This window comes from Aristolochia californica, unplaced genomic scaffold (genome assembly GCF_029961685.1).
Source record: "Aristolochia californica isolate CCGP_79_NKW_82.1479 unplaced genomic scaffold, dmAriCali1.0.hap1 SCAF_4, whole genome shotgun sequence".
In the NCBI taxonomy this organism is placed as follows: Eukaryota; Viridiplantae; Streptophyta; class Magnoliopsida; order Piperales; family Aristolochiaceae; genus Aristolochia; species Aristolochia californica.
Window position 1 is genome coordinate 4,377,689 of NW_027182103.1, and position 70,809 is coordinate 4,448,497.

The 70,809-nt window shown below is 36.5% G+C and overlaps 5 protein-coding genes across 9 annotated transcripts; 3 read left to right on the forward strand and 2 right to left on the reverse strand.

Annotated features, from left to right (window-relative positions):
* The first annotated feature begins 4,921 nt into the window (after positions 1–4,921).
* On the forward strand, positions 4,922–12,399 carry LOC137962916 (small ribosomal subunit protein uS9m-like). Of its 5 annotated transcripts, none has more exons than XR_011115182.1 (6): positions 4,922–5,013; positions 8,517–9,163; positions 10,418–10,858; positions 11,355–11,435; positions 11,622–11,858; positions 12,009–12,399. XR_011115182.1 is itself a non-coding variant. In XM_068810047.1 (5 exons), the coding sequence occupies exons 2-5, from the start codon at positions 8,638–8,640 to the stop codon at positions 11,711–11,713; spliced, it is 1,140 nt and encodes a 379-aa protein (XP_068666148.1). In that variant the 5' UTR covers positions 4,922–5,013; positions 8,503–8,637; the 3' UTR covers positions 11,714–12,002. The 5 variants fall into 5 exon arrangements, 3 of the variants coding, with proteins under 3 accessions (XP_068666148.1, XP_068666147.1, XP_068666149.1); XR_011115183.1 differs by having other exon boundaries at positions 12,126–12,399; XM_068810047.1 differs by lacking the exon at positions 12,009–12,399 and having other exon boundaries at positions 8,503–9,163; positions 11,622–12,002.
* A 14,166-nt stretch (positions 12,400–26,565) lies between these two features.
* LOC137963867 (protein INCREASED PETAL GROWTH ANISOTROPY 1-like) lies at positions 26,566–31,025 on the forward strand. The gene is made up of 7 exons (XM_068811085.1): positions 26,566–28,168; positions 28,886–29,017; positions 29,094–29,275; positions 29,368–29,479; positions 30,142–30,276; positions 30,376–30,491; positions 30,717–31,025. The coding sequence occupies exons 1-7, from the start codon at positions 26,900–26,902 to the stop codon at positions 30,733–30,735; spliced, it is 1,965 nt and encodes a 654-aa protein (XP_068667186.1). The 5' UTR covers positions 26,566–26,899; the 3' UTR covers positions 30,736–31,025.
* A 235-nt stretch (positions 31,026–31,260) lies between these two features.
* On the reverse strand, positions 31,261–41,677 carry LOC137962665 (protein CONSERVED ONLY IN THE GREEN LINEAGE 160, chloroplastic). The gene is made up of 9 exons (XM_068809668.1): positions 41,212–41,677; positions 41,028–41,077; positions 40,800–40,896; positions 40,619–40,714; positions 40,333–40,413; positions 40,141–40,232; positions 36,208–36,300; positions 31,987–32,055; positions 31,261–31,679 (listed from the first exon to the last, which is right to left on the reverse strand). The coding sequence occupies exons 1-9, from the start codon at positions 41,557–41,559 to the stop codon at positions 31,532–31,534; spliced, it is 1,074 nt and encodes a 357-aa protein (XP_068665769.1). The 5' UTR covers positions 41,560–41,677; the 3' UTR covers positions 31,261–31,531.
* Positions 41,678–49,297: 7,620 nt separating this feature from the next.
* LOC137963676 (uncharacterized) lies at positions 49,298–54,146 on the forward strand. The gene is made up of 6 exons (XM_068810837.1): positions 49,298–49,570; positions 50,714–50,881; positions 51,443–51,935; positions 52,109–52,186; positions 53,283–53,452; positions 53,543–54,146. Exons 2-6 carry the CDS (start codon positions 50,777–50,779, stop codon positions 53,732–53,734), a joined length of 1,038 nt encoding a protein of 345 aa, XP_068666938.1. The 5' UTR covers positions 49,298–49,570; positions 50,714–50,776; the 3' UTR covers positions 53,735–54,146.
* Positions 54,147–58,823: 4,677 nt separating this feature from the next.
* Positions 58,824–69,878, reverse strand: LOC137962186 (phospholipase A1-II 1-like). The gene is made up of 2 exons (XM_068808918.1): positions 69,222–69,878; positions 58,824–59,498 (listed from the first exon to the last, which is right to left on the reverse strand). Exons 1-2 carry the CDS (start codon positions 69,816–69,818, stop codon positions 58,896–58,898), a joined length of 1,200 nt encoding a protein of 399 aa, XP_068665019.1. The 5' UTR covers positions 69,819–69,878; the 3' UTR covers positions 58,824–58,895.
* Positions 69,879–70,809: the final 931 nt, after the last annotated feature.

Here is a 70,809-nt window from a genome sequence, read left to right on the forward strand (position 1 = left end):
GGTTTCCTAAGAGTGATTTTCGAGTTCTCTTGGTTAGAAATCTTTCTTGAAAATTTGGTAGTTTTATAGATAGAAATATCCTTAGAGATATGTGCTTTATGGAAAAGAAAAGGTACTAATGCTCCTTTGGTTCTACCTAGAAATACATTTTAAGTCTTTCTTGGAAATGACACTAACAAGCTCTAAGAATTTTGCAAACAAAGAGCCTCTCCGATCACTTGAGATTGGTCTTGGATGAGGCTAAAGTTAACTCTCATCTTGTTGGCCTCCTAGGTGATTATTGATCAATTACTTTATATAATTAATATGACATGTAGCATTTTGGAAAAAAAATAATGGCAATCTGCATGCTTATTCAAACTAGTTATATGTCAAAGGTAATTTCTTCATTTTAAGATGCACTTGTGGCAAGTCTCACTATATCTAACAATGTGCTATAAGTGGATGAGGTCTTGCATATTAATACATTTGACGTAATGATTCGATAATGTGCCTCAAGGTTGAGGTAGATACAAGGAAGGCGTAGTTGGGACTTCTTTTATGGGGATGTTGTCATGTTTGCTAATGGGTTTAGTAACCCATGATTGCTCCCATAATCGTTTTATCAAACATTCACAAATAAAGGCATGTCATATGTACTGTATACTTCTTCTTCTTCTTCTTCATTTGAGCTTTTATATGATTCCAAGTTAAGTGACTTTGTATTTGTTTAACTCGATCGCTAAAATACAATATGTTGACCATAGGTTGACTCTCTTAATGCTTTTGCCGATAACAAAACTTAATAAAGATGCAATTTATAAAACTAAGTATTTCAAATAATTTTCCTTCAAGAGTTAATACATTACAAGGTCTAAAACTTCAAAACCATCAAACTTACTCAAGACCTCAAGTAACATTGAATGATGTCTCTTGAAGAAGATCCTACAAGGAAGAAGATAACGAGAAAACTAGAGTTTAAGTATAAAAGTCATATGTCAAAACTTAGTCACAAATGTAAGAAATTTTTCCTAACTCCCTTTCTTAAATTACAATGATTTATATAGAGCTTTAGGATATACATTATATATAAACGTGTTTAAACATCATATACATCCTTTAGAACATGTTAGAGCACTTAAACAAAACTATTCCCATGCTTTGAAAGTCAACTTAGTTGAATTGGCACTAGAATAATCAATCAACCTCTGCCAATAATCTATCATCCAAGAGTGTGCAAGACAAATCATAGTCAATTGATCGATCATCCAGAACATAGTTAAATCATGCTATAACGCAAGATCGATCATCCCATTTGGATTAATCGATCAATACTATCCAGCCAAGTAAAATTTACATGGAATAATTGATCATCCAATACGATTGATCAATCAGAAAGAATCTTGCTAGTTAGGGACATAAAACATGATCGATCATAGAAAGTTCATTGATCGATCCTCCCTTGACAATGATCGATTGACTTAAATTTTTAAGACAAACGTTAACATATTGATTGATCAATCTCTCGATCAATAAGTCACATCCTGACACAAAATGAGCTGTTATGATTGATTGATCCATCAATAACGATCTAATTTGTTCAAACGGTAAAACAATGGCCGGTTTGATTTGGGGAAGGTATAAATACCCCCACCAAACCATGCATTGAGAAGTTAATAATCATTTATTAGCAAAACTTTTGAGCATTTATCTTCAAACTTGAAAAACTTCTTAAAAATGCTTTAGAGTGAAAGAATGAGTCTTAGCCTTAAAAATTTCACTACTCTTTCCATTCCTTTCCTTGCATTGCATACTAGACAAACTCTCTCACTCCACATTGTGTTGCTAAAGAAGTGGAAGCTTGGATCTCTCAAGGAGAAGGAATTCTCCAAGTCAAGGGTGTAAATTTTCCTTTCTTTGATTTTGTTTTGTGAAAAGTTTATCTAAAACCTATTCAATCTAGATAGAAAACGCCAACTAGAGTTAGAATCTAGCCAATCTCTTGAGGAGATTGCTATAATAAAAAACTTGTATTGAGCTATACATAACTTAAAGGGAGTTGGAATCTCTTTGTGTAAATTCCAGCTATTAGAGCTTTGAAATAGAGGAATTTCCTATGCAAGGGTTCTTGAGCGGTGACTACCAATAGGGGAACATTGATAACAAAGATTATCCTTATCTTATGGTGTGTGAATGTTTACTTTTCATTTAAATTTTAATTTTGCATGATCCTTTCTTTTAATTCTGCATGTTCCTTTCCCCAATTTTTTGAAATTGGGTGAAAAAATTATAAAAATCGGTTTGAATTTCAAAGGATAAAATCAGGTGAATCGTGAGAAACCATCAATGAAGAAAATATAATAGGCAAATCCTAAATTGGATTTGACGGGTGAAGGGCCCCATATGTCACAATGAATAAGATCTAACGCATTAGATGATCTAAGTTCATGATGTGAATTTGGCAAATAATTGTTTTTCGCAAGTTGAGATGTACTACATAATAATGGAGATGGCAATAAGGATATAAGATAAATATGTCCTTGTTAAATTAAGAAAGCGATAATATAATGATTTACATTTTCATGGCAAACATGTCATAAATCATAGGAAACATGTAAAAATTTATTTTTAAGGACAAAAATAAGAGCGGAGTTGCCATGCTCTAGCACATATAAGCTTCCATCTCTCTTACCGGTTGCCACCACCCTTCCTGTGAGATGATTCTAAACAGTGAAATTTTTTTTAGTAAATGTAATGAAGAAAGGGAAATCAAACGTTAATTTACTAATGAAGAGAAGATTTTTTATGAGACGAGGAACAACTAAAACATCTAACAACTGAATATTTGGGGTAAGAGAGAGAATACCAATATGTGAAATAGGTAAGGAGACACCATTCTCTACAATAACAGAGTCCTTACACATGTACTGAGTGGACTAATCCAGGATGGATGGGTCATTGGACATATGGGCCAAAGCCCCAATGTCCAAGAACCAATCAAAGGGCTCAAATCCAGTGAGAGAGCATTATATAGTGAAAGTCATAGGAAAATGGGCACGAGACTCACTGGACTCATTGTGGGCACAATGCTGGTTGCAACGATCAACATAATGACCGTCAAGATGACATATCTGGCAGCTAGGAGGGTGACACTCTTGACTAGAATGGGTTCACCCATTGGTTCAATCAAAGCCGTCTTGGGTCACCCAATCAGAACCACAGGGTGCAGCGGTTATAGCGGCAACGTGAGGAACAAAGGTCTTGAGAGATTTTTGGAAGAGCTCAAAGCCCTCGCCTTTGGAGAGGAGGTCGGAGAAACAGGGGAGAGGCGTGACCGCCATTTCTGTGGTGAAGAAGGGGTTGAAATCAGCTCCGAGTCCATGGAGAAATCAATGGAGTTTGTTGGTGCTGTCAACAGGTTTTCCGATCGCATGAAGCTGATCGTAAAGACCTTTGAAAACGCAGGTGTATGCAGCAATGGATTGGGTGTCATGCTTCAACTGCTGGAGGTCGTCCTTGACATGGATTTATCGAGCATTTGATTGGTGGTTGAAGGCATTTTCCAACGCGAGCCAGACTTCATGTGCAGTAGCTTCGGCCAATAGCTTCGGCCATTGCCTCCTCGGTGAGGGAGGCAAGGAGGAGGTTGAGAAGACATTGATTGATGGCTCTCCATGCCAAATATTCGACATAACGGGTGTAAGAATCAGTGACAGCAAACTGCGGTGGTGGCACTAGGGTTCCATCCACATAGCCAAGGAGATTTTAGCTTTCAAGAAAGGGAAGAAGTTGGTTTTTCCAAAGGAGATAGGTTGTGGAGGAGAATTTAGTAGTAATCATGTGGATTAGGGTATGAAAGGGAAGAAGATGAGGAAAGGATTCAACGGCCATTGGAAGGGAAGATGAAGGGATCAATGGGAACTCCTGATACCATGTGAAGATTGATTTAATATTTAATCACCATTTAATTTATGGTGAGTATCCATGTTTAATTTATACAATTTCGCATGGATTTACTATGGAAATTTACAGAATAATTTCCTCTCGATTTACAGAGTCAATTATGCCTTAGATTAAGGCATAATTTGTTGCCTTTGATGCAAGCGTAGAATCGTTCAACGAGTATTCTGGTACGCCTGTGATTCAGGTGATATCCTCCACAGTTGGCTGAAAGAAAAATCAGTCAAACCTATTCCAAAATCTCTCTTGCCTCTATTTTCCCTCTCAAATTTGTGCCCTAGCACCTCTCCTCTCATTTCTTCTCTCCTCTTCTGTCTTTTTCTTCTAGCTCTCTATTTATCTCCTTCTCTTCCTCTACTTTACTTCTGTCTTCTTCCCTCCTCTCTTATTCCAACTTTCTTAACTTTTCTCTTTCAACTCTTCCTTGTACTTTAAAGAAAGATAAGGACCTTTCACAAGTGAGTTTTTTGAGGCACCAAAAGCTCTAAAAGTTGATAGAATGTGGAAAGCTAGACCCTTAAACCTATCCAATACAAGGCTGGCCCAAGCCCTGCCTATAGCCTAAGTTGAGCCCCACACAATCTTAACAATCCACACTTTCATATTCTTGTACAATTTTTTTTTTTTAAATTTTATAAATATTTTATAATTATTTTATAAAGATGTGTAAAAGTTGTGATAAGCCATGAATCAAAGCAAGGATGGGTCTGTGATGCTAAGATGGAGTTGAGGTGTGGGGGACCAAGGCATGACTCGTTTGGGTTTCTAACCTTGTCATGGCCGATATGAAATGGCTAATTTTGGACCTTAATATAAAATTTCGAGTCAAAACACGCGGGTAAACGGAGAAAGTTGATAAACGGATAATCGGAGAAACGGGAAAATGAGTGCGAAAAACAATGACGACCCACCTAGTTTCTACCCGAAACGAATTGAAAAAGGAACGAGTCGCCAACTCGTCTCGAACCCTGCCTTCCCCTGGGGCTGAACTTACGAGCATTCCTCGATTTCTCTCATTTGCCGTTGCTGAGGAGCCTCCAGTCGGACGATCGTGCGTTTCTTCCCTAGTTACAAGTACTTTCTTTCTCCCTTGCTCACTCGTTCCCCCTCTTCCTTCCGATCAAGTTCTCAAAACCATTTCCGATAACCGAAACCACCGCAGTCGATTTTTCATCACCTGCTATCCATTAGTTTGCTGTAGGGAAGATACTCTCTGGCTTGATTAAATGTGTTATTTTTATCTCGTTCGCATGTTATATGCTTTATAATATTCATTTATGCTTATTTCACTGAAGGGTTGTTTTCTGATAGTTTTAGTCTGGTGGTTGAGTTTTCAGTGTTTAATTGCAAGCGACATTCTTTTCATCCCTCATAGTCCAGTTCATTTGCGTTTTTAATTTTAGAGAAGGAGAACTGCTTAATACTACTGATTTGAGTCTGTTGAACTGAGGACATGGGTTTGTGTGTTTGACGACTTCATAACTTGACTGTCTTTTCAACTTAATATAAGTTTTTCACATTGTAAGCAAAAATATAATATGATGAGTCGAATTTGTCAGTGTCTGAAGTATGTCTCTACTCATTTTTTTTAGCTTTTCTTCTATGAACAAACGCTGGTTTCAACTAAAACTGTTTGACTTTTTTTAGAGTTGCTGATGGAACCTTTTTTAGTGTTTGCATTCTTGCTCTTAGTATTGGAGAAGATAACCAGCTTAGTGCAATTGGAGATGGCCTCCTATTTGGTATTTGAATAATTCCTCATATACCTCTTTATACAATATTGATGGCTTTTATGTTAGATTCTTGTTATCCTTGTTAATTTGATGCATGTAAAGATAGCTTTGTTTGAAAGCAGAAAAAATCGAATATATTCCACCCAACGTGTTTAATATAGTATTGGTATGCCAAACCCTTCAAAGAGAAGGTTATCTATAAAGTAGTTACTTCTAATGAGTTTCTAGGCTAGAAGGCACTCTTCCAATATCCACGGTAGTAGCACTCCTCTTTCTCTTGATTAAATATTAAATTAGAGTTTGCCATTCAAAAAAAAAAAAAAAAAAAGGGAGAGAAGGGAATGAACCAATTACTCCATTGAGTTAAAAGGTTGTTGATGTTTCTTCCTTTCTTTCTCTTGTGAATTTGAATAATTAATCTGTGAAGTTGGGTCAAAGGCCTATCCCAAAATGACTAGCCAACTTAGGAAACCTCTTTCCCAACTAATAAACTCAAAATCTTTGTACTTACTAATCCATGTGGGACTATTCCTTAACCTAATCAACATGAATGCTTCTGATAAGATGCATGTTTATCTTAATTCCAAACCCTCTCAATTGCCAATTCAGCCAGCTTTTAATTTTTTAATGGTACTTTGAATTTCTTGATACTGCTTGTGTAAGTCATGTCTTCATTTTTCATGGTAGTGGACCCAATAGGAACTTCTCTTTCTCTTGATTAAATAATTAATAAATAATTAAAACTTTGCGGAGTTTTTTTCTTTTCTTTCTCTTCTGAATAACTTGTGGACGTAAGAGAATGTTTCTGATAGGATGGCCTTCTGCCTTAATTTTACAGTCACTTGACCATCAATCAAGTCCTCATTTGAGTTATTCAGCATTCTTTGCCTTCTTGATGGTGCTTGTCTCATTCATTATGTGAAATATTCCTTCTTTGCTTAGCAAATAAAAGGAACAGAACCCATAGAGAATCATAAAGCCATCAATTTTCTTGACTAGAACTGGCCATGGTGTTTAATAATTGTGCACATGGATAGCCTTTCAAAAAAGACTTATTCTAGTCAAACATGTCTCTTTTCTAGCATTTTGGACTTTGTTGAGGTGTATTTCAACTTCATGGAAGTGGTGCTAAGTCAATTTTGATCTGCTAATAGGGTAAATAAAAGAAAACAGAATTCTTCCCTAGGAATTCATACATTTCTTGGATATTAGATTTCCAGTAGCTTCATATCAAGCACTTGTATATCATCTTATAAATGTTCTCATGAAAAAGCTCCTACCGATGATGGTCTAATTGGCCTATTGGTCTAATGTTGAATTATCAAGAAATTTAGATTTTGTACATATTCTAATCCGATGCATCTCCATTTTTGAAGCCTTTGTTTTTTTTTTTTTTTTTTTGTTCTGGTGCTTTCCTTTCACATTCTTCTTCTTTTTACACTTTTTATATGTTCTTTGATGCTCATCTTCAAAATTTTGTCTTTGCTAAAATTTCCGTGTAATACTGATCAGGACAGAAATGCTTCAATAATAAAATTTGTGCTAAAACTTGCATGTGGTATTTTTTCCCCTTCTCTACTTTGTCTGCTGTAAGATGTTGTCTTGATTTTCTTGTAGTAATCAATCTGGGTAATTTCCACCATCCATTTTTGTGTTTATAACTTCCTTTTTTGTTAAGGGTTTCTTGTTCTTGTTTCAAATTGCAGTTGTTTGAGTTGTGGAGGTTAGTTATTGTACTTGCTGGAACCAAACAAGATTTATTTAAACCTAGGAAAGTGACATCTGAATTGAGTTATTTAGTTGTCTGAGGCTTGGAATATTGTCAGAGATCCTTTTCATGTCCACCTTAATTTCCTTATATGGATTGGTTGTTATAGCTGATTGGTTGATCTTAAAACATTGTGTTTGATTTAAATAATGTTTTGGTTTCTTCTCAATCTTTATGGTTGTTGCATGAAATACAAATAATCCTCAAGAGGATGTCTTTAGCTTCATGGAAACCTGACATAGTAAATAACTCTTATGTTGAAGAAACTTCTGATAAGAACAAAGGAGGAAACAGAAAAGGAAACAAGAAGACTGAAAAGACACCTTTTTTTGGGAAAGACACTTTTTAGGAATGTATTATGATTTAATATATTTTATGGAAGTGAGCAAGTTTCTATTTTCATTAGTTTCCTAGTTTGTCTATTGTCATCTTAGGAGAGTTTTATTTAGGAAGGTGTTTGGTTAGTAATTTCCTCGATTAGTAGTCAATTTAAAAAAGTCATAAAGTTAGCGAGTTCAACTATAGTAGTTTCTATTTAAGTTAGTTGCTAGTTTCTCGAAAGTGGTTTTTAATTTAGTAAGTCACAATTCAATTGCAATTGGGAGGTTTAGTTCTATGAAAGTTCTAGTTTCGGGATGTAACTTATTTTGGCAAGTCCATGATTGTTTTAGAGTAAAATAGGGAGATATGCTGTAACTTGTAAATCAGTTTTTTCTCTTTTGGTTGTTGGAGCACCACTATTTCTCTTTATTTTGTTGATAATAGTTTCTTAGTGAGTTTTTCTCTCATACTACCTACTGCTAGTAACAAAACAGCACTTCTTCTAAATTGACATATAGATAGATAGATAAATAGCACTTCTTCTAAACTGAAATGGAGAGAGAGAGAGAGAGAGAGAGAGAGAGAGAGAGAGAGAGAGAGAGAGAGAATTTCTTACATGCTACCTCACATACACTTTTCTCACTTTTTAATTAACACTGTCTCTTGGTAATTTAAATTCAGCAGAGATAATTCACTTTGCTTCCTTTCATTTTCTACCAACTAACAATTTTTCTGTTCGAGCCTGGTGTCTTTAGCAGTGCATGGGAGCATGATGCAACAAAGGCAGAGATCAACCTACGGGCCCTAAGCTCGATAGCCACAAAATCTCCAAAGGATTGAAAAAGATTCTGTGGAACTTATTTGAAAAAAGCCAAAATGTTCTCTCGCCTTCTCTTCCGATCTTCAAACTGCAGACTTTTAACCCACTTCTCCTCAAATCTGCCATTTTCTTCAATCTTATCTGTTTCATCTCACAGTCCTTTGAGAACTAAGGTATCTAGCCCAACATTTGGATCCTTTTTTGTGTCTCAAAGGAACTTCTCAAGTGATCGAAGTAACAATGATGATGAAAATTTCAAATCTCAATCATGGACTCTTTCATCCCAAGGTGATGACATAGACACAGTTTTTAGATCACCGGATGGTGACTTGACAGGAATCACTGAGGACATTGAAGCAGGAGGCTCATCCACCAAAGAAATAGAAGATGAATGGGAGATGGCCGAGGAGTTCAAGCCGTGGAGTTTGGGAGACGAAGAAGAGGTAGAAAAGGTCTTTGATTTTGGCAACCAGGTGATGGAGGGATTGCCACCAGTTGAAAATGAGGGGCTGCAAGAAGAGGCTCGTGCCAAAGATTTGGAGTTGGAGAAGGAAGAAGAGGAGCTTAAAGCCACCTTAAAAGGTATGACTTGAAAAAAGACGTGTCTTAGTTTCAGTTAAGAATTTAGCATTTGCACTAGCATATTGTGGACTGATATGGTGTAGAGTTAGATTTGATTGATTTTGGATGACAAGGTAAAATTTTGAATATGCTATAAATCATTTTGAAAAAAGGGTATAATTTGTCCATGGGTTTTAGAACAAGAAGAAAAAAAAAAAACTGTAATAGTCAGTTGGTGCTTTAAGCATCTTAGCTTTTGGGCTTATTAGTTTTCAAATTCTTAGATATGGAGCATGTTATAGTGTACCTTTGGTGGATATACAACTACGGTCCTGTATGTCTCGGTTGAACAGTTCAGTCTTCTTCAAGGAGAGAATTCATTTTGCTACATATAATCATGGATTCATTTGCATAACTTAAGATCTTTGAGTCATGTGGCTAGTTGGGAAAACTATGATACTAAGTTTGTTTGCAAAGTTGGGAGCAATTTGTTCTGCTAGTAACAGTGGGAAATTTATGTCTAATGTTTGTATGCTGCGTTGTCTTCATCTTATTATTTTATGCTATCTTCTTTTCATATGTTCAGAAGCCCTAACACTTTGCCAACTTTTTTCCTTATATTATATATTGAATGCATTCTGTATCCTCTGTTGCTAGAATATGAGATCCAATACTTGGTTATTGGCTCTTTGATTGTCTTTAATTTTGACTTGGAGATTTTTGGGTCTATCATGTTTAGTGCCTCATATAAAATGTGAGCCAATTATTTATTGACTATGTTTCTCTATTGTTTAACATCTGCTATTCTTAAACCTTTTAGAGCAGCATGATTGGCTATGCTCATACTTGTTTATCATAGCAGGAGAGTGACTTTGTGATATTATGATGTACTCCAATGATCTCTCTTAAGTATTTGAGTATGGTCAAATAAGATGTTTGAATCCAACTCTTGTACTTGCTTTTGGCCTTTGTCCTGTCAATGAATTATTTATTATGAACTTGATGTTATGATTCTATTCAGAAGCATATTCATAATCCCCGTCCCTCTGTAATTCTTTGTTCTTTTGTTAATATATACATCCTTTTTTTTAAAAAAAAGCATATTCATAATCCCCTGTAAAAACCTATCTAAGTTTGCACATAATGCATTAATAACCTAGATGAAAAATGGTTTAAATCATTTAAGTTCGATGAAGAGGAAGTCAAATGACCATTGGCATGTGATACATATGGGTTGCATAACTAAATATTCCTAGGCTAAATTTATTACTGCAGGTCCAAATCGTGCATTTGGAGATCTCATTGTTGCATCTGGAATAACTGAAGCAATGTTAGACAGCTTAATTGTTCTGAAGGAGTTGGAAGGTATTGAGGGGTTGCCCCCTTTAAGTGAAATAGAAGATATTCGATTGGCTAAAGCAGAGAAAAAGTCAACTAGGGCTGAAATAGAGCGAAAGAAACAAGAGGAAATTGCCAAAACACATATAAGACAGGTTGATGAGAAGGGAAGAGCATATGGGACCGGAAGAAGGAAATGCAGTATAGCTCGAGTTTGGATTCAACCTGGGGATGGAAAGTTTTTTGTCAATGACAAACAATTTGATGTTTACTTCCCAATCCTAGATCACCGAGCCAATCTCCTCCAACCATTTTCTGAGACAAAGACTCTGGGCCTTTGGGATGTCACTTGTACTGTCAAAGGAGGTGGTGTCTCAGGTAAGCATCATTTAGTTCACTAACATTGTCTAGAATGTCATCAAATTTCCTGTTTTGTGAGGATTATGCATTCTATCAGCTGACTTGCCTACAATATAATTCTGTTTTTTCACGGAATTGATTCTGTACAAATCAATGCTTGTAAACTTGAATGGAATAGGATTCTGATAAATACCCATTCCATTCGGACCTTTTCCTCATGCTTGCCATTAGCTTGGATGGTCTATTTAGACGACCTTTGTATCTTCTTTAGTTCCCATCTGTTTCTATTCCTTTGTGTTTTACTTTATCTTGTATTTTTGTAGAATGGTATTTTTATCTTACTGTTGTTTTTTTCAGTTAAAAGGTGCACTTTATATGGGTTACCTAGCTTAAGCCTAATCAGCAAAATATAGACACAAGTTCATATTGTCACATAGGTTTCTATATTCTTTCACAAACATTTTTCTGCTTCCGTTTTATCTCTTAACAACTAAAGGTTCCTCAATATGAACAGGTCAAGTAGGAGCAGTTCGTTTGGGGATTAGCAGGGCTTTGCAGAACTGGGAGCCGGGGCTTCGCCCTTCCCTTAGATCAGGTAAAGTCTGAGAATTCTCGTCTCACCAGATAAGCCATGCACTTCTTTTGTTGAACTTGAAGAATTTGTGTTTAAACATATACTAAAAAGTTTTAGCACATCAATTCCTTTGTACATATAGGAACTTGTTTCCTTCAATCGTTATCTGATACTCCTATTATGTGTTGGTGATGGTTTTTTATGTAGCTGGGTTCTTAACAAGGGATCCGCGTGTTGTTGAAAGGAAGAAACCTGGAAAAGCCAAAGCAAGGAAGAGTTTCCAATGGGTCAAGCGATAAGAGTGGACTGCAGAAGTACCTTCATACGGACAATTTCTGCATGGGACTGGTCGATTTATTTTTTCTTTCAGTTCACAGCAATTGGAAGTTCTTTTTAGTAAACTAACTTCTGTTCTTTTGGAAGGTATAAGCTGTGGATTCAGAGGTGAGAAGAAACTTGCTAATTTAATCGGCTCCTGAAATTTTCCATGTCTTCTGTCAAATTTATGATTTTCCGTACAATGACATGTAATCAGGATGGGTTTAACAGTTAACACTATGACAAACTTCACTAATTGTTTTTCGATTGTTGTAGGACAAATGACCAAGTGATTCTAGATTGTCACTCTGCTTTGCATCTGATACTTTGGCTGATAACTCTCAATCAATAATCCGCTTACAAAGATGTCTGGATGTATTCTGTGTTTGACAGAAAATTGTAGCGGTGTTGAGGGAGGAACTTGGGAGATTCATGTTGACCCAAAGAGTGCCATTCTTTGGTAATGCCAAAAATTTCAAGGTTTTTTGGGTTCTCTTTGCGTTTAAACTCATCAAACAACCCTTATTTGGATAATCAAATTTCATCGATAAACTTGAGTTCCAAAAACTATTTTCAATTGCAAAAAAAAAAACGATGCCCAAGACCTTTACTCCTTTCTTAGAGACTTTAGAGGGTGTACTCGGTTTTCCTTATTGATTATATAAAAATATTGGTATGGTCTCCTTGGTGGCTGAATTCAACTAGACGTTAGTTCTATTTGCTCTTGAATTAAGCTTGTTATTCTATTGTTTAGGTTGAGTGAAGCCATGGTTGTCGTGTAGGTGAAGGAAACTGGTGATGTGAAACCAATCTTCTCCACAGGTCAACAGGGACACCGTAGAATCTGCATTGGGTATAGAATTTAAATCATACCTTGAATGCATAAAGTTTATCTAAACCTTTAGGGGAGAGAGAGAGAGAGAGAGAGAGAGAGAGAGAGAGAGAGAGGTGAATACATAACAACCTGAATTTTGATTGTGAACTACTATAAATCCTTGAGTATTTGGGGTTTGTTTGCTTTTGTAGTAAAATCCTACATTAATTACTTGTGTTAAGTACATTTGTTTGCATTTAAAGTAAAAATTAGTCATTAAATTTGATAAACATAATTAACCCCATCCTCCCAAAGGTTTATCCTTGTAGGGTCTAACAATTGTCATTAGGTTAATACTATTAATTATAATCTAAATGGCACAATTGAGTAGTACAAGGCACGATTGCTTGGAAAATGGTACACTCAGACTTATAGGGTTGATTATTTTGACACATTGTCTCTTGTGGCTAGACTTAGTCCTATCCAAATTTTGTTGTTAGTGGCTATTAATTTGGATTGGTCTTTTTTTCATATAGATGTCTAGAATGTTTACTTGTATGAAGATCAATATATATGATGAAGTTTATATGGAGCAATCTCCTAGTTTCATTCCTTAGGGGGAAGAAAACAAGGTAGTGTTAATTGAAAAAGATTTTTTTTTTCTAGGGATTTAAATAGTCTTCAAGCCTAGTTTGAGAACTTGAATGAGGTGATTTTTTCTTTTGGATTTGTTAGGTCTTTTTTAGACCACTCAGAGTTTAATTATTGTAGAATGTCAGATACAATTATGCCAATTGTGTATATAATATTATATATTTAAGGAGATGACTCTCCAAGGATTTGTTGAAGAAGTTCTAATGACATATCTTGTAATTGAAGGATAAAGTAGTATTATCATGTATTAGGGTTTCTACCCTTAATTATAAGTTAGATATCTTGGAGAGGGGAGACTCATACTCAAGCTCTCCTTGTTTCAACCCTATCCTGTCCCCTCTTGCCTTCTCTCCTTTCTTTCCTCGTTTTTCTTCCTACCTCTTCTCTGTCTCAACTTCTTTCAAGCATGAAACCCTAGAATCTAATGGGATTGTAGAGGGGAAAGATCACATTAAGAAACATTTTCAAACAAAAGACACAAAGAACTAAAGTATTTTTTTTTGGGTGCTAAGGTTGTAAGAAGTTAACTAGATAATTCCTTGTCTCAACACAAATACATTGTGTTACTAAATGTGAGAAATGTATAACGAGGGCAAAGTCAATGGACACACTGTTTGAATTGAATCATGCGTTACATGATGAATCAAGTCCTTATCTTTCAACACAAGAAAAAGTATATTTAGTCGATTGGAGGGTAAGCTCATACATGTCATAATGACAAGACATGATATTGTATTTGTTGTGAACCTAGTGAGTCAATTCATGGACCAATCGAGGAAGGTTCGCTATGAGTCTATGAATAGGTCCTAATATCTAAAATGTGCACTCAGGAAGAGGTTGTTGTACAAGAGGAAAGGTCATCTCACTATCAAAAGTTGATTATTTTTATCTAAAATGTACACTCAGGAAGAGGTTGTTGTACAAGAGGAAAGGTCATCTCACTATCAAAAGTTGATTATTTTGGTCCCCAGGTTGATAGATGGTATACTAGTGGGCATTATTCTTTTCTACGAGGAAACTTGGTTTTTTGGAAAAGTAAGAAGTAAATAGATGTCTCAAGGTCTAGTATCGATGCTGAGTATAAAGTTATGGCTCATACAACATGTAAGATGCTCTAACTTAGATCTATTTTTGTTAGAGTTTGTATATCCACATGCAAACAAATACGAATGGCATGCGACAATCAAGCAACAATTTATATAGTATTAATCCAATTTTTCATGAGAAAACAAAACACATTGATGTAGATTATCACATCATAACATATGGGCTGTAGGGATTGGTCTTTGTTCCTTGCATTTGGCCAACCGAACCACTAGGACATTTCTTCATCAAGGCATTCCTCTCTCTCAATATAACCATCAAATCAACACGCCAATTGCTTCTTCGTCTTATCTTTCCTCCGTTTCACCATCACTTACACCACATAGACCTACTCTTTTACGTGAACACAATGGGTTCCCCATGTTATACTCCTCAAAATCACCACAGATCATTTGGCTATGATTCAGGTTCTATGTTTTGCCTTCTACATTGGATCAACCCTGCAATATTTTTCAAAGTTGAGTGAAGCTATTTTTGAGACAGACCTTAGAAACGGAAATCAGGTAGTGGGTTCTTTGCCATAGGAGGTAAAGAGGGTATCAGAGAAGGTTTTTTGATATTTTCGTTTGAGAAATGGGTCTCATGTTTGTAAAAAAGCCTCGTAAATGGACTGTAAATAGGTTGCAGTTCTTGTTCTGTATTGGCTGATGTATCTATTCTTATTGTGCTTTCTTTGTTGCGCGTTTGCTTTTTAATAAAGTTATTATCTTGGCTGCTTTCACCTCTGACTTTGGCGCTGAGAAATTAATATTTTATAAATTGATAATAGTTTAGAGACCCGTACTCAGATATAAAGAGTGAACTCAGACATTAAGAGAGAGGAATGGAGGGTAATATGGCTCAGTACTGTGATTTATGACAGCAGAAGTTTGGTAGAGGCGGTAGATTTATTTGCAGGAGAACTTGCCAACAACTATCCAGTACTGCGGAAATTTATCTCAAGTTTGAATCAAGTTAGAGATCATTAATGGATGCCAAAGTTCAGATGAATATCATGGACGCAATCCCATCTTGGCCACAAACAAAACTTCCAGGACCGGACTGTAGCGTTGGCTGTCAAAGTAGTTCAAAAAGACGAACCAGTCTGGAAACGAGAAAAGCCAAGCAGTCTCAAGCTAAAATCAACATTAAAGCAGCCAAAGGATGTGTACAAGATTACAAGCTGCTCATGTGAGGACTCTGCCATCTGAACTGGTTAGGTCCTTGGCTACTCCGTGAATCGTTCAAATACAAAATCAATTGTTTTCATGTGAATTATTCATATTCCGTGAGTACCGATAGATTGATTCCGAGAGTCACGACGAAGCAAATAGTGATGGAGGACAGGTAAAGCTCCATCCTTCTCATTGCTTGTTTTGTTTGCAATTTTTGTCCCACTGTCGGAAGAAACAATGTAAACTTGTCAGCTATGTCTACACCAGAGACTGTTACTAATCGTTTTCTTCTTCTGAAATTAGTTTACATGAAGCTTACTGAAAAAGTCATGCCCCAAAGTCCATATTATGTATGTTAACTGTTTCCATGGAGCCCCACGAGCATGAACTAAGTGACAAATTTGGACAAATGCATGTCTTATTTATAAAAAAATAAATCAATGTTTTGCATAGATTGGTTGTCTCATGAGAGCTGTCTATGACCGGAGAAGTGTCTTTGCATGGCTGGTGCATGGAACGTGAGGTTGTCTTTACATCTCCCCTCAAGGTAAGCTAGGAGGCAGAACGAATGCTTAGCTTGCTGTTGATGAGCCATAGTCGACTTCGAGAGAGAGGTTTTGTGAAGACATCCTCAAGTTGCTCAATAGTAGAAATATGTCTTACTTGAACAAAACCAAAAGTCACATTTTCTTGAACAAAATGATAGCATATGCCAATGTGTTTGCTGAGATAATGAAAAACTCGATTGCGAGAAATACAAGTGGCAATTAAACTGTCATAGAGTAACTGGGGTGGCACAGCGAGTAAACATGTAGGTCTTTCAAGAGAAGCTAGAGCCATATAGTAGATCTAGAAACTATTGGCTGTTTCTTTGGGGACCATGAGATGAGGTTAGAGCCAAGAAACCTCCCCAATCAGCATTTGAGAAGGCGGAAATGTTCAAATGTTTAAATTTGACTAGACATAAGCCATGACAGTGGTACCTTTAAGATACTTGAGTATTGAATTAACTAGAGTTAAATGAAATTGAGAGCAGAATATGAGATGTCATTGTGAGTCAAGGTAAGATATTGGAGTGCACCTACAAGATTTTTATAATGGGAAGGGTCAGGTTAAGGAGGACTAGTGGAGTCAAGTTTAGTGTTGGGGGTGAGAAGTGTGGGGACAAAAGAACAAGAGTCCATGCCGACTCAATTTAGAATGTCAAGAAGATATCTTTTTTTAAAAAATAATCCACTTTCAATATTAAGAACTTGAAAGCCAAGAAAGAAATATAGATGACCCAATTGTTGAAAAGCAGGTATGAAACAGTCTTACATGACTCTCATAGTAAGAAGCCTCATAGAGCCAAAATTAATATAGTAGAATCTAAAAATTATTCTATTTATGTTAGTCTTCTATTTATGTTCAATTGTTTTAAGAATTATCATTTTAGTGTTTAACTTTGGGTGTAACTGGGATAAGGGTAGTTTAATTATAATTGGAGTCTACTTGTTTCCTCTATTACAAATAAAGGCTTATGTATTCAAATAACAACAAGTTAGTGAAGTTTTTTTCCTTTTCAAAAATTCAACATGGTATGACAACAGATTCTATGAGTTAACTCGGTCAACCCACAGAGATAATGTGATTTTTTTTTTATCTATCATCTATATTAGTTCAGGTTCGTCTTCTATATATTTTCTTTCTTACGTATCCCATACCCATTATTTTCTTGGTGTTCACACCTCATTACTGACCTTTTCATATTATAAATTATATATTAACGGAAATATCATAGAATCTAATTTTCAACATAAAAAAATCTAGGAAATCAGAGTTTTATACAAAGAAAAATCGATATTTGAAGTAACAAATGTCAGACTACAAGAGAGGTTTGAGCAGCAACATAAAACTTCAACTTTTGAGCCATTTTATACCATCAAGAACGATAATTTATATGGAGCATTATACATCAAAAGAAATATTTGTAAGTTTATTTTCTACCTTATCAAAATAATTCTAAATCTGAGTTTTCTAGAGGGAGATATCAATTTTACAAGGGTCAATGATCATATTGGCCAAAGAAGAAAGAGTATTCAATCCAGACAGATTACAAAGTCCTAAATCTATTAGATTCTTTATCTCAAAATAAGTATATTTTATGAAGAAAAGTTATACACAAATGAAAGGTATCAAAGTAGTTTCATAAGGAGAAAATTTCATGTGAATGTGCTCTATATTTAAGGATATATTTGTATTAGAGTTAGCAAAGATCAAGCTATAGAATGAAGCAAATCAAGAGGTCATAAAAGATTCAAGAACGGAGATTTTTATATCAAATTTGGTATCAATTTAATGCTCAGCTATATTTTTTGAGATATCAATATTAGAAGTACCAAAGGTCGGTTTTTCCAAAAATCTCTCATTTTTTCCTATTTCTCTCCTATTATCTCTCTATGCATTGACGTGATTGAGTTTCCTTATCTCCTAAAATTTGAGTTTTTATCCAAATTTCTCTTCTAATAAAAGAGTTTTGGTCAGACTTAATCACTCCATGATGTCCTCATTCTAGGTATGCAAAATCTTACTATGATATTGCTTTCAAGTTTTGCGTTTTTGCTACTTGGTTGTTTATTTTCTACATAGTTAACTCTAGAAAAATATGGTTTCCCAAAAAAAAATTATACTCTGTCAAACTTATTAAGTTCTACCATTACCCCCACTCCCACCCACCTTCACCCCTTTTTTCAAAAAGGGCACTTTGGAATTATGAGTGTTGCATAGTTGCTTCCTTTTGATTAAAATTGTTTTCCTCTAGTATTTCTTCAGTTTATCATATTGTATTTTTATCACTTTAGAGCAATGCCTAAACCCACTACCTATAAAATATAGGATCGGCCCAATATCTAGCTTGAGTCAAGTCTTTTATTCTTCACCCAAGAGGTGATTTGTGTTTGAGCTACCCTTAAAAAGTGAGTAATCTCTTTGTTGAGCCCTAAAGTTGGGCCATTTTTCTGCCTTTAAAATTATGCGGCGTGTGTTTCAGATTATGACTATTTTGACTGGTATTTGGAACTTTGTCATACTTCCAAGAGTGATTTTCTTCTCTCATATTGTGTTTTGTCCAAAGTGGGTCTCTATGTCCTTTTTATCCCCAACTTGAGGAAGAGAAGTAGAAGGTGTACAAGAAAGAGGTATTTTGCTCTACATGTTGTTGGGCATGGCAAGCAAATGAGGAGAATTTCCATAAAGATGACATAGAATTGTAATTATACAAGCGGGTGTATGTCCTCTTATGTCCTTTTCCTTTTGAAGAATGTAGTCCTAGGGCATTATAGTCATTGTAAACACCTTCACACAACTATAAATACAACCTCAAGGCATGGGGTAGAGCATTCAAACCTCTTTCTCTTGTCTTAAATTCATCCTTACATCTCTCTCTTTTCCTCTTCTTTATCTCCCTTGGTTTCTTCTCTCCTCTCTTCCAAGAACTAGACTTCCTCTTTCTATCCTTCTATTGAAATATTTTATTTTTATGTGTTGGCCTTAGAAATCAACAGTATGACGTATACCAAATGTGTGATAGGACAAGACAATAAGATGCATTGTCCATGCAGAGTATATGCTAATAAGTTTGTACGCCTGATAGAGGATCACTTGTATGTGAATAGGGTGTTGCCTAGCTATACTCGATGGACCTTTCACGGTGAGAAAATTTATACCTATAAGGAAACTCCTCAAATGTGAAATTCTACAAATTGGACTGATCATCAAATGAGAAGTGAGGTTGGTAGGCATGGCGGTATGCATGAACTCATCCATGATATACAAGATGAACAAACCTTTATCAATGACCATCAAATAGAGTTCAATAGTCATGTTGAAGACTTTGGAGTTAGACCAAGTGGGTTTGACAAATTTACTCTCTTGCTCATGCATGCCAATAGACCATTATATCCTAGTTGTTAGGGCTTTTCTAAATTGAAGTTTCTCATTCATTTGCTTCATATTAAAACAACTTCCAAAGTGAGCAATAAAACAATGGGTAATATACTTTCTCTGTTGAAAGAAGCATTTTCTCCTAGGGAGTTATTGCTTCACAACTATTATGAGGCTAAAATCTTTTATGTGAGTTAGGATTCCATTACGAAAAGATACATGCATGTAAAAATGAGTGTCAATTATTTTGGAAGGAATTTGAAAAGGTGAGAGAGATGTAAAAATTTTAGGGCCAAAGTCTCCTGACAACAACATTGATGTTTATGTATGCCCTTTGGTGGATGAGTTGAAGGAGTTATGGCCAGAAGGTGTGCAAACTTTTGAAGCACATATAGGAGAGGTGTTTAAAAAGTGTGCTACACTTCTTTGGACCATAAATAATTTCCCGACTTACTAATCATTTTTAGGTTGGAGTACCAAGGGAAAATTGGCTTGTCCAACATGTATGAGTGAGACAGACTCTATATGATTCAAACAAGGAAAAAAGGAATATTACATGGACATTGATGTTTTTTACCCTTGGATGATTGGCGACGAAGGGATAGAAAGTCTGATGGTAGATTGAATTTATTTAAAGTGATTAACATTAGCTTGAGTAGGTAGATTATATTTCTTAGTGTCATGCGGTGTTGACTCATTGACTCACATGTTTGACTCGAGAAGTGTCTCTTTACTACCGATGCATGATTTTTGCATGGAACATGAGCTATTCTTTGCACCAAGCTCTATTCAGAAATGTAGAGTCAGTCTAACGTGTTTTCCAATTTCTTTGCTTGTCTTTATGTTGCCATTCTACAAGGTAGAATGCTCTTGTTGCCATTCTACAAGGTAGAATGCTCTTGTTCTTTTCTAGCAGATTGGCTGGGATATTATGCATCATAAGGAGGGGACAAAAATGTTGCACAAAATGGCTTTATTTGGATTAGAACTACTGCACAAGTTCGATTAGGAAATGGGGAGCAAAGAGAGACAAATATTAAAGACAGAGGATCTCCTATTCCTTTCTTCCTCGTCCATAATAGCCGCCTGATAGAGATAAAGATAAGGGCTAATAGAATTTGAGATAGTATCAAATTATAACTCTGAAGAATTGTACACTCTATTGTAGATCACGCTATGACACCTGTTGTAATCCTATAAATACTGCATACCTGTTCAATGAAAATCATCTGGAAATTATTCGTTATTCTTCTTCTTCTATACTTCCACCATTCATTCCCTCGTAGCAGAAGCCAAAAGCTTTTATGAAAACAAAATGTGTCCCTACCTCAATTATAAAAAATAAACCGAACTTATCCTGTGAGCACCTCTTGCCATCACTTGTTTGCTTCTATCTCACATTTTAACTGATGGGAAGTGTCCACGATTGGCTCCATTTAACACAAGTGAATAACTGGTAAGATCAAGTTTTCTTCCAATGGCTTCCTACGTTGAGTTTACAAGGGCCATATGGGCATTGAAAGAGGGTAATAAGTGAGGAGAGTTAAGGAACGTTATGGGCATCATTCCCTGTAGTGTAACTCACTCATATAGATACCAAGGCAAGATTCGAAGTAGTTTTTTAGATTCTCTGAGTAGTTGAGGCAGGTTCATGCGCTCCAACAACATTCTTCCCGGAGCATTTAAAAACAATAACGAATTTAATGGAGAAAAGGAAAAACCATGGCCTTGGTGGTAAGAGAAGAAGAAGAGAAAAGGAAAAAGAAGAGAGAAGGAGCAACCCAATGAGAGAGAAAAGAAAAGTAGGAGATGAAAGAAAGATCTTCTCCCTAAGGTTATGTTAAGGTTAGCTCCTCCCTCTCAAATTTATAGTCTTAGAGAAATTATAAGAGTGCCCCCATGGCCATTTGAAGAGAAAATAAACAAGTATAAAACCCTATACATCATAATCTCTCAACACTCTCCCTCAAGCTAGTAGTGCAAAAACATCAAACACCCCAAGCATGGAACATGAATGTTGAGTGAACCTGTTGCAAGTGTGTTGATGAGAATATCTACGAGCTAATTCTTGGAAGGTGTATAATGCATATTAATAACTTCAGTCTTAACTTTTTCATGAATAAAATGACAATCAATCTCTATGTGTTTTATCTTTTCATGAAATACTAGATTCGTGACCATATGAATAGCTACATGACTGTCACAATGAAGTTGCATAAGATATCTACTAAAAGACCAAACTCTGTATGTAAAGATTGAAGTTACAACATCTCATTGACTGGTTGTGTGATAGCTCTATATCCTGCCTTTGCACTAGACTAGATTACAACACTTTGTTTTCTACTACGCCAAGTCACTAGGTTGCCACCTACTATGGTACAAAAACTAGAAATATATTTTCCATCATTAGGTAAACCTGCTCAGTCTGTATTTGCATATCCTTCAACCTTAAAAGTGTCATGATTCTTATAGAGTAATCTTTGACTTGGATTCATTTTCAAATACCTCAATATCCTTTCAAGAGCTTGGCAAATTGAAAATTGAGGTGTATGCATGAAATGGCTGTTAACGCTCACAATAAAACAAATATCCGATCTAGTAACTATCAAATAAATCAATTTACCAACCAGACTTTGGAATCAGCAGAAATCATTGGGGATAAAAATGGCATAGAATTGTAATTATACAAGTTGGTGTAATTTTTTTCAATTTTCTTTTTTTAAAACCAGTGTTACTTGTTTGTTGTCTTTCAAATTATTTGAGTTTGATATATCTTTTCAATGTAAGGTGCTTAACATTGTTCATAATTTTATACAGATATCATATCACAATGATGAAGGGATTGCAGGAAAGGAACCAACTGTAATCATTGGGGATGATGTAAAATTTGGACAAGATCAAGATAGTAGAAGTCTAATAAAATCAAAATTCCTCTTTGATTGAACTGTCTTTCTATGAGACTGCTTTCCATGAAAAGTTAAGTAAGATTCTTCTATATGTGTTCTTCAACACTCTCTCTCTCACGTTCGAGTTTGTAACTGTAGCTTGTAAAGAAACAAAAAAATTTCGTTTTTAAACTTGGCTAAAAAAATCTCCATCTTAATCTCTCTCTTACATAGATATTCTGGTCATATAAAATTTAGTACAATATGTGAAATAAAATACTTATTTCTTGTGTTTCTTCTACTTTCTCCCCTTCAAATTAGAAATTAAAAGGATATAAGAGCCAGATTGGAAAGAACAAATATGGGAGAAGAAAAAACACTCATAGCTAAACAACAAAACACTATAGACCAATAAAAAATGGCAATGTTAAACAAAAACTCTACTCAATTTTAAAGGAAAAAACCTAATTGTAGGGTAAAAAAAGATTACTCCACAATTTAAGGGTGGCTCTCGAAAAATCGGCCTTGGGTGATTAAAAAATCTTACTCACATTTGATGTTGCATGCAGTCCTATTCTTTACTCACGGAGAGTCTATAGGCATTGCTTTAAAGTGATAAAAATAAAGAAATATTAGAGGTTTTACACGAAAGGAGGTGCATAATGTAAGACTCATACTTTCAAATAAGAAGGTTGCGCTTATCAAATCAATAGATTAATATGAGTGTCTATTCTTGACACTAATAAAGGGATAAAACAACTTAGAAGATCAACAAAATGACTCGTATTAGTAAAGGTTTGCACTAGAATTTGAGAACAATTAGAAGATTTGACCAAAATAAAATTAGTAATTCAAAAAAGAGAAGGAAAAAAATCAACTTAAAATTTGGATATTTGCATGCCACAAACTACCAATTTAACTTTTGATTCTTTAGTTTTTTTATCTCTCTCAGGAACCATCAGATCAAGAAACGGTTTGATGGGTTATAAAATATACTCATAGAACTTTCTTTTAAGACAATTATTTATATAAATTCTTTTTTTTTATGGTAAAACGTCTAAAAAACAAAGCTTTTTACTACCACATGATTCATTTTTGCTATTGGACCTTGTGGATTTAGATATCAAAATATCTTTTTCGAAAACTCTAATTGATCCATTTCTTTTTGAGTTGAACATTTGACTCATAGACCTTTAAAGAAACATATAATTTGTAATACAAAACTTGTTGTATGGAGATGAAAACACTAAGGAAAAATAGAATATAGGAAAAATAAAGACCAATAGGAAAAGAAAACAAAACAAAACTAATAGAAATGACAAATAAGAAAAGGAACACAATCTCTATGGGTTGACAAAGTCAAATTATAGAATCTGCTTTGATATCATATTAAATTTCGATAATTCAATGATTATTGTAAATTGAGTACAATAAATTTCTATTTATAATAGAGAAAATACATAAAATCAAAGATGAATTAAAATTACTTTATCCCAAATACATCTAAAGTACTACTCTTAAAAGATAAGTTCTACAATAATTAACTCTAACAAAGTAGAAGTCTAATAATACTAAAACTCCTCATTAGCTTAAATTTTTTTATTTTCTCCATGAGAATCATGTAAGATTCTTCCATATTTGGTTTTCAATAGTTGTTGAAGAGAAAATATCGAAGAGTCTTACATGACTCTCACAATAAGAAGCCTCACAGAGCCAAAATTAATATGGTGGAGTCTAAGAAGAGTCTCATGAAAGGAGGTCTAATAGAAAAGTCTCAGTTAAACGTGTTTTAGTTATGTTAGTCTTTTATTTATTTTCAATTGTTAAATTATTCTAGGACTTATCTTTTAGTATTTAACTTTTGGTGTAACTTGGACATGGGTAGTTTAATTGTAATTGGATTCTACTTGTTTCCTCTATTATAAATAGAGGCTCATTGTACTCATATTACATCAAGTCAATAAAATATTTCTCTTTTCAAAAAATTGGACACAGTATCAGAGAGGGTTTTGTGAGTTGACTTGGTCAAAATAGAGAGATAATGTGATCCCTTTTTTATCTATCGTCTCTAATAGTTTAGGATCGTACTCTATCTTTTTTTCCTTCTTTTTGCAATCCTAGTACTAGTTCCTTTCTTGGCATTTGCACCTCTATACTGAACTTTTCATATTACAAGTTATATGTTGATGAAAATATATTTGAGTATACTTTGAAAATCAAAAATAATTTTAGAAATCAAAGTTTTATACAAAGAGAAATCGATATTTGAAGCAGCAAAAGTCAGACAACAAGAGAGGTTCAAGCAACAACATAAAGCTTCAACTTTTGATCCATTTTATACCATCAAGAACGAGACTTTATATGGAGAATTATATATCAAAAGAAGGATATGTAAGTATATTTTCTTACTTATCCAACCAATTCTTAATCTGAGTTTTCTAGAGGGAGAAATCGATCTCAGAAGAGTCAATGATCATGCTAGCCAAAGAAGAAAGAATACTCAGTTCAGCTAGATTAAAGAGTCCAAAATCTATTAGATTCTTTCTCTCAAAATAAGTATATCAAAGTCATAGTTTCAGAAGGAGAAAATTTCATGTCAATCTTATCTATATTTGAGGAGATACTCGCATTGGAGTCAGAAGGGTCAATCTACAAAACGAAGAAAATCAAGATGTCATAAAAGATTCAAGAAATATTTTTATGTCAAATTAGGTGTCAATTTAAAGCTCTTTGAGTATAGTTTCTTAATCAACAAACCTTCTATGATTCTGATCTATATTTTTGGAGATATTGATATAAAAAACACTATAGGTTAGTTGTGCCAAAAATCTCTCATTTTTTTCTTCATATTTTCATTCCTATTATCTCTCCATGCATTGACATAAATCGAGTTTCTTTTTCTGAGTTTTTAGCCAAATTTCTCTTCTAATCAGAGATTTTTGGTCAAACTTAATTACTTCATGTTATGCTCATTCAAGGTATGCAATATCTTGCTTCAATGTTGCTTTCAATTTTTTACATTTTTGTTATTTGGTTTTGGTTGTGTATTTTCCACAAAGTTAACTCCGAAAAATTGTGGTCACCCCAAAAAAGTTATACTTGGTCAAATTTGTTAAGTTCTATCATTATAGTTTCCCTTAATTTTCAAAAAGAAAAGGTCACTTTGGAAGTATAAGTTTTTCATAATCGCCTTCTTCTAGTTAAAGTTATTTTCTTCTAGTATTTATTCAGTTTATCATCTTATGTTTTTCTCACTTTAGTGCAATATTTAGACCCACTACCTAAAAAGTATAAGAATGTGTCCAACATCCAACTTAAGTCAAATCTTTTGTTCTTCATCCAAGAGGTGGTTTGTGTTTGAGCTACCCTTAAAAAGTGAGTAGTCTTTTTTTTGTGCCCTAAAGTTCGGTCATTTTTTCCCTTTAAAATTGAGCCGAGTGTGTTTAAGACTATGACTATTTTTTACTAGTGTATGGAGCTTTATCGTACAATTAGGAGTGATTTTCTTCTCCCATATTGCATTTTGTCCAAGTTGGTTCTCTATTTCCTTTTTATCCCCAACTTGAGGGAGAGAAGTAGAAGAAGAAATGCAAGAAATTTTCAAAAAATAGAGTACAAAAGATGAAGTTTTTGCATATATGAAAAAAAAAATCAACAAAAGAAAATTGAAGATCAAGAATCCTTTTTATTATAAGTTGAAGTTATAAACTCTAGTTTGAGGCAGAGCATTGTAAAGAAAATATGGAAGAGTCTTACATGACTTTTACAGTAAGAAGTCTCATAAAGCCAGGATTAATATGGTGGAGTCTAAGAAGAGTCTCATGGAAGGAGGTCTTACATAATAGTTTCAATTAAAGGTATTTTAGTTATATTAGTCTTTTATTTATATCCAGTTATTCAATTATTCTAGTACTTATATTTTAGCAATAATAAAAAATCTTATATCGAATATCTCTCATTTGGATAATTAGATAAATTAGACATAATTAGATGAACTGTATCGACTTGGCTAACTCAAAATTTTGAAGCTCCAAAAAATATTTATTAACTATTAATCACTCTTAATTAAGAAAGGAATATTAAAACCAATATAACAATTAACATTTTATAAAAAAAAGTATAAGATGGTAATATTTTTGGTTGAGGGCAGCCTCCTTATTTTAGACCGTCTTCAAGTATTCATTCGTGTGAGTTGCAGGTGAAGTGACGACGATACGACTCTGAAGAAATCTTGGGGGAAGGACAGTGATGGCTATCCAACTTAGAAGCTGAGTTTTTTTTATTAATTAACCAACCACGGGATGCATCGAGTAACGACCGTTTTAATATTTGCCTCTCTTCGTTTTTATAATTTTGTTCTTTTGCTTTTTTTCCTTTTTCTCAATTTTTCAAACAGGATCCAAGACAGATAGACGACCGTTCCTCTACTTCCGTGTCGCCATTTATATTTCTCTCGTGTCGATTTAGCGTCGTCTCTGTTGCTTCCGTTCGGTCTCTCTCCGTCTTATCAATTACCATCCTCTTTGATGTCCTCTTCGACCGGAAAGTGATGTATTTCGACCAGTTTTCCCCGTCTTAGATTAGAATCGGAGATTTATAGCTTTGCGTGATTTTTGTTTGGGGTGGGTATCCGCCATGGTTGCAGGTAAGGTGAAAGCTGCAATGGGCTTTCAAAAAAGCCCTGCGACGCCGAACCACACAGGTTCCCCCAGTGCGCAGAAAGCTCCGCCTAAGACCGTCTTTTCTCGCTCATTTGGCGTCTACTTTCCTCGCTCATCCCAGGTCCAGCCTCGGCCTCCGGACGTTATAGAGCTCGTTCGCCTCGTCGAGGAGCTGCAGGAGAGAGAGTCGCGTCTCCAGACGGAGCTTCTCCAGTACAAAATTTATAAAGAATCTGTGTCCATTGTTCCTATTTTGGAAAGGGAGATTTCGTCCAAGCATGCGGAGGTTGAAGCTTCGTTGCAGAAGATTGAATGCTTAGAGGCCAAGAACGAGAGTCTGAGGCAGGAGGTGGAAAGCCTCAAGAAGAAAATAACGAAGCAAGAGAATGAAATTTGTGGAAAGTCTCAAGGACATGGACAAGATGAGACTGCTGAGAACGAGAGCCTGAGGCAAGAGGTGCAAACTCTCAAGCTGCAGATGTCAATGACAGATAACGAAACCGGTAAGAAGATGAAAGAAATGGAGAATGAGATTGAGGAGCTCAAGAGAGCAGTAGAAGAGGTAAACGGAGGAGATTCGAAAGTCGAAACTGGAGAGGATGAGAGAAGGTCCCCGTCCCAGAGATTTCAGCCGAATCTACCAAACGAAACGAAAGAATCTTCCAAACAGCTGGAAATTTCGATCCAGGAGAGACAGAGTCAGTGCGTGACAAGTCCAAAAAGAAAAAGTGAGAATCACAAACAAGGTTCTAAAAATCCCAAGTCAGCTGATACTGATGACGAGCGGAATAATCAGATTCCGGTCAATGAAGAAGTTTCCGAACTGCCCGTGTTTTCATCAGGAGCTCGAGGGCCACGAGTTCCAAAACCCCCTCCAAGGCCCTCGTCGGCACCGTCGTCTCTAACGTCTTCACCCGAAGCGATTGCGGTAACCAATATCAGGATCTGTCCGGAGAAAACAAAACTTCCGGCACTGCCATCATTCCCGCCACCACCTCCGCCTCCGGCATTATCGGGCAAAGGGATGCCGCCGCCGCCGCCGCCACCCCTTCCTCCGACGAGGCTAATGACCTCTGCAGCGGCGAAGGTGCGGCGAGTACCGGAAGTCGTAGAGTTCTATCATTCTTTAATGAGGAGGGATTCGAAAAGGGATTCCTGTGGAAGCGTTCCGGACGCTCCGTCCGCCGCGAATACCAGAAACATGATCGGTGAAATTGAGAATCGCTCCGCTCATCTAATCGCCGTAAGTTACTTGCATAGATTTACGAAATTGCCACTATCTGCGCCTGTTTTATTGTTTACTGTTTGCACTGCTGTGTGTGTCAGTGACAACAACGGCTATATTTATTTCGAAATGACTTGCCATTAGCAGTCACCATAGCCATCAGAAATCCGTGCATGTTGCCGTTGCTGCGCTCCGACTGCCGACTGCCGGAAAAGTGCCAAATTTGTCGGTCTTTTGTTGGCTATTAATCTTTAGATTTAATTAATGTCCTTATGCGTAGTTTACACAGTTGATAAATCGTTGTTCCTATTAATTATACTGTCAGTTGCCACTACGGGGTCGTGATTATGAGGCATCTTCGCCTCCGTTGCCGGTGAAAACGATAAGGCCTAAAGGGCGTAGCTAGATTACCAGTACGACCCACTTACAGGCACACCGAAGTCATTAAGATTCTTCTGGGAATTAAATGATTTTCGTGAAAATTTTCAAATCTGCTGGCATCAGATGGGTCGGTGCAATCGGCTTTATAGAACTGTAGTAATCACTCGGTATCGTCTGGGAAACTATTTACGGGGTGTCCTGTTGGATTTTTGTGTTTCAGAAACAGGGTCAACTTAATTACCAGAGCTCAAAATGAAAGTCGTAAATGGTGTTCACTGTTCCTGATTTCAAAGTTGCTTTCGGTCCATGGAAGGCCTTCAATACTGTTGTTAACTTGCTTTTCCTTTTGTTCAGATCAAAACGGACGTGGAAACTCAGGGCGATTTCATTCGTTTCTTGATCAAGGAAGTGAAAGGTGCCGCATTCACAGACATTGAAGATGTAGTGGCCTTCGTCAAGTGGCTCGACGATGAACTCTCCTTTTTGGTAATCCTTTTTGGAATTTCTCTTCTTGACCTCTAAGATTTACCCAACTGATCCAAGAAAACAAAATCATCCGCAGGTGGATGAGAGAGCAGTATTAAAACACTTCGACTGGCCAGAACAGAAGGCGGATGCGATGCGAGAAGCGGCTTTTGGCTACTGTGATCTGAAGAAGCTTGAATCCGAGGCATGTACCTTGTCCGATGACCCTCGGCAGGCCTGGGGACCTGCTTTGAAGAAAATGCGAGCTTCGTTGGAAAAGTAAAAAGAAAAAGCTCGTTCCCTCGACGCTAGAATTCTTGCTTTACAAATTTTGTTAACATTTCACAAGATCGTTTCATTTGTCTGAACAGGTTGGAGCATGGCATATACAGTATCTCCCGCATTCGCGAATCCGCGAGTAAGAGATATAAAGAATTTCAGATCCCTACACAGTGGATGCTAGAAAGCGGTATCGTCAGCCAGGTAGAACATCCATCAATTTCCAGTGGATTCTTTTTTAGTTTTTTTTTTTTAATTTTCGATCGAGGATTCAAATCTCAATGAACCAAAAGATGATAAAGAAAACATTTTTATTATCTTCACGAAAAAGGACAGAGATTAAACAAAAGCTCCTAGTTTTGTTTACAGCAATTACTTGGGTGACGATATTACTGTGTTATTTTATGATCTTTCCTCGGAAGAACTGCTTCTATGAGTTCCTTTTAGGGCACAAACAGGGTTCAGATCAAAAAAGACAAACAGTAGAAATTTTTTTTTTGCCGGGCGTGCAAGAGCTCCGTTTTCCTCGGTGTGTTTTTTCTATTTGTCGAGTAGGGCAACTATTGTTAATCTCGGAATGCGAACCCGAAGCCAAATTCTTGTTTCTGTTTCCGTCATAATTTCAGGTTCTCGAATTGATCAAAACCTGGGTAATCTCACAGATTGCCAAATTCTTGTTTCTGTTTCCGTCACAATTTCAGGTTCTCGAATTGATCAACTCTTGTTTCTATTTCCCCTCACTGTGTGTTGCGGGAAAAGGCCATCATTCCTGGGAGTGATGCCTGAATTGCCTTTTTCTGTTCAACTGGGTGGATTAGAGAAACCTTCTCATGTAACCTCTAACTCTGTTCTTCACATGCGTGCAGATCAAGTTGGCTTCAGTGAAATTAGCAATGAAGTATATGAAGAGGGTGTCAGCAGAACTGGAAACTGTCAGCACAGGCCCTGAAGAAGAAGAGCTGATGGTCCAAGGCGTGAGGTTTGCCTTCAGGGTCCATCAGGTTTGTGTTCTCACTGCTGAAGATAATTTTCAGAGAGATAATTTGTTATCGTTTTCTGGGTGAATACAAATCTCTAACAAGGTTTGGGGATTGGGGCAGTTTGCCGGAGGTTTCGATGTGGAAACCATGCGAGCTTTTGAGGAGCTGCGAAACAAAACCCGTGCCTGTCAGATGAAGTGCCAGAACAAATTTCAGCAACAGAAGCTGTGTTGCAGGTCTACTACATCTTGCTAACCTTGCAATAACGCTTCCTCTGCTACCATGAACTGTACTTTGTATAGACGAAAACAATGAAAATGAAAGGGCCTTTCTGATCCAAAAGCACAGAGACGAGACTCTGCATAAAAGCATTATCCTTTCTGTACAAAATCTCTGTTCATTTACAGCCGCCATAACACACGCAAGAATCAAGCGTTCTTATTCTTCTTTTTGTTGTTTAGTTGGATCCCGGCGGCCTAGCTTCGTTGGCCATTCTAATCATGGTGTCAACTACGCCTCGTTCTTCTTCTGACCCAAGTCCGAGGCTACATCCATGGCCTCCACAGCTTTCTGGTTCGTATAATCTGTTGCAGTAATGGAAATACTTCTTATTAGAGAGAATACTGGTTCTCTCTCGACTCTTTAGAACTGTTCTCACTCTAGAAATGGTTCTTGTAATTTATGATTTAAGATATTGAATTTTTCAAAGACTCTTACAGCATCAAAATCTTTGGGTACTTAAAAAGCTAGAGCTTCTTGGCTTTTGGATATTCTCACCATTTTAGGGAACTCTTGTCCTAGAATTCAACGAACTGTGGGACTTGATATCAATAGCTCTAGGAACTCAAAATGGGTTTTATAAAGTTGAAGCAGGTCGATCTATTTATTATAATCAAAATCTAGGTATTTAGAGAACTTTTTTTGAGTATACCAACAAAAAATTTCAATAAAGAATCTCAGTATTAACAATTCCAAATACATTAACACTCCCATAACACAAGCCAATTCATAAGAATTATGTTTTCATTAAATATATGATGGGTGGATTCATGGCTATAGAATGGAAAATCCCACCACCATGAACAAAGTGCAGAAGCTATATTATAACTAGACCAGCAAGGATTTTAAGGAACATGAAAGAAATTAGAAAACACGCCAAGATACCTATTGTTCCTCTGTCTGACGAGAAGCAATACAGATGGCTTGGACAATAATGGCCCCTCAAATTGGACCCAAAATATTTGCAATTGTATATCAGTCATGGGAAATGGTAAGCTTATACTTGCTTGTTCTCATCAGCTGCAGTCAGAGGAGTTAGAGCAACTTCAACAGCTTGGGCAAAGGTAGCAATTTTATACGTAAAGAATCCCACTAACATCGGTATCAAATCAAGGTGCATGAATCCATAATCAGGAACAAGTATTCTGCACAGACATTACGAAATCAAGTTCGGTGTTAGAGCATCAACAGCAGCTTGGACAAAGGTGGCAATCTTATAGGTGAAAAATCACGCTAGCATCAATATCAATTCAAGGTGCATGAATCATTGAACTTGTTATATTGCTTAGGTACTTTTTTTCTGGGGAAGGTTTAACTCACAATTTGAAACTAATCCCCTAGGCAAGCATATTCAGCCCAAGCCAATCATTCAGAAACTATTTTGTTTCTGGCCAATAACAGTTAATGGCATAAATACAAATTATAACAAAGTATGCCAATTGATGTACTCACCCATTCCATCGATTATAAACCATAACCAACACAACTGGCACTAATAACCTTGGTTGTCCGGCAGCTCCCCTGCACCATAGGAGAATATTGATACACATTAATAATGTTAGCAAAAAGACCATATGATAACCTAAAAATTTGCACGGGTTAGTCATGCTTCTAAAAGCCTGACGATGTAGCCGATAACCGGGAAACAAGGGACTGGGTAGATGAGCTCCTCTCTAAACATGATTACACACTTGAACCCCCCACCAACTTATTTGAGGATTTGATTGTATGAACCGAATATTATGACGTTCTTAATTCCACCTCTTGGCCCAAAGTATCGGCACATCCAGATCTATAAAGTTTCTTTACATAACCAAGCCAACATCATTTCCTGATACACTCAACAATGTCTTTTCTGTCTTTGCAAACTTGAAAATCACTATATCTCCTAGAAGATTCCTGAAGCATACCACATCTAACGAAAGATACTTATTACATGACATATTTTTCTACAAACCATAGATGCAGTACTAATAGCGCATCCATATACAGTCAAAAGCAAGATGGTTTAAATTGAAGGAATACTGAAGTTGAAAGATAACCTAGAATTCAGCAAACAACTAGAGACCGTTAATCTGAATTCAAATTTGATGGGTATAGAAGTTTTCGGCTAAGGACCAAGGTTCAGCCCAATCATGCATGAGATGAGAAAGATCAGCCCAAAAACCTTCATGATTTCTATACGTGCAGGGCCATAACTCCACCTAAGCACCACGTGGAAACCGCATCCTGATCCTTGATTTTGATGGCAATAGAATAATCACCAATTCTATGATTGAGAACCTCAAGATTAGAGGTGTTCCATGTGACCAAGATGACCCCTGCAGTACCAATTGCATCATAAGCATACCAGCTTGTTAACGAGATTGAACAAAGGTCACCGACAATGGATCTGTCATAGAAACCTTTGTTTTTTGAAGGATGATGATCTGAGGTTTTTTGGCAACGAGAAGGATGATGATTGAGGCACACTTTTTGGTTTTCCAACTCCTCAAACATTTTAGGAGATCACTGTGATGTTTTTTGTTTCTTTTTGTTTGGAACACCTGTTTTGGCTGCATCTTTGGTCATGGCCGAATGAAATTTCATTCCAAAATCGAGCATCTGGTTCCAAGTGTTGTTATTGAACTGATCTTTCAATTGTGTCTTGCTGCTTGTGCCAGTGTCAATACCTTGGCCCTTCCAAGATTTACTCGAAACTTTGTCTTGCTGCTCTTCAAAATTATCACCTTTAGTTTCATCCATAGCCTGATTTAGAGCAGTATTGGCTGATAATTGCCTAAATTGTAAAGGATGCGAAATTGTTTCCTTTTGAGGAGGGATTTTTTATGGACGAGTAATTGCCATGAGGGGGGGGGGGGGGGGGGGGGGAAGGAGATTCATGATTAGGCCATGAATTGTGAGAAGCAATGCAGTGTCAAGGTTTTCGTGAGGGCTTGTTTATGGGTTAAGCAGGGTTCTAGTCTGTTTTTTTTTTCCGAACATAGGTGACCGATAAGGTAGAACGGTTCAAGGTAAAGGTTTTGGAAGCAGGGCGGGGGAATCACTTTCATTCATTTCAGAATTTGGAGAGTTGTGACCATGCATATTGGTTTTGTCTAATCAGATGTTGGCACATGTTTCTTTCAGATTTTTTTGCTTCGAGTAGTTGACTAGCTTGGAGAAAAGAATGATTGGGTCTTCATGGCAATGTGATTTGTTCAATGTGAGGGGGAACAAGTTTTTTCTAGTGGCTGAGATTAGGGAGATTTGATTGACGCACTTGGGTTTGGTTCAGAAACTGGGGCTATTTCTCAAGGCATGCCAAGCTGTAATGTGACTGGCACAGTGATAAAGGTTTAAAAGGTAGTGCCAAGTATTTCAGGGTTCTCTGAGATGTGGTCTCTAAACTGGAGGTCAGCTAATGAAGGCAGCGTGACAGGGTCCAAGTCATTAGCATCAAGAGGTCTGAGTTGCTAGATTTCTTTGAACACAGTGTGGGTGGATCCCCCTTTTTTCTTTGTCGAGTATTACCTTTTTCCAACGTCTTGTACTGTATTCGGGTAGAATAGAGATAATAAATGAGTGCTTGCCAAGAGAAGTTGTTAGCTGGATTTTAGTGATGTTCCAAAGTTTTTAGACTGGCAGCCGAGCAAAATTGAATCATCTCCTCAATGTTGTAGTTTCATCAATTTGGATTAGCCTTCTGATTTGCAATAATGATGTGGGATACTTAGTCAGACCAGAGCTCGATGGGGAGGTATATGATCTTCAGCCAAATCCCCGCAGGTCCCATTGGTATTGAACCTTGCCATTCAAACAGTTTAGTGCATGGGAAAGGGAAGTGAACTTGCCTAGAAGATATGATTTTTTGGCGGTCATCTGGGCAAAGAAGTTTGATAATAGTCCATTGCAAGTTGCCTAAGGCATTGGTTGGAGCATATGTGAAGATCTAGTGTTCAACAATTGAAGCTTTTGAGTATATCTGCATCTCGGATACTTCATTTGGTTGAGACAACAAGGTGATCAGAGAATTGGTGTCTTCTCCTATCCAAAAGAGTTTGGGGCAGTTGGATGGTGGTTTGGTGCAAGAAGGGAGAGTTTGATGGAGGGAGATTTGAGGTGGATAAAAAGGTAGGTTGTTGTGTATGATTAGTTGTTGTTGATTTTCAGAAGTTTGGTGGGGTGATGATGTATATCAATGGGTTGGGTGGAATTGCTTCAATGGTGGGGTGATGGTGTTGTGGAAGAAAAGCTTTAAGGGACTTGAGCAGGTCCATCGTTAGTGGATTTTGTAAAGTATATTCGGGCAACGACCTGATCAGAACGGATGTGAACTATCTTGCATCCGTTCTATGAAAGTGGAAGGCGCTAATGATGAACTGGGAATTCCTTGTCGAAACCTCCTTGTTGAAAACACGATCTTCAAAGTGAGTGAGAGCACGTTCCAACTGCATCACGAACAAATATCCTACCTATCTCCAACGGGATTCTTATGAAAGACTATGTTTTTCAGTTGACAACAGATATTCTGATTGTTGGGTGGTTTTTGTTTCCTTCATCCTCAATCCGAAGAGTCATGCTTTCATAGAAGAAGCATTCACTCCTCAATTTTTACTTTCTTGTCATTTTCAATGCTTCTTTCCCACTCTCTTCCATCCATCGCACTCCCCTTGTTCTTCTGCATCCTCAGGTCTGCCTTAAAAAAACTAGTGATTTCGATGCTTCCTTCATACTGTCTTCCATCCATCGCACTCATTTTGGTCCTCTGCATTCTTAGGTCTCCTTTTGCCTTCAAAAGACCTTGTCGAATCAGTGATCTGAGTTCCCTAATCCACTCTTGGTCGGTATCCTGCACATTGTGTGTTTTCTCCATCAATATTTTTTTGCTCAAAAGTTCTCCCCGTTGACATCCCTTCTTATATACCCCTAGGTACTCTTCTCAACAAGATTTTAACTAGATCTAGTTCTAAATTAATGCACAGCAAATTTAAAACAGGAAACAACTTATAACTTGTAGAGTTCCAACTTTTAGACTCTATTTGTTTAGAAACTAAGACTCCAAACTAAAAACAGGAAACCATAACTTGCAATGGACTTTCCAATTGAAAATTACAAATTAAACAGTAAGTTGCTATTGTAATTGAAGCTTTTAATAATAACAGCAAGTGACTAATAATTAAATGTTTCAACTACAACTTATAGATTATATTTTCATTTAAAAAAAAACTTATAGACTACATTTTAGATATTTAAGCCAAATATAAGAAATTCAACGCTCTGTAAATTGAGCATCCTTGCTTCCTTCATAAATACAAGTGATCTAAGGGGTGATCTTATGTTTTTAAAATTTTGAGCTAATTCTTCAATCATGATGTACAAGCATCAACTGTTTAGTTTGTATTAGATATGCTTGAAGTTCACAAGTTACATCAAAGAACTGTTTCCAGTAAGAGAAATTCTGAATACTTGATAATAACATTTAAGATACCTAAAGGTGAGCCTGAACTCTTACTTTCATCTAAGACATCTAAACCTACCAACTACATCCAAGAGACAGAACAATTATAATTTTTTCTTTTTCTTTTTCTTTTTCTTTTTTATTTTGTTTTTCAATGTAAGTAATTGTCAATCATATGCTAAAAAAACTGTTGTATAATACAAAATATAGAGATAGTTCAGAAGAATCTGTACTTGGCAAACCCTCTGGCTCCATTTGCCATATAATCCACACTGTTACCAAGCATGCGTATATACACCAAGGAGCCAAGCAAACCTGCACCAAAGCTGAAGAAAATAACATCAGAACAGCAAGGAATGCTCTGCAGCGAAAGGACTAGGACTCTCTTACAATGTGATTATGTTCATGGAGTATCCAACCAATTTAGCAAGTACCTCCAACAGGCTAACACAATGGTAAAAAAAGGTTGCTAGTTAACTCTATCATCTACCATTTAGATGGGTGGAATTGCCTTATCAGAACAAACTATATAGAATATAGAACACCTAGTTGGAAGCTTGTAGTTGCCCCTACATATGAATGGAGCTGTTGACTTCTCCAGAAATGGGCTTTTAAGAGAGCACCAACAACACATGTGGGACATATAAATACCATACCCTGATAAAGTCTTTCATATATTGAGTTATTAGCAGTAGAGGGTACCTTATTCATGTAACTTGAATTGTATATACTTGAGGAATTTTGCAGGAGACCAGTACAAGAAATATCAAGGTTTCTAGATCCTTCTCCCCTATTTATAATTTAAATTAAATTATAAACTACAACCATGTCCTTGCAGCCCTAAAACCCTCAATATGTTTTTGTGCTAAAAAATAAATTATCCACCAATCCTCGTGTGTTTATACTACTCAACAAAATGAAATAGTCAAAAGAGAAAATTGGCATTTAATTGATATTGTTTGTCCTTGCTCTTTCAGATGCAAAATCCCAAGAAGTTTTGAGGGAAGGCAATCCTGAGCGAATGTTCTTTGATCAATATAGTTCCCTCCAAAGTGTTGAATGGTTAATCTCCACCGCCCATATTAAGTCCTTCCATGTCTTTGTTTAATGTGCATCCTCAGATTTTTAGACATGTATATTTTGTCCATCAGTTTTAGCATGGTCTTAACAAGCTCTCCCCATGAGCAGTGAAGTGTGTGTTTCTTAAATATTTCAGGTTTCAAGAGGAATACAAATGTTATGATCCAGTGCAAATGAAAATGTATATCTCTACAAAGATTACATTCTTTGAACAACAGTCCTATCCTGTTTGTGAGTCCCTTGGTGATCCTGTACCTTTTCCTCTTGCTATGCCACACAATAAGCGTCAAGAGCCCAACAAGCCTGTACAAGTGTAAAACAGAAGATAAAGAGGTACCACCATTACAAACACCAGTGGTACATGAGAATGAAGACAATCCTCCAGCCTTTAATGTGCCTCCATCTTCATCCAATTATTCTGAAGATCCTCCGCAGGTTATCTTCTGACTTAGACATTCCCATTGAGCATCGAAAAGGTATAGATCTTGTACCAAACATCCTATCTCAAAAAATGTTTCTTTTGAAAATGTGTCTTCTAAACTTCCCACTTTTTTGTCTTTATTGTCCTCTTCTATTGTTCCTAAAACTGAAGTTAAAGGTGATAGTAGGTAGGTGAGTTCAATGAAACAAGAGATGCAAGATTTATAGCCCAAGAACAATTGTGTGAAGATCCGCCTGGTGTGACTCCTATGGGGTGTAGATGGCTATTTAAAATAAAATATCATATCAATGGCACTATTAGAAGGTACAAAGCTAGGTTAGTAGCCAAAGGCTATACCGACACATATGGAGTCACCTACTTTGCCACAGTTTCTCCTATTGAAAGGTTGAGTTCCATCCAAATATTGAATCTGTTGTTGTAAAACAACATTGCACTTTGTACAATTGGATATCAACAAGGCATTTCTCTATCCCGATCTCAATAAGGAGGTGCATATGGAGCAACTTCCTGCGTTGGTTGCTCAGGAAGAGGAATAAAGGCAGTAGGTTGAAGAAAGTCATTTATGGTCTCAACCAACATCCACGTGGATGTTTTGAAAAGTTTAACACAATTTGGTTTTATAAGGAATCATTCGTTCATTATTTATTTGTGAGTAAAAAGTAATTTTGGGTTGCTATTCTAATTGTTTATGTGGATAGAGCTGTCATCTCAAGAAGTGACAAGGCTGGAATTAAAGAAACCAAAGCAGATCTAAAGTGGCATTTCCAAACCAAAGATTTAAGGAGATTGAAATATTTCTTAGGGATTGAAGTGGCCAATAATAAAGGAATAGTGTTATCTCAAAGGAAATACATTACTAACTTGTTGACACAAATAAAGTTGTTGGGAGCAAAGCCAACTGAACTTCATCGTATATAAGCCTTACATGGTGATGGGAGCTTGAAATTGAAAGACAAAACCGAATACTATAGGTTAGTTTGAAAGTTGTGATATGCCACTATTACTCATCCTAGCATAGCTTATGCAATGGGGGTTATTTGTCAGTTTAAGGAGAAAATTAGGAAAATTCACTATGAAGTTGTAGTTAGAATCTTGAGGTATTTGAAAGGGCCTCTTGGGAAAGGTTTGAGTTTTCACCCACAGATAGTTTGATGTTGTTGCTTTTTCCGATTCCAACCATGTTGGTTCTAAAACAAATAAAGATCTACAACTACTAATCCTACATTTGCTGGTGGAAACTTAGAGACTTGGAAGTGCAAGAAACACTGGTAGCTCACTTGTGTGCTGAAGTAGAGTATAGAGCAATGGCCCATACAACTTATAAATTAATATGGATGAAAGGACTTATGGCAGAATTTGGGTTTATCATTCAGAAACCCATGTAATGTTTCGTGACAACAAAACTACAACATTTCTTGCTACAAACCTATATTACATGAAGAACCAAGCATATAGAGGTTGTCAATCATTTTTTTTATCCAAGAAGCAATGCTGTCCAAGAAGATTTCTAATCCTTATAGAAGATCTGAGCAACTAGGAGATGTCTTCACCTAGCCTCTACCTAAAAGAAGCTCACTGTCTCATGTAAAAAGTTGGGCCTATTAGACATATATGCTCCAACTTAAGAGAAAGGGCAAATTTGTAATGAGACTAGTGTTGAGCTTAAGCGTGCATCAGGGGTCTGCTTGTCTTTCTTTATAGTTTTTATGGTAAATTAAATCATTAAGTTCATAAGGGTCAAGGCCTTCTATAAGTGTGTTTTAAAGGTCTATTTACAACCTAATCAAAATTAATTGAGACTTGCACCCACTGTAACTGCTGCTGAATTCAACTTCTCTTCTCATCTCCTTCAACTTGATGTTTTTCCTATCTATAGGGTTATTACCACATGAACATCCAGACATTGAGGGGTACTCAATAAGCAAATTTTGTTGCATCTACGATGGATAGATGGGCTATCAATGGGCTATGCACCTTAGAAGGGGGCAATCCAATCAAAGAGAGGAGTATGAAACAGGCAATTGTGACAAGATTACAGAAGTAAAGTATCAAGCAATGGCTGACACTACTTGTGAGTTGATGCAAATAAAATCAATGATAATTGAATGTGAGTTTTTAAGTTTATAAACCTATAGTCATGGACGTGATAATTAGGCACCGGTATATATTGCTAACAATCTGATTTTATATTAAATAACTAAACATATTGAGGTTGATTGTCACTTTATCAGTGAAACTGTAATCAACGGAAGGATCCCTACACCTTACTAAAGTTTGAAAATTGACTACGAGATCTTAACTCAATTAATAGAAGATTAGAGCTGGTTTTGACCCTCTTTTACTGCATTTCATGAAAACCAGTAAGTCTGCTCTCTCCTCACTGTTTCTCTAGCAGTCTCCTTTTTGCATCTTAGAAAGTCTACAGAAATTTTCTATCTCTCTGTGTGGGAGAAGTAAAAAATCTTTGAAAAGAACATAATTGAACAATAAAAATGAATATTAAAGTACCTATTAGTCTGAATAAATTTGAATATGATAATTCAACAAACATACAACCTCAAAAGGAAAGATTTTTCTAACATAGAATGAGTAGCTTCAACTAACTTCTGTGACCAAAATAATTTACACCAAATCATAAACATACCTTGCTGCAATTTCAGGAGAATAAGAAACATAAGCAGATAATACACCAACACCACCTATCCCCAGAGTAAGGAGTTGCAACTTTTTCTTCAACTGCAAGAAATCATTATATAAGTATCCTATTATCAAGTAATTTATCCAGTAGAATCTATGGAGGCCTGACGCTCGGCTGACAGCATTTTTGGTTAAACACCTTGAGATACTGTTCCCTTGATTGAGCTGCCAATACTTTCGGATCACCCCTGTCTTTTTTGACATCACGTAGTATGACATCCTACACATGGAAATTAATCAGAAATCTGGAACGGATGCAATATATTCATAATATTATTTTAGATAGACAAAGAGATTAATAAAATGTACACAACGCCTACAAAAGGACGGCATAAGCTTCCCTGTGTATCAATTGGCTGACCTCCTCAGCATCTCCAAATTAGAAAAGAAATTATGCGTCAGAATGGTGAATTTCACAAACTTACACTGCCCCATGTTGCGGCCTTGGTTGCCCGGTCCCACTTCTCTTGTTCACGCCGAGTAGGAACCAACCTCCATCTTGGAGATGAAACGTCTGCGTTCTGCAAAACCATGTTCTCGAGAACTTAAAAATTGTACGGAATTATCGATGAAATTACAATCGTTCAGAAAAGGAGAAAATTTTACATCTGTCATTGAACTTCCTCGCCTTGCCGCCTCAACCTGATGTTCTAAAACTGGCTTTGCTGGTGCTGTAAGCTCCTGACTTAGGTCAATTTCCATACTGCAAACCCAAGCATAACTCTCAGAGAAAACAATTGCAGAGAAGTTTGGCTTTTTAACCGCATTCACTTCAATTGATAAAATTGAGTTAAAGAAATCCTTCCCGAGCCAAAATATAGAACAAAACTTCACCTGTCAAGACTCATTACCCTGTTCAAATTCAAGAAACCCGACGGCTGTTCCTGCCAAATATAAATAACAAATCCTTGTTTGAACATTCAAATGTTTCCCCTCCAAAATATACGAAAAACCATAGTTAAAGAGTTCAAACGCCTTTAAAGAGCAAATGAACCAGCTAAGCTCAGTAGCTAAGTACCTTGGAAGGAAGTAAATCGAGAGATTCAGAAGATGATTCAGGTTTGTTTATCAATTTCTTCATGCGTCCCATAAAGTCCTTATTCCACATAAAATCGTCGGAGGCGAGCGGGTCTACTTCTTCGCCCCAGTATTTTCGGAGCTTCGACGTAGTTGGTGGTCCACCGTACTCTCCCGGAGCGACGCCGGTGGACCATTTTAGCGGCTTCTTCTTCGGGAGAACGACTCGTGTCCGTCGAGGATGTCCAGATTCTGAAGGAAGAGGACTGGACGACGGCGAGTCCGGAGAAAACGGCGTCGTGGCATAGGTTACAGAAAGATAGCAAGTACGGAAGTTCGTTACCGCCATTCAAGCGAACAATATTAGATTTCAGCTGCCACTAGTCGTATTATTTCGCCGGAGACGGACGCCTGAAATATCTTTACTCCATCTTTCACGACAATCCGGCCATATCTGTCCGGATTGGCTGCCTGGAATCAGTGTGGTCTCTGGATAGACGCGTTGCACTGTAATAACAAGAGCGCTGCTAACGGTACTCGTTAGTCACGAGTAACATTTTTTATCTCTCACATGGCGTCAGACGTGGCAACTGTGTGGGGGTACTTTATTCATGGAGTTGAAATCTGCTTAAACGGACTGAAATAATTCAAACAGACTAAATTAAAAATTGGCGTAGGTAAAAATAAATCTAATGGAACTAAAATTGAATCTAGTAAAAATTGATTTTAGGTTTTACAGGGATAAACTTGGGATAGTACATAAGTTTATCAAATTTAATGGGTTTTTAAAAATAATTTTTGAAGAAAAAAAATTTGTATTAACAGTCAGATCTAAAGCAAAAGAAAAGGAGACAAATACATCTTCACAGAGTCGAATAGATGCAAAAAGAGTCGAGCATATCACAAGAGAATCAAGTCAAATTCTATGCTAGATTTTCAAAGGAGTCGACCCCATAGAGAAAACATAATGAAGCAAGGAGCCGAACCCTACAATGAAACAAGGACCTCGAGCAAAGAAGAGTGCGAGAGGAGAAGAAAAGAAAAAAGAGAAGGGAAAGAGAGAACTTGACTAGAGAAGAAAAGAGGGAAAGAGAAAGAAGAGAAGAGTTTTTAGGCTTGCAAATGGAACTTGGACGAATTGAGAGAAGGGGAGAGAGTTTGATGCTCCACCCCAAGCCAAGGACCTCTATTTATAGTTTTTAGAGGATGTTACAATGCCTATAACACCCTTAGGGTACAAACTTTACATAAGAAAAAACACAAGTAAACATATTTTTCCTTGACTAATTACATCATTGTGTCATCTTTATAAGAAGTCTTCTTATTTACCATGATGCCACCTCTCTTGGACGTGTGGACCCTCCCCTTGGACTTGTGAGCTTGAGCTCATCTTCTAACACTCTTCCTCAAATTGGAGATGAGAAAACATCATAAATGCCCAGCTTACTGTAAATGGTGGATAAGATCTTGTAAGTGACTAGATGCATTCAACTTGTCCTTGTGATGAGATATGTCTGAGAGATAATATGCTAGCTTGGAATTTTTCCAGTACAAAGTGGCAGTGAAGACCGGATTCGAAGTGATATGGATAGCCGCTTGATTATTGCAATGTAGATCTATAGATGCTCCTTTACAAAATCCCAATTCATTAAGAAGGGATTTGATCCATAGAAGCCCACTGACTGTGTGTGACATAGCTCTGTATTCTGCTTTTAGCATTAGACCTTGTAACGACATTCTGTTTCTTGTTTTTCCATATAACCAAGTTTCCTCCAACCACTGTACAATACTTAGAAGTGGACTTTCTATCATCCAAGGATCCAACCCAGCTTGTATCTGAGAACCCTTCTATGTTGAAGTATAAAAACTCACAAATAGAGTTAATTCAAAGGCAAACAAACAAACAATATAGTTTTCAATAAAGTTAGGGGGAGCAATGACAAAAAGTTGGCAACAAACTTAGAAGGGAGATTGTCAAAATTCACTCATGCATGTACATTGATTTGCATTGAAAATTTATATGATTGTGAGTGTTATAAAAGGAGGCAATATTAACTTTGATGATAACAAACACTTAAGTTACTAATCATGTGTATTAAGTATGCCATGAAATAGCTAAAGAAAATTTCTGATAAATATCTGTTTGGCCAGCCATGATCCATCTAAAAGAGCCCATATCAAGCGGCTTATGCAAAAAAAAGAACACCTCCTAAACAGCCTGGCAACAACCACTCAACTAGCCTAGAGACACAAAGGTTTCTAAAAGCTTCAGTTTAGTACAACATCAAAATGACTCAAAAGGATGCTAAACACAACAAGGAGGCATTCCCATTTGTCAAAACAGAATGAAGTCATTTGTCCATTTGTCAAGAGAGAGAGAACACTCTGTTGAAGACCGTTTACCCAAACAATTGAACAACAAACCCAGATGAAGTGGAAAAGAAAAGAAAAAAAATAAGCCATGTGAAGAAGGTCAATGATTGAACCAAGACCATCCAAATGAAGATGAGAGAGAAAAGCCTCAAGAAGCATTGATGTGGTGAATTGGTCAAATTAGTAAGCCAAGGAAGTCAAACACCCAAAAGAGAAGAAAGAGGCATCTAATGAAGACCTTGCACCCAGTGCATATGTATCCAAATAACAGGTTTCACAAGAACTATGCAATATGAATGAAGGCTTTGATTTGACCATGATAGGTCTCAAACATCTATCAGTGACTTATCTATGTGATTAGTAGTTCATCACAAGAATATTGTATGTCATCATAATTATTATTTGAGATTTTATCTAGCTTCACAAATAGACAAAATGTCTCTAGACAAGCTCAATGGCTCAAATTTTGAACATTGACAACTAGTCTATTTAAATTCTTTTAACCCCAAAAACAAAACTCTTGAGTCCTAAGGGATCCATGATTACAATTTGGAATCAAATTTGGAGTTTGAATTTGGGCTTTCAAAAGACAATCACCCAAGAACTAAGTATTTATTAGTTTTTACTTTGAAATATTTATTTGCTTAGCATTTTTTCATGCTAGAATTTTTGCTCTAGTGCTTTGAAATAATATCATTCATCTTAACATTTGAATTTCTAGGGGCTTCCACTCTGTATTATAAATTTAGGGTTGAAATTACCAAGACCCAAGTAGTTAAGTGCATATACTTGGAAATCAATTGACTATACTTGATCAAGTATATCTGAACAAGTGCTATCTTTAATTTGAAATTGAATTGTTTTGTTCTGAATCTTACTTGTGGGCTCAAATTGGGAAATCTTTATTTGATTCTTTAAATTTGAAAAAACAACCCAAGTTTTATTATGATTTTGGATTATGGTCAATCAAGAACATATTGAGCTTCTATTTACAATAAAAAAGTACATAGGATTGGTTGTACCTATCTAATTGTGCTTGTTTTGTGAAATCTACCTATTTGAGAGGTGGTTGTATTAGACTGAATTCCAAGTAAGTAACCCTTGTAAAGTGGGTCAAGCCTTATATAGAAAAAAATATCTTCATTTTAAATTGATTTAAAGAAGTTTTTTGGGTTGAGAAGTAAAGGTTGGTAAGCCTTGTTTGTTGTTGCTGCTACTATAAGTCTCTGTGTGGGTAGGAGTTGCTGAAAATCCCTATGTGGATCTAAGCCTGGTGTGCCTAGTGAACTGTTGCTACATAATCCATTTGTAAGTTTAGGCAAAATTACCTAATAAGATGCTGAAAATTTCCTTTATGGTCAAGGTTAGATAATCTAGTTTGCTTCTATAAATCTATGTGAAGGTGTGCATCATAATTAGCTACGATGGTCAATTGAGTGGCATAACATGGAGATGCAAACATCTTGAGAGTAGACTAGTAATCCAAGATAGTGTTGGATTGTGAACTGCTATAAATTCTCATATGTTGTTGCATAATTGATTATTCGTGCTTAAAACTTGAGTTTGAAATTAATATTGCACATTGAATTAATTGAAATTGTGAACACCCATAAGGCTATATAAAGAAGAGTTCAATATTTGCAAGAAAATTTAACAAAACCTATTCACTCCCCCTCACTAGAGGTGACACATATAGCGATCAATCTTTCAAAATACCCTCAAGGATAGCCAGATGAAGATTACACATATAATCAATTATACTTTATAGAAGAGAAATGGTCGCGTTCTGGATAACTGGTAATACTTTTGGATAACATGTTATATAGAATGCTCATTCTCTGCATTACCAAGTATACTTAGCTTATACTCTTTATAACTAATTACTCAATCTCAAATATAACTAATTATATGTTTTGGAAACCAAATTATTATTTCCTTCAACAATGAAAATAACATATTATCTAAGTTCAAAGCCTTTGGAAAATATGTATAAGATGAAATAATGTGGGTTTTTCATGTTCTAACCTCCATAGCTTAATTTTTTGGAAGATGGAATGGCTACCCTCTACATAAGCTAAATGAAAAATTCTAGACTCTAGTTATCTTCCAGTCCTCATCTTGTAAGTTCTTCTTCAAAGTAACTTGGTCGGTGTTATGTTTGAGGCTTGTTTCTTCTGAGTTGGTTGTAAGCAAAGTAGCTTTTCAATTGTAGGCAATATGTATTTCAACAATAGAAGTACTAATTTTCAAAAGATAAGACTTTTTTCTCATCAAAAAGTAACTTGAGCCATGGACAAGTGGGACATTTGATTCTTTGAGGATGTCACAAAGCTACCACATATAGAGAGCTCATAAATGAGTCTTATATGAAGCTTCTTTGGGGCTTCTCAATGGACGTCTCATAATACTATTTGGAATGAAATTTGGGCATAAAACCCTGCTAGAAGCCAAATGAGTTTTGATGCAGTTGATAGAACAGTTTGCTTGGAGAGCTCTTATATGGCTCTTTAGATGAAGCTTCACTAGGACTTGTCACATAATGGACCTTTTATGAGATGTTTAGAATGAAATTTGGAGGACTACCCTCACATCATCATTTTATCGAGTCATTTTAATCTTCTCCATGTGATTAAAAATGAATGATCTCGTTACTAATACACATTCTAAGTATTTCAAGGTTAGGTCATATGGGTTTGGGCTACGCTCTATACATATCGTGACATTTTTTCAAACTAGGCCTTAGGCAATGTGACGATAATCACAACACACACAACTTAAGTAGGAAGAAATTATGTATGGCTATGAAGTCTAAAATGATTATGTGAACAAGAGTTCTCTCGATAACATGCCTTATGTTAGAGGGGGACCATCGATCCACTTGTTCGTTTTATACCTATAAAAAAATTTCAAGTTGAATTATTTTATTCTTTCATATACGGGTGATTTGTACGTATAACCTATGTTAGAAGATTTTTCTTTTTTATCTCTAAGGTTAGTGGTTCACTCAAATACAACTTGGAGAATCTGGATTGAGGAAAGAAGCAAATAATTGATAAGATACTCTTAGGGCATGTTTGGAACCCTTAGAATAGAAAAAAAAAGAAAAGAAAAAGAAGAAGAATTGAGAAAGGTGTTTTTTGTTATTTGGCAACAAAAAATCATTGAGAGAAACGAAAATAAGAGAGAACTTTCTCTCTTGGTTAATAAATTTTCTCTCATAAAATAATGGAATTTGGGGAGAAAAGAAAAGAAATAGAAAGGGGCAAAAAAAAATTTATCGGGTTTATAAATAAAGAAGCAACTGCAAATGACACATGAAAAGTTTTTAGAATTCAAACAGAGGTAAGACTACCCATTTTTTCATAATCATTCGTTATCGCCAGCACGAAAACATGGTCACGATTAATCTAAAGTTTATGAATATTTGGTTTTCGTAACCATTCTCAGAACATGCACATTTTCTTGGATGAGAAGAGTTTCCATTATGAGAGACTTTCGGTTTCTTTGACGCCAATGGAGGATTTTCTTGGCATCGTCAGTGAAAAGTCATGTCACGACCTAAAAGTAGGGGAGAAGTTTCCCCGACTAGGAAAGTGATTGGATTTTTCCGTAGAAATGGGAATCGATTTCCGACCAGGCTCAAGTAAGTTAGGATTAGTATTAAATCATGCTTAATAAGTTAATTAAAAAAAACAAATCAAACAAAAGGGGCCTAAAAGGCTTCATTCTTCAATCATTGCTAAAATTCCATCTAGGGGAATTTTTTTTTAAAAAAATAAAGCTTTCTTGGAAAAATAAAGGAGCAACTACAAACGAGACAAGAAAGTAAAGAACAAATATTTGAAGCATCACAGGTCACGGGTCCTCTGAATTTGTTGGATGGTGATTCTTTGTTTTGCCAATCGTTTCTTCTTCTCTTTTCTAATGAGTACTTCCTCAATCATGCAACACGGATCATGCCTGCTTCACCAAATCCCATCTCTTGAAACCAATGAATATCTCCAACCCATGCCACCGACGACGTCACGAAATGCTACTCCTTCCGATTATCCATTTGGGCAAGATAGAATCATAGTTGTGGCATAGTACTGCCATCCCTTTCCGTTGTTACTTCTTGAGGAAAACTCAATCTTTCCTTCTACCTAACACAAGACCAACAGAGTGGTCCCAATATTATTTTAATCCTTCATGTTTAGCCATGAATGGATGGATCAATCCTAAAAACACAAGCTTGTTTGTGAATGTTCCACTGTAAATGGGCGTGGATGTCTATAGGGGAGAGGTGCATGTGTATTACAAGGAAACTACAATAGATAAATGTTAATTTTAGGATACACAATATCGATAACTAAGATGGATCGAAAAATAAAAAAAATGACTAAATTCAAGTAATAGTCAATCCCTAGACAAACCGGTTGATCCCTTTGGGAGGCAAGAAATAAGTTACATATGATCAAACAATTATCTATCACGAGTTTGACCAAATACTTTTCCAACTTGGTTGAATTGAATAAAAATTCAAATTTCTTTTATTTTTTATTTTTCTTGTGTATCCAAACAAGAGAAACCGCATTCCCTTTTGTTTTCTTTCTTATTTTTCATGACATCCAAACAAGAGAAAAGAAACCTATTTTCTTTTCATTTTCTCTTTATTTATTTTTATTTATTTTCTAAATGTCGGTTTGGAACCCATAGAAAAGAAAAGAAAAAGGGGGAAAAAGTTATTTTCTTTTATTTGACAACGGGGAATCATTGAGAGAAAAGAAAACAAGAGAGAATTCTCTCTTAGTTAACAAATTTTCTCTTACAAAATGATAGAATTTCGGGAGAAAAGAAAAGAAATGAAAACTTGAGAGAAAATATTAATCATAAAAAATTTAATATATTATTATTATTTTTTTACTTATATCCAAACAAGAGAAAACTATATTGCTCTTCCATTTTCTCTCTCGTTTTCCATGGCCATCCAAACAAGAGAAAAAAAAACCTCTTTTTTTTTCCTTTTTTTTTCTCTTATTTTTTTCTCTATTTTCTGTGTTCCAAACACAATCTTAGGGTTTGTTTGGACCCCATAAAAAAAGAAAAAATAAAAAAAGAGAGAAATGTTTTTTTCTGTTGTTTGGTATCAAAGAATCATTGAGAGAAAAGAAAATAATAAAAAAACATAAAATAATAAATTTTCTCTTATAAAATAATAGAATTTGGTTATAAAAAGAAAAAATAAAAACTTAAGAGAAAATTTTAATTATCAAAATTTGAAAATATTGTTATTTTTTACTATTTGTTTATCTAAACGAGATAAACTACATTTTTCTTTCATTTTTTCATGGGCATCCAAATAAGAGAAAATAAAACTTATTTTCTTTCTTTTCATTTCTCTTTCTCTTCTCTTCCTTTTCTTTTCTCTTCACTTTGTGTGTTCCAAACACAACGTTAAGTTCTCTTTTACTATTTCTATTTTAGCAAACCATAGATTGAATGTAATCAAACTGGTTATTTTTTTGCTAGTTAATTATTTTGCCGTTCTTTTCTCCAGATTTGAACCGCTGATCCCGGTCTTGCGGGTAGGTAACTCTGGATAATCTACAAAATCTTCGTTCAATTTCAAATCGTGGGTAAAGCTTTCCTGTTTAGTAGGTGAAGTCGTCGACTGTAAATTATACGATATGATTCACTGGAGATACTTTCTTCCTCGCTCAGTATTAAATCCCTTAACATATCCTCCTAAAGGTCCCAAAAAGTCTCTTTCTTATCAAATTTCTGTTTCTTTTCTTTCTCGGTTCTTCTTCCCTCTCCTTTTTCGCACTTTTCAGTTGTTTCCCTACCTCTCCTTCAAGCTCTGTCCTCATTCTACGCCCCAAAGTTGTTTAGCTTTCCACTTCTGCAATGTTCTCTTTTGGGTTTTCTCCTATACTCTTGGGGGTGGCTGTGATTATTGTCTCTTCTTGAATGATCGCTGTCCCCGAAAAGCATCTGGAGAAACAGAGGTACTCGGGCTTTCCAGTTCAATTTTCTCTTTTGGGTTTTCTCTCCTCTACTCTTGGGGGTGGCTTTGATTATTGTTTCTGTTCTTCAGTGATCGCTGTTCCCGAAGAGCATCTTGTGAAACATAGGTATTCGTATGAACCAATGGGGATTTCTTGTTTCCTGTTCTTTTCTTCTATGTGATTATATTTGCTTACTCTCTTTATGACTTCTTTGGAGTGGGTTCTGTTTGATGATCAACAAGTTTTTTGTTGCTTGCCTTATCGATATCCAGAAGGTGCATATTTTGCTTATTTGATAGATTTTTCAGTTTGAATATTTTACGTATTTCATTGAAATTGCCGCTAGCTGGGGATTTTATTTGTCCAGTGTTACACGGGTTCTAAGAGAAGTTGATAAATTGCGGGAAATATATCCCAGTTGCTGTACTTTCAAGTATCATAAACTGGTGCCGTCCTTAAGTGTTTTGTTCTTAAAAAAATCTGTGAACTTCTCTTGGCTGCATTTAGCTCTAAGGTGAAATAAAAAAAAATTGTCAATGAAGAAGTTTATGGTGTTGAGCACGTGCTGCTTTTATTGGGATATTGCGTAGTCAGAGCAAGTTTATTGCTTTTGTCTTTATTTTTACCATTTTTCTGAAAAAGCCTTAAAGTTAATCTACGTTGACTCTTGTGGAGGGCTTTATTGGTGTTTTTTATGGCAAAGTGTCCAAGTAACATAAAATGTCGTTTTAGTTTGATCTCTTGAGTGAAAATTGAATATCTTATGGGTGTGGATGTTTATAATTCTGCCCTTATGGGTGTGGATTATTGACATGTTGATCTTAAACTAGTGAAGTTGTTGAATGGATATGATAGTGGGATTTTAGATGGGAAGAGACCACTCAAGTCTTCCTACATATTGGCACTAGAGTCATCTGTTTGTTTAGAGGAAGAGAAATTTCTTCATTGGTGGTTAAAAATGTTGTGATGTGTTGCCTCTCCCCTTCTTGGTAGGATTTAAGATGTTATGTGTTATCTAGGGAGTTCAACTAAATGTTTTATAATTTCCATTACATGTATTTTAATAGAACTTTGATGTAATGGTCTTGCAGATGTAAAGTATCCCTAATGAATAGGAGCTGATGAAAACATCTCTTTCTATAGGCCGAAGTCTTTGAGAGAGAAAAAAGTAACTTGCTTCAGCTAAGGTTATTTATTATATTCAAAATGGACTTTTCATCAAAGGGCATAAGTTGGGTTGGTAATATGTATCAGAAGTTGGAAACTGTTTGTGTTGATATACTTCAGGAAATGGACGATTTTATGGCACAGGTCTGCTACTTTTCTTATCGTATGCGTTCAATAATTCTGTTTCATTCTCAGTTCATTATACATATGACAGTCCAATTTGCTCTGTGAATGAAGTGGTTTTCTACAAATGTGTTCTGCTTTCTCAATTTGACCATCATTAGATGTCCTAGATATACTAGAGTTGTTGCATAATTTTCACCTATCTGATGTCCTTAATTGTGTACCTACCATCTTAGATGATCAGTTTTATGTGGTGCCTATCAATGATTATTTAACTGCCTGTATATGGAAATTTCATTGAAAGAAACCTGTTACTGGTTCATGTCTGGTGTTAGCTAAATATAGAGAAACTGATGTGTCGAGCTATTTATGATCTTAGGGAAGTTTTGTTTTTGATCTGGCTAGTCTAACTTGCTTCATGAATGGGTTTTCAAAGTTGATACAAGGTGGTACCAAGTCATAGTACTGTTCATGACTGTAATACTTTTGTACCTGAGTTTTCTTTTTGCCTTTAAAAATTAATTTTTTAATCCTCTTTTACGATTCATAACCTATTTGTGAACTAAACTACTTCTTTGGCAGGAACCTGCTAAATCTGTTGAAACTCAAGCACAAACAGTCAGTGTGAATGTTCAGAAATTTTGTAACGAAGTCATAAAAGATATTTTTGCCACTTCTGTTCATTCCGTTCAGGTGCCTGTGACAGACCTGTTGGTTGCCTATGATATAGGTGTTGGTTCGAATCAATCTGTTCCTAATAATGATCCTGTGCCACTTGCTGAATTGGATATGGTGTCTAAGGAGGTGGAGACTCTCTCTGCAGTGGAAGATTCGAGTCTAGGATCAATGACAGATGTAACTCAGAATGAACATCACAGAGCAGTGTGTGACATATTGAGTAATAAATCAGTCTCTTCTGGTTCTGAAGAAGAAAAATGTCATAATGTATCAGATGAAGCTGCATTTATTGACAATCGTTCTGGTTCCTTATGGTCTGATTCAGAATTGGCTTCAATTGTCTATCGTGACAGTACACCAACTCCATTAAGTAGTACATTATCAAGTAAGATGACTGGTATGTATCTCCTGATACAAAGAAGTCTTTTCTCTCTTTTCCTCTCTCTCTCTCTCTCTCTCTCTCTCTCTCTCTCTCTCTTTCTATCTATTTCTATCTCTCTATCACTCTATCTGCATTTTCACACTGTTCTGACACAATTGAATTATTATAAATTGTATTCCTAATGGTAGGGACAGACACATCGTCAGCAGTAATATCAGTTGTGGCATCTCCCTTGTTGAAGGCCTCTGATCCTAAAGCAGAGAATGGTATGCTTATTGTGGGCTCCTACAGCATGATTATACTATGAAATAAATGTTTGGTTGCCTTTGCTATAATCCTATTTAACATTTTATTAAATTTTTTGTTGTCTACACCTTCAAGTTGAAATCTTTATTGATAGATTAAAAACATGGAAAATTGACTAACTTTGGTTCCTATTCATCCACGATTGATTCACATAATCAAGTCCCATTCAACATACGTGTAGAACAACACATGCACATATGGACATGCACACCTATGAACTGCAGATATACTAATGAATTAGTAATTACACAAAATAGAAACATATTATTATAATCAAAGATGCAGGGTTTAACATAATTTTGAGTCATACATCTAATATTGGAATTAAGGTTTGTGAGGTTATCTTGTAGATTTTACTGTATGAAAATTCAAGGGATGAAACTCAACATCTTGTTGCATAATTTGAGGACCACTTGTATATCTTAAAAAGGCCGGAGAGGAATTTTTGACTCTTGATGTGAGAATTGGCCATTTTTGCCACCAAATTTTAAAATTCAACCGATCTGATAAGAATTCCTCTAGTAGCAATGTTTTGCAAAAACTGCTCAGTTTTTCTATGGTGTCAAGTTGATCAATGCAATTCACAGCTACTTACCTAGTTTTAAGGACTATGCTTTGTTTGTGGTCATGTTGCCTTCATGTATGCAAAGTGGTCCTTTTGTCAAGTCCCTCGTGGAACCCAAGTGTTGCTTCCTAAGCTAACTTTGTCCTTGTCCAGGAAAAATGTGCCACTGTTTGGCTATTCTTATTTTTGGGACATGTCTTGTTTCTCACAGTACTTTTACCTTTGTTTTACATTCGCACTCTCTGGCCATGATTTAGATCACATGTTTATTTGGAAATAATATTTTGGTTGTGGAGAATTCTCCTTGTGATGGTTAGGATATGTCTAAACATCTTCTCTTCTCCAGCTTGATTGAATTATGTAGCCACATATAGGTAAGATTTAGAAATAGTTCCAAATACTGATCGCCTTGTATCTTGAATGAGTTGTACATCTGTTTCTTGAAAACATAATAAATTTAATCACCTTGAATTTACTGTTTTGTGTTACAGTGCAATCAGGGAATGCTGATATGGACAATGCATCAGTTGTGATCTCACAAGTGCAAGAGAAGTTTGAAGATTTGTTCCTTGGAGAAAGCTATTTGGATGTTCAAAGCAATGAAATTGATAATGAACTTTCTATTCTGTCTCACCGTGTGGCAATTCGTAAATCCTATAAGGTAATTTCAGCCACGTTATTACTCTTTCCACTCAGAAGTTTAAACTCAAGCAAGTTATTCTTATTTTCAACCTTGTTTTTTCTTTGTCAGAAAAAGCTCCAAGATGCTCTTCTGTCAAGACTACTGCCAGCCACAAAGTATAAGAAGGTACAAATTCTAGAGAGTGGTGTTGAATACAAAGACCGTGAAAGCTCTTCTCCATGTTCCAAGTTTGTTGAGGGTTTCGACATGAAAAAGCCTCCAAATCAGGAATTTTGTGAATCAGAATGGGAATTTCTCTAGAGAACTAAAAATACTCTCTTGTAAAAATCTGATGCTAGACCAAAATGGTGGTCCGGTGGGGCATGCCTCCTGGACCCCCAGGTGAAGCTGATGGGTTGATTGAGACTATCTTAATAAGACGAGCATGTACATACAAGGAAAGAGCCTCTTAAGAAAGACCTGGTCCAACAAATCTTATTTGAAACCTCTACAGATGTCCCCTGCTGGAAAACTGAACAGGTTATATTACACTAATGCATTTGGTCCCAGTACATGCAAGTACAGGTAATATTTATATTTTGTTCTCCAATTATAGTTCCATTATGAACTCGTTTATTTTGGGCAATGGTATAATTTGCCTCCTGTTATCTTTCTTTTGTGTTTTGTCATCAATCGGCATCAAATGGAAATTGCAGAATTGGCTTACGCGATTTATCTAGTCATCTATGTGCTGTATATGTATCCTGTGGTCTGTTTATGTATCGTGTGTTCTGTTACTTCTGTAACAAATGAGAACCAAAAAATGAAAAAAAGGGAAAAGGGGTGACTTGAGGTTGTCTTGAACAGGACAAGACAGAAACATGTAACCAAGGGTATCTACCCCAAATCAAATCCCGAAAGTGGGAGAAGATTTGAGAGATGTGGAGTTAAGACTCGGGTGATTTGTATCTGAGAGGAATGAGGATTGGGTCATTGCCCCAGGATGAGTCCAGCTTCAGAGGTTTTATTTAGCCACATCTGCTGCTCACGTAAACCAGAGGACTGAGTCTCATCCGGTGGGAGATGGGATGAGTTCCATTCACTCTTAAGCAGCCAATTTGTGCCTAGATCGATGGCATCTGGTGGTTACCCATGACCAGTCTTATACTTTAGATTATGGATTTGTTGCTTTGTGTAAAGTAATAAAAACCTGGATTTAAATATGTGATAAAATACTAAAACCAAATAACTGATAAGAAGTGGAGAAGATTACTGGGTTTGGATAAGACCGTCTAGGGCAGGAGAAGCAACATGGTATGTGGAGATTTTGTGTCGACTACCGTGAGCTTAAATATTAAAGATAAGTTCCCCAACTCTGTTATGGATGATCGTTTAGATGAGTTGCATGATTTAAAGTTCTTTTTGAAGCTAGATTTGTGAGCTAGATATCATCAAATTCAAGGGTATCCAAAGGATATGACCAAAACCGTCTTTTGAACCAATGAGAGATATTACAAGTTCTTAGTAATGCCGTTTGGATTAACAAATGATCTGTAAACATTCTAGGCCCTAATGAATGAAGTCTTTAAGCCTTATTTTTGGAAATTTGTCCTTGTTTTTTTTATTTTTTTTTATCAGATTTTGATTTATAAATCTGAAGAGGAACATTGGAGCATCTTCAAATGGTATTCAAGGTTCTCTATTAAAACCAATTATGTGTGGAATGTAGCAACTATATATTTGGCCAACCTAGGGTGAAGTATTTAGGGCAGATTATTTTGAGGGAGTAGAAGTAGATCCGACAAAGTTAGCTGCTATGCAAGATTGATCTAGTAGTCTCAAAAGATTCTTGTTGGCCTAGGTGGCTTCTCAAGAAGGGGGTCAATTGAGAATTATAAGTTTAAAAATTTTTAAAGGCGTGAAATAATAAATGAAGTAAATATGTAAAGTAAAATTGTGGAAATTCATGTACCATAATATTGATACCAAATATTTTGTTATCGATAGTACCCTATTGGTATTCACCACCCTAGAATGTGTGTTTGAGAAATTTCACTAATTTAACTCTATTAGTTGGAATTACACAAAAAGATATTTAGGCTCTCTTTTAAGCCAATGATTTACAATTCAATCTCCCCTAGAGACTGACTAGATTTTAGTTCTAGCAATGCCCTTTCTATCTAAATTTAACTAGGTTATAGATAAAGTTATCATAAATAAAAAATACAAAAGAAAAGTAAACTTACACACTTATAAATTTGACAGATCCAAACTTTCAGCCTTTGTAGCATAATGTTGAGTGTTGGAGTTTGACTATGATGGTATGAGAAAGAAGAATGAAATTTTACATGGTTTTGGCTCACTCTTTTTCAAAATTGCACTTTAGGAAGAATTTCAAGAGATTGAGAATAAGCGTTGGTGAATATGCCAATAAAAGCTTATTAATATATCAATGGGAGGTTTGGTGGAGTATTTATAAGTTCCCTAAGCCAAACTATCTATTTTTGCTTGTTTGCAAAAAGTTGAGTTTATATTGATCGAATAGTGTAAAGTGGATGATCGATCAATCGTGTGTAACAATTATTTTTCTGATAGAACATGACTTATTGATCATTAGTATGATCGATCAATATTCCTCCCATTAGATCTGACATTTCAAGTTGATCGATCAATGTACATGGTATGATCGATCAATCTGAATTCCCACTTGTAGTTCATGGCAAGTATGATCGGGCAATGACCTTGCTATAATCGATCATGCTTTATGTCCCTAACTAATCGATCAGTCTCGATCAATCAACATGAATTTACTTTGCCTGGACACTATTGATCGATCCATCCAAATCGGTTGATCAATCATGATTTATAGAACACATTGGCCATGTTCTAGATGATCGATCATGTTTTATATTTTTGGCCATGTTCTACAAATGATCAATCATTTTAGTACCAGATCATCATATAGTTTTTTTAAAGCATGGAAGTTAATTATCCCAAGTAATTCTAACATGTATAAAATATATGTATGCATTTGTAAAACCATGTTTGAATACAAAATATGTCCTAAGGTCCAAATTTGCATTGTACCTCAAGTGTTGGAAGAAGTGGATTGCTCTCAATGAGCCCAAACCTAAAGTCTTCAAAAAAATTTCATCTTCTAAGGGTGTTTTTTTGACATTCCATGAAACTTGAGGTCTTTGAGAAGCTTAGAAGCTTTTATTGATTCAATGCTTTTAAACCTTGAAATTGATTCATCTTGAAGGAAAAATATATGAAATACTAGATTTGCAATTATCAGCTCAATTAAGTTTTTTTATCATCAAAACCAAGAAGTGAGTCAACGTTCAATCAATAATCTCCCCATTTTTTATGATGACAAAAACTTATGTTGAAAATATTAAAAATTACAACTTCGGAGCTAAGTAAAATGTGTAAGGTTGGGAAATAGCTCCCCCTTAATCTATGCTTGTCTAATTTCACATTTAAAATTTTGATTTCTGAGTTTTAGAGTGTCATATGGGTATTTTCTTTTTCTCCCCCTTTTTTTGGAGCTGGTTTGAGCTGGAGGACTTCATAAGGGAAAATTCGAGGGGTCGAAGACTCTCTAGAGGGATCTCCATAACTATGACCATTGCCATTACCTCTACTAAAGTTTTTGCCAAGGCCTCTACCTAAATAAGTCTATCCTCTACTTTAATTAACCATGGCTAATGTCTCAAGAGATTCATTCTTCAACTCATGTGACTTATCTGGAATTTGAAGCATCGAAGCACAAATATCATCAAATGCGGGTTTTGAAGAAGCACTTAAAATGTAATTTTGGGCAACTTCAAGGTATGGTTGTAAATTAGCAAGAAAAATAGCTCCAAATAATTCCTCTATTTGTTTTTCTTGACCCGATAAATTCTATGAAGTATGGGCGGGCAAACTTCCACTCTTGTAAGAACCTCCGAACTAATTTAAATTCTCTCAATGCTTCATAGTGTACATGGCCTGGAAAACATTATAAAGCATTTGTAGTCTGTCATTACTGCAATAAAGCTTGTTGCAAGTATTCCATATGGTTTTGACAGTTTCTAGACGCGCTACATTATTTACCACAAATTCTTTGATATTGTTGCTATGCCAATTAGTGATACTAGTGTGTCTTCTTTCAACCACTTTTTATAACAAACGTCTTCTTCACTAAGGGGGTGATTTTGTGATGTTCATCCAAGTCATGAGTAACGAAATTTTTTTGACCGATTGAGACTAAGCTAGATAATTGGAGACACCTTTCAATGGGATGATAGTAATTCTTAAAGATTCATGTTTCCCAAAATCATGGGTAGAGGAGGAATTTTCAGCTATATTGAGAATCAAATTAGGACTTCTCTAGTATGGAATTCACAAAAAAAAGCTAAGGAATACTAACTAGTATAGACCCAACTCAATTAACCCAAAAACCTATGATGCACACAAACCCAAAAAAGGGTTGCAAGGGCAGAATTTGAAACTCTTATGACCATAATAGAGGCATGATTTTAGATATGAGAATAGATTTATGATGTAAAAAAAAATAGAATTCTGGGATAAACTCAATAAAATTGAAAAAAAAGGAACCTCTTGCATGCAATGAAACACATTGGCTGGAATTCATCAAACCCTTAGTGTTTTAGCTCATAAAAAACCAAAATTCTCTCAATTTAATGGTAGACTTTGCAGGCCATGAAGAAGGAGCTTTCAAATTTATGTCAGGGACACAAAATTGGAAGAATTGCTCAGAATTTGAGGGAAACAATGAAGTGACAAAATTAGGAGATACTACAATGAAGTGTACTAGCATTCTTTAGCTTACTCTTATTATACTACAAAACCTGGTATGTACATAATAAATGAAATATTGGGTGACTTCAAATCTATAACATAGTTTTTAAAAATAGTGCCACAAGGATAAACGAGTAAAAAAATATTGAGTTTATTAGTTAAGAAGGATACTTGATAACTTAGCAGATTGTTTTGTTGGAAAGGAGCCTTGTAACCCGTCTAATTATTTTGGGATTGCGCACACAAACAAGTACTTTACACTGTACTTTCCATTACGCACACTAACACGAATAAGTACTTTACATTCCATCTCACTTTCCTTGGGGATTATTCCCCTTGGTCCAAAATTCAACAACAGTATATGGTTACTCCTATTTAAATATTTATAACTTTTATGTTCTATTTATGAAATTTTTTTCTTGTCAAGTTCTCATTTTTTTAACCATTAAACCATAGTCAAGGGATTCGATACTTTAGAGCTTATACACTAATGAGAACTTCATTATTATTGGAGCTCATATGCCAACTCTACCATGTGTAACCTCATTAGTATAGTTTTTCATAATCATGTTTCAAGTTGGCATTAAGCCCTTGGATTATTCATGATAATATTATTATTAAGATCAGATTGTGCTGCCTATAAGGAGTGTTATCTCTCTACATGTCACATAGATCTCTAAAAGAGCTCGAAAGTATCCTGCAACTCCCACGAGCCGTCAGCCTTCTGCACCATCCCCTTATTCTTGTCAACCCACCAAGTAGCAGGAATGAGATACTCCTGCTTTAGCACATCCAGGGACTTGTTGACGAGAGCTATATCTCTCTTCACTTCTAGCTTAAACCCTCCTTTGCTACCTTGAGTCCCGGCAACTCCATGAAGATAAACCTCCAAGTTATGCCTGGTCGTCGCGTTGCCTGGACCCTTCAGGTACTCCGACTTGCCAGTATCGACGCTGAGTTGAATACCCACTCCGTCGTAGCCGATCAGGGGATAGCTGGGGACTATATCGAGAGCATTTTCAACCCGGAGCAGGTGCAGATCCGGTGTGCCGGAGAAGACTTTGAGGAAATCGGAGTCGCCCACTCGAGGACTGGCAAAGACAATGGCGGTCACCGGGAAGGGACTGGCCGGGTGATTCTGTGGCTTGTTCAGTCCGTTGGTTGATATATCTGCTGCGCAGAGGGTAGCAAGAGCCGCCCCCAAGCTGTGACCAGTGAGGGTTATGCTCACTTCTTCATTCTTGTATTCTTCTACGAGTCGCCTTACCTCGCTCAATACCTGCAACTCAGTTAACCACCGTTATAATGGATAAGCTGTGTGACCTGTTTGGTGCCATTGATTCCTCAACAACGAGCTGGGAATTGGTAATGGGTAAGGTTTGTCTTTACCACGTCACAACTTAATAACAAAAACACAAAAATATTCTTCAAAATATCTAAAAATAATAATTTAAAAGTATATAAAATATATAATTATTTACATGATTGCCATTTAATTTAACTCAAGAATGGACAAAATTTCTTTTACGTATAAAACAAGTAATAGATTCTAAATTTATGCATGTGAGTTTTTGTGGTTATACACCTAAAAAACTATCAAGTAAGGTTGTTGTATACATTGTTGGAAATATAAATATATATATACTCATAAAACCTTAAATAACACTTTAATGACACCCAAATAAATAGGCCGGTACCGATGTGTACCTCTTTGATGTACTACTTAAGCACTCACATAAATTAATAAATTAATTAAATAATTAAATAATACCTCAATTTGCCTTGAGGTGTGTATTCACTGTCTTTGAAATATATTTGCTTCCTATAATGCAACGGAGATCACTTCCCCTTAAGATATAACAAACTGTTTTGCCCTTTTAGGCGTGCAAAGTACTATTTGGGCCTATGAACTTTGCAAGACTTTTTTTGACTGCTCAAATCTGATCAAACAGAAAGTTTTCTTTTTCTCTCTCAAGAGAACTTAAGTTTTCTCTAGAACACAAATAAAACTCTTTCTTCTTTTCAATTTCTAGAGCTCACAATTTTCCTTGATCTCCAGATCGATTTAACCATCCAAATCTTCAAATCTGTAACTGGTTTGATCTGACGATTCAAATCAGTGTTGCCTATTCTGATCATTCAGATCTAGAACCACTTTCATCTAATGGTTCAGCCCATGTGTGCATGTATCTGTGGCCTGGGCCGTGCATGGCTTGCCACACGTGTCTGAGTGGGTCCTGCTATCATAGGGCCAAGGTAGGATGAGTTTTTTGAAACAATCGGACCTCAAATGGGCGTACATGGGCGCCTCGTGTACAATTGTGACAAGCACTCAAAATGATTGAAGGTATAGTTGTATTTAAACACAAAAGGTCCCTGTTGCCTAAGCAATGTGAGACTAAAAGAAATTGCAAGAAGGGAAAGGGAAGAGAGGCACGCATTTGAGTCGCTCGCACTTGCACATGTCTTTCAAGTTATTTTTAAAAAACGCTGACATTCCCCACCATTTTTTTTAAAATTTGACAACTGACACTATTAGGAATTAGACGCCCTAATTCAATACTAGGGGGGGGGGGGGTTAGTCAACTTGAAGTTCGAGATGATCTTCAATCGCATGACGCCCTTCAACACTTGAAGTCATTAGTGGAGCGCATATGACATTTCATCTGGATGCAGGGGATGAAGCGGTCATTCATCTCCATGGTTTAAAGTCCTTCATCTCAAAGATGGCCTTATTTGATCTTCTTTGAGATGAAGGACGCGCGACGCTCCCTTTGCCCCTCTCTCTCCTCGCATCCCCCTCTCTCGTGCGTCCTATTTTCCTTTTTTTCTTCCTCTCTCCCGCACTCCCTCTCTCGTCTCCTTGCGCTCCTGACGTCGCTGCTGCCTCTCTTCCCTCGGATTCTCGTCTCCGGCCTCCATCTTTGCTCCCTCTCGTCTCCGGCCTCCGTCTCTCGGTCTTCTCTCGGACTCGCCCTCTCTCTCGCACCCCCTCTCTCGTCTCCGTGCCTCCCTCTCTTCTCTCGGACTCGCTCTCCATTTTTCTCTCTCACTTCTCTCTCTCTCTTATCCCTCTCGACCTCCCTTTCTTCTCTCTCTTCTCCCTCTCTTCTCCCTTTCGACATCTCACTCCCTTCTCCCTCTTGCTATTCTCTTTTCCCCCAAAATACCTTCCGATTTCTTGCGATTTCCCCTATTTTGGTTTCAATTTTCTTCGATTTTGACATTTGGACTTCGATTTATTAATTTCTACTTCGATTAGGCATCGATTTTCCCATTCAGCATCGATTTCACCCTCGGCTTCGGTTTTCCCCAAATTTCAGAAGGTATGACTAAACCCTAATTTTTTTTCATTAAATTAGTGTTTTATTTGATTTAATTTTATTGTCAGTGCCTAATTGAGGGTTATTTGTGCATAATTGTGGGATTTAGGGTTACGATTTAGGGATTATTTATAGGGTTTGGTACTCGGTATTTAAGGGTCATGTAATTAGGGTTTAGGGTTTATAGTTAAGGATTTAGGGTGTTTTAGGGATTAGGGTTTTTAAGGTTTAGGGAGTTCAGGGTTTTTAAGGTTTTGGGGGTTTTGTGTTTTTAAGCTCTAGGGTTTTTAGGGTTTAGGGTTTTTAAGGTTTTGGGGTTTTATGTTTTTAAGCTCTAGGGTTTTTTGGGTTTAGGGTTTAGGGCTTCAAAGGTTTAGGGGGTCTAGGGTTTAGGGTATTATGTTATGGAATTAGTGTTTAGGGTTTAGAGTTTAGTAGGTGATAGGGTTTGACTTTAGGGTTTGATGGTTTATGGTTTAGATTTTATTAGGGGTTTTCTAGTCCAATTCAAACAAGGTTGAGTCGCCTACACTGGCGTCCATTAGTCAACGAAACCCGATCCCCATCATTGACGAGGTACAATTCGTAGTGATTGCGAAGTTATATGGGGCTCTACCAGGGGTGTTCGGTGAATTTGGACTTAATGTGTGTGTTTTCTCATTGTTTTCTGCATATGCAATAGTAAAAATAGTTTATTTAATTTTGAAATGTTTGAGAATGTTGTTGAGAATTTTTGAAGTGCTATGGAATATTTTTGCCATGTGGTGAGGAGATTCGGGTGTTATACATATCCACCACATGGTATTCTATTTTTTATGGTTTGTGTTTTTCAACGCTAGGGTTTTCTGGGTTTAGGGTCTGGAATTAGGGTGTAGGGTTTAGGGTTTAGGGCTTTTAAGGTATTAAGTTCTCGAATTAGTGTTTAGGGTTTAGAGTTTAGTAGGTGATAGGGTTTAGGGTTTGATGGTTTAGGTTTTTAAGGTTTTGGGGGTTTTGTGTTTTTAAGCTCTGGGGTTTTTTGGGTTTAGGGTTTAGGGCTTCAAAGGTTTAGGGGTTCTAGGGTTTAGGGTATTATGTTACAGAATTAGTGTTTAGGGTTTAGAGTTTAGTAGCTGATAGGGTTTGACTTTAGGGTTTGATGGTTTATGGTTTAGGTTTTATTAGGGGTTTTTTAGTCCAATTCAAACAAGGCTGAGTCGCCTGCACAGGCGTCCATTAGCCAACGAAACCCGACCCCCATCACTGATGAGGTATAGTTCGTAGTGACTGCGAAGTTATATGGGGCTCTACCAGGGGTGTTCGGTGAATTTGGACTTGATGTGTGTGTTTTCTCATTGTTTAGTGCATATGCAGTAGTGAAAATAGTTTAATTAATTTTGAAATGTTTGAGAATGTTGTTGAGAATTTTTGAAGTGCTATGGAATATTTTTGCCATGTGGTGAGGAGATTCGAGTGTTATACATATCCACCACATGGTATTCTATTTTTTATTGTTTGTGTTTTCGTGACGGGTAAAGGTTGTCTGATAAAGTTTTTTCCATGAGGACCTTCTCAGATTTAGATTATACATGGCTGCAAGAAGACAACCAACTGGTCAACCATATGACATTTGGATGTTCGAAGACGATAGAAAAATGCTCGATCTCTTGGTCGAGCAGGTTAATCTAGGGAACAAGTTGCCTAATGGGGTATGGAAGCATGAGGTTTATATGGATTGTGTTAATAAGTTCAATGAAGACACAATCAATAAAAAAACCGTTGAGTAGGTGAAGAATCGAACAAGATCATGGAAGAAAACATACCAAACGGTAACGAGTTGTATCAACACTAGAGGGTTCGGTTGGGATGCAACCACACAACGAGTTACTGCATGTAATTCTGTATGGCTTGACTACATAAAGGTCAGTAATCATGATGTACTATAAAATATTTTTTATGTTTTACGCGTTAGTATAACTCTATTCCAAGATGTATAAAGGATGTTTTATTCTTGTAGGAGCATAAAGATGCTGAGAAGTACAGACGTGAAGGCTGCCCCCTGTACGACAAATTAGCTGTGGTGGTGGGAAACACAATAGCCGTAGGGTCAGGAGGTGCAACCTTTGTAGATCAGGACGATGAACTCATCTGTGAATTGGAACACTCCCGATGGATGAGCCCGAGGATGTTGATATAGTTAGGGATACTCCATCGCCATTATTAAGCATGGATGAGTCTCCAGGTAATCAATCTGAAAGAAGTAAGCGGTCATCTTCAAGTCGTCGTAGAAAGAGAACCGAAATGCCCGATGATGACACTAGTAGATTCATTGATGCAATGGATCGAATAGCTCAGACATTTGAGAATTTCATGATGAAGCCTAAAGAGAAAGAGCCCGATATTGAAAGAGATTAGGTCAAAGCCCTCAGGGAAATCCCGGACCTGTCTGCAGAATTGAAGTTTCGCGCTCCTTTATGGGTGGATACGCCAAGTAAGAAGGTCATGTTTGCGGAGATGACAGTGGAAGAGCGGGTCGAGTGGCTTAAATTTTGTCTTGAAAACTATTTGTAATGCGTTATAAATACACTATTCTTTTGGAATATTGTTATGTATTAGGTATGATGTTTGAATTATGATGTTGCAAGACTTATTAGTATGGATAGTATTTAAATTTGATATGTTGTTGTGTTTATATATTGTATGGATGAATATGGTAGATGAGTATGGATGTGGACAATTAAATGAATATGGTTGCGTAGGGATGTGATTAAATATAGGATGTGGGAATGTGGATGAATATGGTTGTGTATAGGTGTGATTGAAAATAGGTTATGATTGAAGATTGATGTTTACTTGTGTTTATGACATTTAGGTGATTGAATTTGTAGATTTCCATGGATACTATAACAGACGAAGAACAGGCTGCAACTATGGTTGCATTCACAACTTTGTTTATCGCCATGGGAAGATACTATATGTACCATTGCAACAGACGTGTACCACATTTTTGTGGGATGAATGGTCCATTGTATTTGCAAAAGGCACTAGACAAATCACCAATTAAATTTTGGAAAGTTTACAGGATGAATCAACTGGTATTTCACAAATTGGCAGATATACTTACTAGTAAAGGGTTTTTGTTAGCCACAAAGACCATCTCAGTTGAAGAACAACTTGCATATTTCTTCCTCACTGTTGGTCAACAACAATCTTATAGTGTCACAACAGAGATGTTTGATAGATCAAACTGGACCATAAGTATTTAAACAAGCTGTTAGATGCAATCCTCAAACTTCACTCTGATTACGTAAAATGACCTTCGGTAAGTAATATATTTTTATGCAGTCATTTTTATCTATTTTATCTTCAATTATTTAATATGGTATATAATTTCTATTATAGGAAAATATTATCTAGTCGATGCTGGTTATGCAAATCTTCCGGGATTTTTGGCTCCATATCGAGGAACCCATTATCATCTACAAGAATTTGGAGATAATATTCCTATAAATGAAAAAGAATTATTCAACCGAAGACACTCATCTTTACGGAATATTATTGAGTGAACTTTTGGAGCCTTAAAAGCTCAATTTCAAATGTTAAAAGGCACTCCTCCATTTTCTTTTAAGATCCAGGTGAAAATTGTACATGCTTGTTGCATATTGCACAATTATATGCGCGGAGAGGATTATGATGATATATTTGAAGATGAAGATGATGATTCGGGTGGTGAGCTCGGTGGAGGAGGTGATGCGGTCCAATTAGGTGGAATGGATGATACAGACAGCGACGATTGCGATGGTCTTGAGGATGTGGGTAGCCAAGTAACATGCTTTCGGAGGCAGAGTGCATTAGAATCCACAAGAGCCGCACAATTTCGAGATGCCATATCGACTTCCATGTGGAACGATAAATGATGGTTGTATCTTATTATTTTTGAACATGCGTCGTTTATATGTACTAAACTTGTAACTTGATGATTTTAATATTAAAGGCACGGACTCGTTATTAGAATAATCTTTCTTTTAGGTTATTAATAAAGTTGTATATGTATTTATTTATTATTTTTGTTCAATTTTATTACTATATTAAACTTCATATTTAAGTCTCTAGTAAATAAAATATAATTAAAGTAAGCATTTGATTAATTAATTACTTTTAATTTTGTCAAAATATATTATTAATTAATACCATGTAAAAAATCTATCTTATGTTATTAATATAATAATTTTTTATTCATTAATCATATTTATTTTTTATTTACTTATTGTATTAGTGATTTAATAGTGGTAATTAAAATATTATTAACTCAAACACTTGGTTTAATTAACTTATTTTTATAATTTATAAAATCAATTGTTTTAAATTTTGAAGATGAAAATGAAGATGAACTTGTCCACACTAACACCCATTTCGAAGATTTTGAAGATGAACTTATCCACACTAACCCCCATTTCGAAGATGAAGATCATGTAGATGCATGAGATGAAGATGAAGATGAAGATCAAATAAAACTAGAACGAAGAACACAAGATTTATACAGGTTCACCTTAAGGTGATACTACGTCATGTCTTCCGTCGTTGCAGTAATTCACTATAAAGATGAAATAGTTTACAAGAGAAATTGCACACACTCGTGTTTTTCTCTAACCTCTCTCAACCACAATTGATGATCCTCCTCGGGTGATTTTTAAACCTTGCAATGGCGGTCGAGTCATGCAGACGCCACAACTAAGTCAATTACTCTGGTTAAGTCAGTTACTGAGTCATGTAGTTTGCTTTTGAGTTAAGTGCTTAGAGGGGAAAATCTGTACTTTTCTCTTGAACCTATTGATTTTCAAGTTAAATGGTGTGGAGAGGCAAAATTGTAATTTTTTCTCAAACTTTGTGGACATGAACCCTATTTAGAGGGGGAATGGAATGGAAAGAAGTCTGAATTTAGGTTAAAACAGAGGGTTTGAGTTCTCCTAAACGAGCTCGAGGGTGTGCGCTCTCCTTAACGAACTTAGGGTTTTCAAGCTTCCCTTCGGTTTGATTTTCTTTCTTCTCTCTTCTCCCCTACAAATCACTGTGTTAGATCCGGGACCTTAACAATGTGGTATCAGAGATGAAACACAATGAGCAATTCATGGATTGTAGATGAAATATGTGCAGTACTGTACGCAGAAATTTCAGCAATGCTACATCATTCTGCCATTAACTTGGAAGATAAGTTGCAAGAATTCGAGATGTGTCAATTTTTTTTTTCAGAAAGGAAGGTCGCCATTCCAGAAGATGAATAGTTGCTGCTGTTTGTCGGCTGACCTCCAATCGCCGAGCAGGGAATTCTAGAGGCGCAATCTAGAGCCGGGAATTCGGAACACGGGGTGCCTGACACTCCAAAAGTAGAGGCTTATGGGACAAAAATCTCTTTGGAACAGTCCGACGAGCGCCAACCCTATTCAAAACGTCAGCCCTGACTTGCTGCTGTTTGCTGTCAGGAACATGCAGACTACAAAGTGGATCAAACATTGGAAAAATGGAAAGGGCGCCCACTGTGGGGCCTCTGTCTCGGCAAATCATTTTGGCATGTCTGAGTTGCCTTTGTCTCAGCAAATCCATTCGGTCGTGCAGCAGAGGATCGACCTAAACCCTTTGAGCGTGGAAATCTAGAGCCGACACCCAGAGTCGTGAAATCTGAAGTCGGGGAAATTGGAAATTCCCGAGCAGAGAAGCTCCATGACAAATTCTGGCCAGATGCCTTTGCTATTCACCGTCGGGGAAAGCTTCCTAAGGTAGTTCTTCTCGATGACGACGGTGCTGGGAATAGGAAAGAACCAAAACCCAGAACAATTGATTTCGCTGTGAAGAGTGTAGCCTTGACGGAAGAAGACACTTCCAGAACAGTGATTTTCGATCGAAAATTACAATAGGACGAGGACCCTGATGGTGGTGTGGGTGAAATCGCCCAATGTAAAAAAATTATGGCAGTGCGTAAGAAATTACGAGAAGGGAAAGGGAACAGAGGCATGCATGTGAGCCGCTTGCACTTGCACATGTCTTTCAAGTTATTTTAAAAAATGCTGACATTCCCCACCTTTTTTTTTTAAATTTGACAACTGACACTGTTAGGAATTAGTTGCCCTAATTCAATACTAATGAGAGCAATAATAATCACAGAAGAAGAAAATAAAACAAGCACGAAGAACACAAGATTTATACAGGTTCGCCTTAAGGTGATATTACGTCCTATCTTCTGTCGTTGCAGTAATATTCACTATAAAGCTGAAATAGTTTACAAGAGAAATTGCACACACTCGTGTTTTTCTCTAACCTCTCTCAGCCGCAACTGATGATCCTCCTTGGGTGATTTTTAAACCCTAACAATGGTGCCCTCAAATATTAAGAGAAAACTAGGGCAACCGTAATACAAGTGTGAAATCCCCAAACTATCCTTAATGAAACAACAATCAATATATTGTGGACCTTTCGGGTAGAACCTCTGAACCCTCAAGAGGGGGACTCCCCGCCCCCCTTCTAACCCCCACGACGACCTTATCGCGAAAGTCGATCCGCTTAAGGTGTTAATTAAGTATCACAACTTAACAACCACATGATTAGATAAAACAAGGTTCGGGCAATCAATACTATAGCTTTGGATGATAGGTGTCTCTCTGATTTGAACACATCTAGTTGGCAATAATCTTAAAAACAATGTTTTGAATTTCAATCGTTTGATCGATCATCGATTAACATTTAAAGATTTTTGTTTACACTCAATGCGTAGTGCACTAAGGATCAATCCACCATACAAGTAATTTCTCTCTCTCTCTCTCTCTCTCTCTCTCTCTCTCTCTCTCTCCTTCTCCCACTCTCTATTTATAGAGTTTTCTACCCATTTTGGGGGACTTCTACACTCGGTGCGCAATGCACTAAGGGTCAATCCACTACACAAATAATCTCTCTCACTCTCACTCTCGCTCTCTCTTTCTCTCTCACTCTCGCTCTCTCTTTCTGTCTATCTCTGTCTCTCTCTGTCTCTCTCTCTTTCTCAACCCAATTTCTCTTATCCTAGAAAACACTTTATATTGCTCCAATAAGAAATGCTATGCAAAAATAAAACAAGAGTGTAAAAAAAAGTAAGCAGTAAAAAAATATATTTCAATTAAAATTTTCTAAAAAAAGTCTAAAAAATATTTTTCTGATTAATTTTTTCTCAAGGTGATACAAACAGTATATTGATCAAATTGGGTGCATGTTAGATAAAGGTGGACTCAAGTCTAGGGTCAATTTCTGCCACTCTGGTTGAAGCTTACCATCATTTTGTGCGATGATGCAAATGTTGCTTAGAAGGAAAGGCTAACTTGTCACCTTTGCTTCCGATTGGAGTTAAGTATACCACTCGGATAGCTAAACTTTATGAAAGAAAACTTAAGACGTGACAGAAAACAACAACTTCGTTATTTCCCTAGTATTTTATAATCCTGACAGTGCTGGCAGTAAAGTGATCGTTGTCAAACTGAAAATCCAAACTTATCAGTTTTGGAAACATCCTAAGAGTTTCATTTACTGATATAGACCTTAGAATTTCACAGCGAAGTTCAAGCAAGAATCATACTTCTTTCGTTCGGAACCATTAGAAAGCACAGATCTGATGCAGTATTTCAATCCATTAATCTAAAATCTTAACGCTTTTGCAATGTTTTGCTTCGAAGACTCACCTGATCTCTTGCGCTGGTCTTGTTGAAAGGTGATCGAGAATCATCGGAAGTGTAGATGGATAACCAACCCTGATGCACCTTTGGCTGTCTTCCATCTCCAGAAGGTTTTCCCAGAATTTGAGAAGCAGGGAGCATGGTGAAATCCAAATCGTTAAACCACTCGAGTGCCCGCACCGTCCCCCTCCAGGCGATCACAATATCTCGTCTCCCAAGCTCCGTCTTACCCTCGTCCGTCGCCACCGCCACATATCCCATCCAATTCGACTCTCGACTCCAGGTTTCCCTCGACAACGACTTGATCACAAACGCATCGGGGACTTGCACCTGGGACGTCGCATAGATGAATTTGGTCACCTGGTACTTGAATGGATTGCCGTTAACCAGAGCCACCTTTGACAAGAAGTCGTCCCTCCCGTATCGGCAGCTCCCCGTGTACTTAGACGCCTTCTCTGAGTTGAAGGCATCGTAACATGCCTGAGCCATGCTGCCGTAGTGGAGGATGTTTCGCCGGAGATCAATGTCTAGAGGATCGATGAGGGTTTCCCAGTTGTTCTTCCCATTCAACTCCCTCCATCTTTTTCCAATGTTTCCCAACATCGTCGTGCTCGCAGAGAAGTGCAGATCAGGAACACACTCAATGAAGCCAACCCAAGTTATTCCAGTCGGCGGACTCGTTGCACCTAATTTTTATATCTGTTTATAGATACCAAGTGGATGAAACACGCTTCCAAATTAACAATTTCAGACATGTCCTTAAATTGTCACTCAAACATCTGCACGTCGTCCACACAATAAAATACTGCGGATTTCTTCTTTTCTACTCTATTCTCACCGAAACGATTGATGCGATTGCTGCTGTCGGAAACATCTTAGTCTAGCTTTTAAGCTTTTGTTGTGTAGTTTTGACGCTTTCTTTGTCTCTGAGTGCCAGAATTCTCCAAATTTAACGATCACTATCAGCTGAAATAGAACGCGTAGCCTTCCAAATATCCTCATTTTCAATTTCATTTCTAATGTATTTTCAGATTCTCCTTGACACATTCTTAGATATCCTCTATTTCGATTTCATTTCTAATCAATTTTCATACTCTCCTTCACTATTCTTTTGACGGCAGAGCAGCTGAGGATATGCTTTCTCCAGTCCCGAAGGTATGAACTACGATAGGAGTCGCCCTTTTGAGTAATATGGCTTTACGTGCAAGCTTGAGTATCCTGACGTGGGTTTTCTTCTATAATCTGCACTGTCCTGATATTCGTCTGAAAGAGGGTGTAGATTTGTTTTTAATTATTATTTGGAACATTTACCAAAATACTGGATTTGAAAATCCTATTTAGCAAGATATCGAATTCCAACACTTATTATAAAACTTCCAGGTTTCAAAGTTTGAAATCCATGTGATTAGGTCAACTTGCCACATCACTAAACTATGTAAGAACTTAGTTCTCCAATCTCCATTAAAACGCATATGAATTAGACATCATTTTATCAAAGAGTTGGTATAAACCAAGTTTATTAAAATTGAGTTTCTCCTCATTGAAAATCAATTAGTGGACATTTTTACAATGCCATTAGGATCTGATTGTTTCT

What these genes read in the sequence shown, in the direction of transcription:
- LOC137962916 (XM_068810047.1), top strand. Translation starts at nt 8,638, where the DNA reads ATGTTCTCTCGCCTTCTCTTCCGATCTTCAAACTGCAGACTTTTAACC. An exon ending in GCTTAAAGCCACCTTAAAAG is followed by an intron (nt 9,164 to 10,417) that starts GTATGACTTGAA and finishes TTATTACTGCAG; the next exon opens with GTCCAAATCGTGCATTTGGA. An exon ending in TCGCCCTTCCCTTAGATCAG is followed by an intron (nt 11,436 to 11,621) that starts GTAAAGTCTGAG and finishes TTTTTTATGTAG; the next exon opens with CTGGGTTCTTAACAAGGGAT.
- LOC137963867 (XM_068811085.1), top strand. Translation starts at nt 26,900, where the DNA reads ATGGTTGCAGGTAAGGTGAAAGCTGCAATGGGCTTTCAAAAAAGCCCT. An exon ending in ACGATGAACTCTCCTTTTTG is followed by an intron (nt 29,018 to 29,093) that starts GTAATCCTTTTT and finishes AATCATCCGCAG; the next exon opens with GTGGATGAGAGAGCAGTATT. An exon ending in ATGCGAGCTTCGTTGGAAAA is followed by an intron (nt 29,276 to 29,367) that starts GTAAAAAGAAAA and finishes TTGTCTGAACAG; the next exon opens with GTTGGAGCATGGCATATACA.
- LOC137962665 (XM_068809668.1), bottom strand. Translation starts at nt 41,559, where the DNA reads ATGGCGGTAACGAACTTCCGTACTTGCTATCTTTCTGTAACCTATGCC. An exon ending in GAGGAAGTTCAATGACAGAT is followed by an intron (nt 40,715 to 40,799) that starts GTAAAATTTTCT and finishes ATGGTTTTGCAG; the next exon opens with AACGCAGACGTTTCATCTCC. An exon ending in CAAGGGAACAGTATCTCAAG is followed by an intron (nt 40,233 to 40,332) that starts GTGTTTAACCAA and finishes GATTTCTTGCAG; the next exon opens with TTGAAGAAAAAGTTGCAACT.
- LOC137963676 (XM_068810837.1), top strand. Translation starts at nt 50,777, where the DNA reads ATGGACTTTTCATCAAAGGGCATAAGTTGGGTTGGTAATATGTATCAG. An exon ending in TGGACGATTTTATGGCACAG is followed by an intron (nt 50,882 to 51,442) that starts GTCTGCTACTTT and finishes CTTCTTTGGCAG; the next exon opens with GAACCTGCTAAATCTGTTGA. An exon ending in ATTATCAAGTAAGATGACTG is followed by an intron (nt 51,936 to 52,108) that starts GTATGTATCTCC and finishes TCCTAATGGTAG; the next exon opens with GGACAGACACATCGTCAGCA.
- LOC137962186 (XM_068808918.1), bottom strand. Translation starts at nt 69,818, where the DNA reads ATGTTGGGAAACATTGGAAAAAGATGGAGGGAGTTGAATGGGAAGAAC. An exon ending in AGACCAGCGCAAGAGATCAG is followed by an intron (nt 59,499 to 69,221) that starts GTGAGTCTTCGA and finishes ACTGAGTTGCAG; the next exon opens with GTATTGAGCGAGGTAAGGCG.